Here is a 72,089-nt window from a genome sequence, read left to right on the forward strand (position 1 = left end):
TGCTGTAGGGGAAAAAGCAGATGACTGAGCATGACGGTTGTCTGGGTTGAACTTCTTGCTGTGCTGCTTGCAGACGCATATAACTCATTGCTACGCCGTCCTCTTCACTGCCAAGTTTATTGCCAGATGATCCAAGTGTGATGAAATGCAACTCATGAAGCACCTGGGGACAAGAATTATGTGAGATCCCAGTCTGGTCACCATCCGTCCTATTGCAATGAATACATTTTTTCAAGGTGGGTAGAAGGGAAGCTGAGGGATAAAGAAAGGAATTTAGTGAGGTTAAGAGAAACAACACGTAAATTATTCTGCTGCCGTGACCCTTTTTCAGGGCCTATAAAAATGTGACAGATTGTGGCGGCTTCTTTTCATATCTTCTGTTCCACAGTGCATTTTGCATGGGTGCTTTCTGTGCCCAAGTTCATGCCTACAAAGTGGCTCTCAGCAAAGCAATTTCCAGTGTTGGTGTTGCCACATGATGTATGAAATTGTGACAAGCAGCTTGGATCTGAACAAGTTTCTGTATTCTTGCAAGGCACAAGAGACAATTCCCAGCACAAGAAGCATAGATTAAACAGACAGAACAAAAAAACAACAAAGCAAACCAACCAACCAGCCACAATAACAACAAGACAGCATAGGTTCGAAGCGATATCAGTGTTAAAATTATTTTAATGATGCATGAACTCCTGGCAGATTGTTTTCAGTGACAGCCACCTATCTAGGTGACACCAAGTGACACGATACTGCATGGACTTTACTGACCTCATGTAAAGCCCTGCTGTAGTTTGAGCTAAGAAGGAGATGTGACACAAGTAAACATGAACTACAGTTAGGCTTTACCTACTTCAGGGAGGTTCGGTGTGAATCCACTTTGTTGAGTCTGTTGAGGATGCTGCTGAATGTCTAATTCCTTTCTGTGAACAGGTGAGATGAATCTCTTCAGTGGCTAAAAGAATGGCTGTTCAGTGTACTGCCTTTACAGATGATCAAAACTATGGAAATAACTCCTCATGTGGCCTACCACTAACCTTTAACAACACAATACATTTAAATGACAAATGGGTTTTCTCTCGGAATGGTAGGTTGCAGCCCAGAGAAGTGCCATAGTCTTTAAGTAGAGATCCATGCATACATGGCTTGCTTCACACAGGGCAGACTGCTGGTGACTGTGACAGCCTTTCCCAGTCTCATTAGCTGTGTGCCCTCCCCTCATTCACATGGCACCAGCATTGCCAGCAGTCAGCCAGACTGCAGAATCTCCAGTGAGAGCCTACTTGGTTGCTCATTCAAAGCCATCCCGTAATTGCTTTTGGAATGGTTTCTCACACTGTTTTCATAGCTGCCAATAAAAGCTTGCCTCACTTCTCTCAAGATTCCACAAAGAATTTTACCTCTTCCCACCTCCAACTGCTAGGAGGTAAACCACTTTTTTTTTTTTTTTTCATTTTTGCTCTTACAGCTTTCTAAATAATTCTTCATTTCACCTTCCCTGAAGAACTCAGTCCTCCAATTGAAGCCAGCTACTCCTATTTCTGGCTGGTGGTCTGCTCCTTCTGAATCCCCTGGGCTGGAGCTGGTGTCTGCTGCAGGTAGTCAGAAATCTGTCTGGAGGCTGCATTACTGTGAACCAGGTGGAACTTTAAATAGCACCTTGGAGAGAAGGTGGCAAACTTGTCCAGTTAAAGGACAAGTGACCCAAACAGCCTCAACAGGAAGAGGTGGCAGCTTCATCTTTAGCAGGCAACGGAGCGCAGTGAAGGGATGAGGGAGGTGTGGGAAGGCTTCATTATAAGTAAATTAGAACTCCTATCAGCTTCATTGGAATTCACCATGCAGGAGAGCAAAGCCTGCTGCTGTCATCACTGCCCTTGTATTTTTTTTCTGCAAGGGGAAGTAAACAACTGTAAATTTCAGTGTGGTAGAAGCTTGCGTGGGTGTCCCAGTAGTGCTTGGTAAACAGGTTATAGGAGCCACAAGGAAAACTAGATTTTTTCCAAATGAACAAGTATACCTTAATGAAGACTCAAAACTAATATGAGTCGGGGACTACCCCAGTAGTCTCATTATCTCTAATTGGATGTTTTCTCTCACGAAGTAGCCAGTGTTAGCTTTTAGCTTGGTGAGGGAAAAGATCTCGTATTGTTCCCCAGTTTTCCCTCATTCCTGGGAACACTTGGCAGGATGGTGAATATCTCCAGCAGCCAAGCTGTCAAACAAGCTTTCCCTTTTCAGAAGAGATTTTTTCCCAACGCTATCCAGGCCAGTTTTGATTCTGTCTCCCACTCAACACCTCCCACTCCTGAGGCAGAGCTGGTCCCAAGAAGCCCTCTGGCAGACTGAAAGCCCTGACTGCTTTCTGCCTGGGTGACTTCCTGTCTCCAGGGCTCTGTGCCTACATTTACACCAGCAGAAATCAGCACAACTCAGGTTTAATATAGCTCAAAGCAGACATAATTTTGTGCTGGAACAGTCTGGAATGGCTTACCAAGCTATGGTTTTGGCCGTATGTACCAATGTTTCACACTCCTCCTACAAAAAATAAGCTTTGGCTCACAATGCTATCTATTTTTACCCTATATTTAGCCTGTTTTAGAATTACACTGGCTAAGCAAAACCACTTTTTTTCTTCTCCCATCTTATCAGTCTACAATCTCTATCCAACAGAAGTGAGCAGGGAAATAAAGATTTCTTTTAAAATAGCAATAAGAAATTGACGGTTTAACAGAGGCATTAAAGATATTAATGATGTAAACAGCTTGACAAATAAGGGATGATTATTCTCTTCTCCACAGGCCAAAGTACAGCGGTGGCGTCCTCCCAAACAATGCTCAAGAAGTTTAATTTCTATTTTAGGTGATATTTGACAGAAAGGATTTTATTTTTACATTATCTAGGGGAAGTGGATATGAGGGTTTGTTCTGTCCTTGCTCTCCTTGATTGCCCTGCTGCCTTTTTATTGTCCTGTTTTATTACATACGGTCAGACACCTGAGAGCCCTCAGGAGTTCTGTGTCTAATGTCATCAATATTTTCCACTTTTATTTTAAGGTGTGGTACACCAAACACCACTTGAACAATTGATGCTTAGTGTCTGTAATGTATAAATAAGAAAACTGCTGAAGAGCACTGTGACCTGGAAAAGCAGCAGACTGAAATTGAAGCGTATATCTGCTTTGGGTTCTCCTGCAGCTCTCTAAAGTCCAGCTTCTAAATTACAGTGACCCTCTAGTTCACGTACAGTGGGGTAATAACAGCAGAGGTTAAGAAATACCAGCAGTATCCTGGAAGAAAAATCTTTGCATCAGAGGAATGATAGGCTGAAATTTCACTTGAATGTGCATAAGGGATGCATCCCTCTTTCCTTCCCCTGGCCACATCTGCCCTTGTGTCTAGTGAGCAAGCAGTGGCTACAGTGAAGCCAATGACTTCAGCAAGCTCATCTGACACAAGGCAAGTGAACCAGCAAAAATGAAACTTTTCTGTTGGATTTGTTTTCTCACCTGATTCACTGTGTGCTCTCAGTTATGTAAAGAGGAATGAGATAGAGTGCATGGCCAAGGAGAGATGGGGGAGACTGCACTTTTCAGCATTAGCTCACAGCCATACCAAATTGCTTGAAACACAAAATCATGCACTGAGGGCATGGTTTCACTAGATGAAGTTGGGTGACATAATATTTACAGGAACGTCTTCCTCCTGCTCCTGACTATGTGCCCAGGAGCAGGTTTCACTCTCTAACTCAGAAGAAAAAATATTCACCACGACCATCACCAAAATTAGTTTTTGGTCTTGCTATTGAGTTGAAGTAGCTCGTGAAAGCAGACAACAAACACCGAAAAGGATCTAAGGGAGGGTGAAAATCTACGTATGAGAGATGAGTGAGCAACATTTCTGCTTCTCAGAGCTGGTGAATGATGAGATCAGCTCAGCTGGTCTTGGGTCAGCCTGGTCTAGTGGTTGGCAACCCTGCACATAGCATGGGGGTTGAAAATAGATGATCATTGTGGTCCTTTTCAACCCAGGCCATTCTGTGATTCTATGATTCTATCAAAGTCATTTTGCTCTGCAGATCATCATTTCCCATTCTGGAAAAGAGAAGACTCAACTAAACAGGATATAAAAAAAGCTTCGCTTGTGTTAACAGCTTGTTAATAATACGCACAATATACCATTGAAAAGACTATCTGAAATCAAAGAGCTCTGAAATGTCTAATAAACTCACTGTGCATGGAAAGCTATCTTCATGGCCACACAATTAAAATCTTCTCACACTACTGAGGAAAAATAGGAAAAGATGCTTAGCTATTCGGGAAATGCATCAGGCTTTACAGGAGCAGATCTGGCTCAATACCAACACAACTATGAAAAAAAGTTTACTCAGGGGAAAGAAATCCAAAAGCTCTGAAGAACTGAGGAAACAGAGGAACCTACACTGGGGAAACAGATGCTCTGTTGTTTCGTGTGGCTGTTTCAGAAGTCTATTCAGCAAATCGTCCACTTAGCCTTAAACAAGTGGGCCACGGGGCAAGTTTAGGGTGCAAGCCCATTTAACCAAGCCTTCCCCTTTGTCCAGAAGGAGACGACCCCTTTGCCACAGTCTGAATGACTCTCTCTGTTTTAACACAGGCAAGCATTTCTCAATGCCTCTGGCCTCAGCCCGTCCTCCCACGTAGAGGCAGGATCTCAAGTTCAGCCTTTGCCTGGGAACCTGCACTTCACATCCTCTACTGCATCCCAGAGCAAGGAGAGGGAAAGGATCAGACACCAGAAAAAAAGCAAGATGAACGTGCTGCCTAGAGGAGGGTCAGCAGCATGGGAAGCGAGGGGGGAGGGTGGCTGCTCCAGAGAAAGCCTGGTGGCACTGGCCTGGCTCATAGATGTACTGTTATCAAAAGGGATGGAGGTAACTGGCTCCTGGATGCAAGGAGGGAAAGATAGCTTGCAGGAACCTCCTATGCCCTTGGCCTGTCAAGTTTGGGCATCCAATTAATGCTATAAGTTTTAACTCTAGCATCATGGCCCTGAAATGTGTTAGAAATACATCAGGTCTAAATAATTCAGATGTCAAAATGAATGTGAGGAAGAAAATGATTTAGCAGAAGGATTGCTTTATTTTCTGAAGTTGCTGTTTTCTTTCTGTTCATGCACCCATACTGACACTCTAACAAATCAGTGAAGTGGATGCATAACCAGACAGCATCGCTGATTACATCTTTCCCTGAACAAAAACAGTGAAATACTAGGGAACAAAAAAAGAGCAAGAAAAAGTTATTTAAAGAGTAGAACTATTTGATGAGATTTTATCCGCTATGTAGCTTAAAGAGAATTCCCAAACTATCTACAATCAGGACTCTGAGGGTTGTTGTACATTGCAAATGAATTTTAAATAACTCTTGTTGGCAGTTATCTTCATCTCAGGGTTGCCAAATCTCACTACTTCATCATGAATCTCATAACGCTGAATTGTTTATTTAAACCACAATTCAAAGAATCATTGATTAATGAGTTTCTTGCCTTTCATTTTTTTAATAAGTGTAAATTTTTCAGGGACGTGCTTATTACAGAAGGTAAAAAGATAATCAGCGTAAGTACCAGAACAGCCAGAGACGTTATCATTCATCTGTAGCTTTCTCTAATGAAGAGAGAAGTAAATCACAGCTTGCTGGCGGGTTCTGCAGCTGCCTGCTGGCAAGAGAAGAATGTGGAGGCTGAGGACACCCTGCCTTCTGCCTAAGTCCTCACCCCAGCCATAAACCCCGACCCTAGATTTGTTTTCACTCCTCATCTGCCTCCACCTTCTGTCCTGATCTCTTCATATTACCAAAAGTTTCATGAATGTAAAAAATTCCACTGGCTTCACTCTGGTTTCCTTTGTGACCCCACCCGGAGCCAGAGGCCTGTTTACAGAACCACCCAAATTACAGCAACACTTAAAAAAACCCAAAAACATAACCCAAAAAACTCAGTATTTTTTAATTCTAGCTCAACTGCCAGCAGGACAAGGGGCAGGACTTGCATGTTAGCTGCCCCATCATCACAGGCAGACCTCTGTAATAAAGCAGAGCTGCTGTCAGCTGCCACCGGCAAGCCTGCATGCCTTGCCTTGGCACATTGGGCTGCTCATGTTTCCTTGATAGCTGCGAGGTCCTGGTGCTTGCGGGACATGAAGCGTAGGTGAGAGGTGATCCTGGCTCCCTACTACTAACAGGTTGGACTGCTGTCACATTTTCAGCTTTGCTCTTAAATTTCTTCTGCCACTTTCCTGGCTGATAAGTGATAATAAATCACTTACCTGATAAAGCCACCTCAAGGATTTTCAGACATCAGCACCCTCAGACACTGAGTACAAAATGATGTGATTCAGTCATATGCCCTTTCTTCATCATTTGTTTTCTAGATCATTAGAGTAGGTCTGAATCCCATTTAAAGGTTCTTTTAAGGAAATCCAGGAATACGAAATGCATTCAAAACCAGCAATGAGCTGATTGCAGTGATGTGGGGATTGGCTTCCTCTCCCAGCGATGAGAGGGAATGTTGCAGCAGAGGAGGCTCAGGGTGGGTGTTAGAAAACGTTTCTGCTCAGAACGACTGGTGAGGCATTGGAACAGGCTGCCCAGGGAGGTGTGCAGGCATCGTCCCTGGAGGTGCTCAAGAACCGTGCGGATGTGGCACTGAGGGACGTGGTCAGCGGGCACGGTGGCATGGGCTGATGGTTGGACTGGATGAACTTAACAAGACTCCAACTGTAACGATTCTGCGGTTCTAAGCACAGTTCCGCGTGTAACGAACCAGCTCCAGGAGAGGGCGTTCACAAGCCCACAGCCAGCCCCACCGGGGCGAAACGTAACCTCCATCCCCCCACACCGCAGCTCCCGCGCCCCACCCTCAGGGCGGCCGTTAGCCCTCCGCCGCTTCCCGCCTCCTGCCCGGCGGATCGCAGCACGCATGCGCTCTCGGTCGCTGCCCCTCGGCCGCTGGAGGCGCTGTCTGCCGCCCGTGCGGGGCTGGATGAGGCGGGGGCGGGTCCGCGAGCGTGATGGCGGCTGCGGCAGCGGCGGCCGGGGGAGGTGGGGAGCGGAGCAGCACCCGGGAACGGCTGCTGGCGGCGCTGGAGGATCTCGAACTCCTGGCCAGGTAGTCGACGGGATGGCCGCCGCTCGGTACCGAGCCGCCGGCGGGGACGGCGAGCGAGGGCCCGGGGATTGCGGCCGAGAGGAGAACGGCGGCTTGGGGCCGAGCGCGCGCGTGGGGTGCAGCCGCCCGCGGGCTGAGGGTGGGGAGCCCGGCTGCAGCGGGGGGCTGCGAGAGCTGCGGTAGTGCTTCTTGTGCTCGGAGCTTTGTTCCTCGCTGCCCGCTGTGCCGGCCGCTATCTGTGCTGTCTGTCTTCCGAACGGCTCGTGGGCCTCGTATTACTCACTGCCAACCTGCCGTGTGGCTCACTGACTGCCACAGGTAGGGCACAGAAAACAAGCGCAGCTGTTGCTCTTCTCGTGTCCGTTTAGATTTTAGGTGGTTTCTTTTTTTTTTTTCTTCTTATTTTTCCTTTTCATTTTGGATCTAATAGTCTACCATTAGAGGTAACGGCCTCAAGTTGTTCCAGGGGAGGTTCAGATTGAATATTAGGAAGAATTTCTTCCCAGAAACAGTGGTGATGCATTGGAAGAGGCTGCCCAGGGAGGTGATGGAGTCACCCATCCCTGCAGTTGTTCAAGAACTATGTGGATGTGACACTGAGAGACATGGGTAGTGGGCATGGTGGGAATGGGCTGATGGTTGGACTGGATATACTTACAGGTCTTTTCCTGGACCAGGACCTGGTGTCCTGATGGACGACAGGTTGGCCATGAGCCAGCAGTGTGCCCTTGTGACCAAAAAGGCCAGTGGCATTCTGGGGTGCATTAAAATGAGCGTGGCCAGCTGGTCAGAGGGAGGTGATCCTTCTCCTCTACTCTGCCCTAGTAAGACCTCATCTGGAGTACTGCGTCCAGTTCTGGACTTCCCAGCACAAAACAGACAGGGATCTCTTGGAAAGAGTCCAGCGGAGGGCCACGAAGATGGTGAGGGGCCTGGAGCATCTCTCCTATGAAGAAAGGCTGAGTGAACTGGGTCTGTTTGGCCTTGAGAAAAGAAGACTGAGAGGGGACCTGATCCAGGTCTATAAATATCTAAGGTGTGGGGGGGTAGAGTGGTGAGGCCAGACTGTTTTCAGCAGTGTGTGGAGACAGGGCAAGGGGAAATGGCTGGAAACTGCAGCATAGGAAGTTCCACACAAATGTGTGTAAGGACTTCTTTACGGTGAGGTGGCGGAGCACTGGAACAGGCTGCCCAGGGAGGTGGTGGAGTCTCCTTCTCTGGAGATGTTCAAGACCTTCCTGGACACCTGCTTGTGCAACCTGGTGTAGGGAACCTGCTTTGGCAGGGGGGTTGGACTCGATGATCTCTGGAGGTCCCTTCCAGCCCCTACAATTCTGTGATTCTACCATAGTGAACCCAAAGCATGTCAGCAATATGTTAGTGATCAGCAGTACCATGGAGCTGGGCCTTTCATGACCAATGTAACTGGCTTGGGTGGTAGGGGACACGTGGTCTATAACATGTCTAACCTGTGTCCCTTGTGCTAACACAGGGCCAAATTACAGCCCTCCCCAACATCAGTCTCAGTGGTGTTAGCTGACCTACTTACAGCAGATAGTTTGCTAGTGATCAGTGTTGGTCAGGTATGGCAATATTTCAGTAACAGCAAGTTTCAGTATTCACTAATAGCTTTGAATTATTTTAGTCACAGAAAATGTTATTAAGGTTGGAAAGAACTCTAGGATTGACATGCGAAATCAAACTCTGTAGCCCAAGTAAGATTGCAAAGCAGGTATGATTTACTCTGTGCTGCACAGACACCGGGTGCAGGGGGGATAGATCCATCTAACTTGCACGCCGTCAAGAAAAATTGTGCTACAGATATAGGCCAAGCTAATACATAATCAGTAGTTTCCCTGGAATTCGGATACATATTCATTATACCCCCGAGAGTTCATTAGCATGCAGACCCTCCCCTCTTGTGCGTGCATAGGAGGTTATGGGATGAAGATTTGTTGTCAGAAACCTTCGCAAGGAATGCCTTTCTCACTGTAAACTGCTGGCCTTTTGCTGGCCCCCAACCTTGTTTCTTCTTGCCCTGTGGACATCTAACCACCTCCCTGCCAAATGTCCTCGGGCTGTTCTCAAACCTTATCGGTATGGCCTTCATCCCCCTCACTATCGCAGACCCGGTGTCTGCCATCCCTTATTTTCTAACAAGCTCTACATTCTTGCTTCTGTAAACTATAATTATTCCCCTTCACCCCCCTTATTCTCAGTCACTGTGAAGCCTTCTTGCCTTTTACTTTCACTTATGGGGCTCTTCTCACCATTTAGGATCATCTAGTCCAACCATCACCCCATCCCTACCATACCCACTAACCATGTCCCTCGGTGCCACAGCTGTATGTTTCTTGAGCACCTTCAGGGATGGTGACTTCATTGCTCCCATGTTTCAAGATGCTGTTTATAGCTTTACTGATCAGGGGCTTTTTCAAGCTTTTAGAAAAGAACCTGTTGTTGTTCTAAGGTTCTGGCTCCACTGCTGTATTAGTGGGCATTTCTCTTGAGCTGCTTGCACCAGACTAAAGAGCGTGCCAGTACCATTCCAAGGACCCTACTTTGGATAAGTGGTTACTCGTGCAGCACTGAACTTATGTTAATAGTCTGAGAAACCAAATGTGTTTGCCAAATGTATAGGAAAAAAAAATGTATGGCCTTTTTGCAGCACGGTCTTATTTAGGGAGTTTCATTTGAGGTTCTTGATGGCTCTGCATGATGGTGGAAAACTAAATGGGTACTTGGAAGCAAGATCAAGAGGTTTGTTTGAGAAGCTCTTCTAACCTACCCCCAGAATATTAGTTTTTCAGTATTCACGTGTGTTTAGTGCGCAGCTGATTCACCATTGGGAAAATACTTGCTTTTATAGAAGTGGTCTTACAACAAACTCCAGGTATGTAAACACATAGACTTAATAGCTGTAAACTGAGTGTGACATTTGCTCTGTAGTAAATAAAAAGAAAAATAAAAAAAATATGGAGCAATAGAGAACAAAAATAATGTAGTCAATTCGACTTTCATCCTCTCGTGGAACAAAGGTGGTTAGAAACAGGATACAAATGCATTTAATTGTGCTGTTTGCTCTCAGTTTCAGCTTGTGCCTAATGTAGTTGGACAAGAACTTAGCTCTTTTTAAGTACAAATACACATGAACACTTCATGAGCTCAAAGAACTAAAATGAAATCATGCTGCAGTCATGAAACTATTTACAGAATTGTAGTTGTGAAATCCCTGTCAACACTATTACATAAAACTGTAAAATACTCGAGTACATGAATGCTTTAATGATATAAATACTCAGTTGGGGAAGATTTGATGTGATTTACAAATAATAGCTTAGAAAGTTGCATAAATAGTGTTTTCCTTTCAGGGAACTAATTGAAATTTTGGCAATTTCAAGAAACCAGAAGCTTCCACAACCAGGAGAAGAGAGCCAGGTAAACTGACTTTCTTAGTTGTCATTCTTTGTGCAGATAAACACTATGTCTTCTTATTTTCTCCCTTTGTACTTGGACTAATGATGATGGTGAAGCTTTGGCATCACTGAAAAAGCATTCTTGGTTTCATGTTTTTGATTGCTTGTTCATTGGTTTCTTGCTTCATAGGCTGTTTCTGCAAGCTGAGCAAGAATTAATACTCTTGTGGGTATCAGTTGCTTTTTGCAGTGTGATGCTACTTGCAGTGTGTTGTTACTTGAGCTAATTAAAAGTTCTACAAAACTCTTGCCCAACAGATCCTGGAGCTGCTGATTCAGAGAGATGGAGAGTTTCAAGAGCTAATGAAGTTGGCAGTTGATCAGGGGAAAATCCATCATGAAATGCAGCTTTTAGAAAAGGTAGTAGAAAAGAGAGATAATGACATTCAGCAGCTGCAGAAGCAACTGAAAGAAGCAGAGCACATACTGGTAAGTTCATGAGGATGTCTTTGCTTCTGAGCATCTGCTCAGAAGGGGCAGGGGGAACAGCAAGTCATTTTGGAGAAAGTTTTGTGTCAGGGAGGATTTAAATGTTTAAAACTTTGTGAGAGCTTTAGTGTTGGTTGATTTGTTGTCCTTTTTTTTTTCTTTTTTTTTTTCCCCAGTAACACTACTTCTTTATTATGGCATCAATACTTTGTATTGATAATTTTCTTCAAAATCTATTTGTTTCTGTTTATTTTGAAGAGTCCCCTGAACAGTTTCTCTCTTAAAATGCAGTTACACCCAAGGGTTTCTTCACAGAGGACTTAAGACAAAAGGATACAAATGAAGGATGTACTGAAGTTTTGGCTTAGTGTTGTTTCCTTTCTTTCCACAATTAGGCCACAGCTGTTTATCAAGCAAAGGAAAAACTGAAATCAATTGAAAAGGCAAGGAAAGGTGAGTTATCCATGATTGTACATAATATACAAACAGTTGTAAAGAATGTTGCAAGTGAACTCAAGTTAGTAATTTCTTAAGGTTGTCATCACAGATTTCAGATGCTTTGCGTGTAAACAGATTTTGACTTCGTTATGAATTTGTCAACCATTTCAACAGAAGAAAGATGGAGCATGCGGGGATTTTTCTTTTCTTTTTTTTTAGGAATAACTTTTTTTTCTTTTGTGGCAGACATGTCTTTAGTATTAGACTTGAATTCAAGTTTCTGGATGCTCTTCTTGGACCACAAACAGTCTATCTGGTTACCTAAATGTCTCACAAAAGCAGATCACTTCAGTGTGACTACCTGGAAGAGTTTTTGTGTGCATGTATATTATAGCAGTGTTTATAAAAGACTTTTTAGCTGGTGATACTTGTTTGTATTTGTATCAAATGCTGCTATGCTGTGGCAATTGCCAAGCTAAACTTGATTTTTTCATTTCTTTTTTTTTTTTTTTTTTTTTGGTAGGTGGCATTTTTAAGTCGTTTATAGTATTTTTTGCCATACTTCCTTCTAAACAAATCAAGAAATTTCATAATGATTCTAGTAACTCTAATGCAGGTGTATTTATTGGAGGAAGAGCTACTACAGGTACCTGGTAGGTAATACAGTTACAAAAAAGGAAGATTGTAATTACTGCCAAAGTTCTGTAGTAGATGCTTGTCAAGTGCACTGTGGAAGATACTGGTTTGTGTTTCTTCAAAAGGTTAAAGAGCTGTTAACACTGAAGGCATACTGAACTTGTGGCTGTAAAGTGAGTTCACTGTGATGCTCGTTCTGTATAGTCCAAGCAGTCTGTGAGCAGTCACTGCACTTGAAGCATGCTCTTGGTGTTTGACAGAATGACATTCCTCATGTTTTCAGTTTGAAAAACAGTCCAATCAAATGATGCAATCTCTTAAATATGGTAACTTTTCTTCCTTCTTTCAGGTGCCATTTCATCTGAAGAAATAATTAAATATGCCCACAGGATCAGTGCTAGTAATGCTGTTTGTGCCCCTCTGACGTGGGTACCAGGTAAATATCATGTTTATGACTATTCTTATGGCTGCTCTTTTTCTTGAATTAAAAAAGCACAGCCAGTATCTGATTTTAAAATGGTTTCACATAATGAAGCACAGTTTGGTTTATTAAAGATATGTAATATCTTTAATTATATATATATTTATATGTTATATATAAAATATAGCTGTTACATCTAGCATTTCCAAGAAAACTTCATGTGCACCTGCAGAACTCTATGAAACTGCAGACCTCTGTTAACTGATTGGTCTTCTCTCATTAGTTTGCTTTTCTTGTTCCTGAATATTGATCCCAGTTAAAAGGCAGAAGTGTGATGAAGACTTCTGTGTGTTTGTGTCCCTTCACTGCACATACTGCATAGGATGTGTGTACATAGGATTTTAGTAACCTGTGATTTTGGTAACAATGAAAGCCCTACATCTGACTCCATTGATTGTGTTATGCTTGTTTTGGGAGCTATCTTTCTTATCCAAAATAAAAATGGAGGATTTTGTTTTTTCTCCAGTACTTGTCATAGAATGATTTGGGTTGTAAGGGACCTTAAAAGCCATCCAGTTTTAACCCTCTGCAGGGAGAGCTTCCACTAGACAAGGTTGCCCAAAGCCCCATCCGACCCAACCTTCAGCACTTCCAAGGATGGAGCTTCTACAGCCTCTCTGGGCAACCTATTCCATTGCCTCACCACCTTCATAGTGAAAAATGTCTTGCTTATATCTAATGTAAATCTACTTTTATGTCTAATTCGGTTTATATCTAATCCCAATCTATCACTACATGCCCTTGTAAAAAGGCTCACTCTCCATCTTTTTTATAAGCCCTCTTTAAGTATTGAAAGCTTGTAATTAGGTCTCCCCAGAGCCTCTCTTGAGTCTAAACAACCTCCCCTATCTCAGCCCCTCTTCATAGGAGAGATGCTCCAGCCCCCTGACAATCCCTGTGGCTCTCCTTTACACCAGCTCCAACCTTGGCTGTTTTTCTTAATGCTGAGGGCCCTAGAGCTGAACACAGTACTTAAGCTGGAGTCTCATAAGAGTAGAGAATAGAGGGAGAACCATCTCCTTCAGTCTTCTGGCCACGCTGCTTATGATGCAGCTCAGTATATGATTGGCTTTCTGGGCTGCAACCATGTGCTGGCAGCTCATGTCCAATTTTTTATCTGTGTGTATCCCCAAGTCCTTCTTCACAGGATTACTTTCAGCCCATTCATCCCCCGTCCTTATTATTTAGCTGTCAAGTAGCAGAGGGAGCAAAGATGTTCTGAACATCATACATTATTATAATGTAATTTTTATGATAAGTAGGAATGAGCAAAGAAAGTCTCCAGTTCTAATAGAATAGGGGTAATGCTCATTTTGCTCCAGACAGGAAAGCAGACACAGAAGAAAAAAAAGATAATATTTCCTAATTATTATCATTATTATTATTAATAGGGGACCCACGCAGGCCATATCCTACAGATCTAGAAATGAGGAGTGGTCTCCTGGGTCAGATGAACAACCCATCTACTAATGGGGTTAATGGACACTTACCTGGGGATGCACTTGCAGCAGGCAGATTGCCAGGTAAGAGAAGTTCAACTTTTTTCTTTTTTTTTAACTATTCTTATTCTTTTTAACTATTATTCTTATTCTTTTTAACTATTCTTATTTCTTATTCTTTTATAGTCAGAGTAATCACAAATGTTTCTCAGCAATGGGAAATGAGAATTAAAAGAATGAAAATTATGGCCAATGTTGTTCCCAGCAGTGAAGGACCAGTCAATAAAGTTATTTTCTGTTAACTATTTTTTATTTGTTTGTTTCATGCTAAATGATACTGCAAACACTAGAACAAAGTAAATATGAAGAAAACTCACTTAGCTACCCAACAGTTAATTTGTTTTAAAATGCTGTGAGCTGATTGATATTAAATCATATAAAAAAGTGTTTCCAAAGCAAACTCTTCTTGGGAGCGACGACAATGGAATTGTGAATGCTGTATTCAGAAGAAAAGAGATTTATTGTCTTCTCCTACTCTCCTTTAAGTTCAGGACTGAAAAGATATTTGCAAGGACTGATGGAAAGGTGGTGCCTCTAGTGTAGGTCTTCTTAAAGCAAGTGTAGAACTGGTATAAAGGCTGCATTGTGTCCTCACATCTGGTGGTGAGTTGGATTCATGCAACTAGCTAATGTAGTAATGTGCTCATCTGGTATTAGGGGATTGTGGCTGTAGTTCCATAAAGTCTCAGTCTGCCCTCTTCCAATTTAAAGCCGTTTCCCCTCATCCTGTTGCTCCATGCCCTTATAAGAAGTCCCTCCCCAGCTTTCCTATAGTCTCCCCTCAGGTACTGGAAGGCTGCTTTGAGCTCCCCTCAGAGCTTTCTCTTCTGCAGGCTGAACAGCCCCAGTTCTCTCAGCCTGTCCTTGTAGAGGAGGTGCTCCAGCTCTCTCATCATCTTCATGGCCCTCCTCATGCTCCAACGACTCCCTGTCCTTGTGTTTGGAGCTCCAGAATGGACACAGTATTCCAGCTGGGCTCTCACGAGAGCAGAGTAGAGGGGCAGTCTGTTGGTCATGCTTTTCTTGGTGCAACTCAGGGTATTGTTGGTCTTTTTGGCTGCAAGTGTGCATTTCCAGCTTATGTTGAATCTTGAATCAATCACCACCCCCAAATCCTTTTCCTCGGGGCTGATCTCAAGCCATTCTCTGCCCAGCCTCTATCTGTAGGAGTAGAGATCAGTAGGAAAGGAGCAGAAATGACATTAAGGATGCATGCTGCAGCTTTGAAGTGGGAGGTGTTTTGAGGGCAAAGAGGAAAGAGACCTAGGAAGTGTTGTGGAAGGAGGAGTTCCCTTGTAGGTTCATGAGAAATACACACTGGGAGGGCTTTGGAAGTAAGAGATGAGGAGAAATAGATTTGAGAGAAGTTGGAGGCTGCTGGGGTTGGTCTGCTGGGGCACTGTGAGGCATTCCCATCTCCCACATACATCTGCTCACGGGCCTTGTTTTGTAGTAGGACTGTCTTCTCCTTTGCATTTGGTGTATCATATTTGCTCTTTGGAAAAGGATAACCAAGGTGTTTCTGCCTAGTTCAGACTAAACTTAAATCTGAATTCCTGTGTTTACCTTACTTATTCTTTTTTGATGTAATGTTTTCATCTCTTTTTGCATAGTGACTGAGAGTGACCATTTTCGTAACTGCTGGTGGTTTTGACTGTTAAGTCAGTTCATGTAGAGCTTTTCATCTTCAAAACACAGTTTGAACGTACACTGTTCTGAAATTAATTTTTCTTTTGATGAGGGATTAAGCCACCTACATAAACAGGCCTCTGGCAGAATAGGCTTTTACAGTGATAGAACGACTCCACCACAAGATGTTTTTAGCTGTCCAAAAGCCAGTAATGTCTTTAAGATTTGCTTTAATTTTACACTGTTGTTTGAACTCCCTTATTCAGTTTGTGGATGTACAAAACTGATAGCTTGGTTATGTCCCTTGTTTCCAGATGTGCTTGCTCCTCAGTATCCTTGGCAATCAAGTGATATGTCAATGAACATGCTACCTCCTAATCATAGTAATGACTTCATGTTGGAGCCTCCGGGACACAATAAAGAGAATGAAGATGATGTGGAAGTGATGTCAACAGACTCCTCAAGCAGCAGCAGTGACTCAGACTAGGTACAGGAGGGACGGTATCCCTAGTAGACCTTTCCTGTGGTGAAGGTAGGTTGGATGCTGTTAATCACAGTCCCTTTTATTATGCTGGCAGCCCTTTGCAGGGAGAAGATACAGCCAGCTCAAAAATAAGAGTGGCTAATTTCAAACCATGAATTTACAATTGATATATATATTTTTTTCCCATTAGATGTTCAACTGAAATGACTGGGAGCTATCTGCTGGATGAGAGATGTCAGATTTCCAGTGCTGATGTAAATGTGTGAATGTGTATGTTTGCAAGAGATGTGTGCATTTGTATACATATATATATACATACACTATACATATTAGATGACAACGTTCCTGGGACAAAAGGTGTAAGGGGAATCCCCTTGTATGTATGCTAGTAACTTGACTCTTTTGAAGACAGTCTTTTCTATGGCACAGAAATAAGGCATAAGATTTGTAATTTTAATACCTTTTTTGTTACTGCTGAAATGCATGTTGTTAATCACCTAGTGTGTTCTGAGAACAAAACCATGGCAATAAGGTGTTTAAAAAAAAAAGTTTGTAATTATTGTAATATATAATAAACTCACCTTTGCAACTTTACTACACTTTGCAAACATAAGTCTTAGTTTTGTTGTGTGAGTTCATTAGCGCATTTCATCTGTGTGTGTTTGATTTCTGATTAAGTTTCAGAAGTTTGTGCTCCTTTTATTGGGATGTGTAATCACAGAACAGCCAGGGTTGGAAGGGACCTCAAGGATCATGAGGCTCCAACCCCCTGCCACAGCCAGGGCCACCAACCTCCACATTTAATACAGGACCAGGCTGCCCAGGGCCCCATCCAACCTGGCCTTGAACACCTTTAGGAATGAGCATCCACAACCTCTCTGGGCAGCCTGTTCCAGCACCTCACCACCCTCTCTGTAAAGAACTTCCCCTGATATCCAACCTAAATCTTCCCTCCCTCAACGTAAAACCATTTCGCCTTGTCCTGCTGCTATTTACCATTGTAAAGAGTTGACTCCCCTCCTGTTTATATGCTCCATTTAGGTACTGAAAGGCTACAATGAGGCCACCCTGCAGCCTTCTATTCTCCAGGCTTTTTCCCTTTGCAGTGTCAGTATTGGAAGCAGCTGAGCAGTCAGCAGCTGCAAGTCTGTTCTTTTCAGCTGAGCCTATCAGGTACCCGCAACTGCAGACCCTGAAGCAGTGATGTAGAATGCCCACTTGCCAGACACCACAGATATTTTGGTCAGGTATCCCAGGGCCATGGATGCTTTGGAGCATACTGCAGATTCAGCTCTTTTCAGTTCAAAAGGAGCTCACTTATTATTTAGTCTTTGTCACCTATAATTTTTTTCAGTTCTTTGAACCTGTTCATTTGTTTGCTCCAGCAATTGCATTTTTACCTCTGCTGTAGGTGTTCTTTCATCTTTCCAAAGTTATTTCTCTTGGCTTTCTTTGCTCTGTTTTGCTTAGGGAGTCATATGATGACAGCTACTCTTTTATTTTTGCAATTTGATCAGGTTACTCATGCAAACTGTTACTTATACCAGTTACAGGTTTCTGCCCTGCCTTACTGTTAAGGCTACCTGAAACAGAGATCAAAGTTCTCTCAACTTTTGCATATTCTGTGCAGGAAATAGCTGTTAAATCAAGAATCGTTCCTCATTGTTCAGGCAGGCCTTCAGCAGTGACAGTAATGATACCATATGACCTATATATATATGAGTCCCATAGGGATACAGGAATGAAAATCACCTTTCCAGTTAGGTTCAAGCACTTTAAGGGAATATGGGCAATTTGCTTTTGTCTCAGCTATCACTTTTGGAAGTATTTTCACTTCCTAAGATTTTTTAACCTCTGTTTCACAGTTAGAAGTAATTCTTATTTATAGGTATTTTAATCTTTATGCTAGGATCAGCTTTTTCTCTTTGGTGCCTACTCTCCAGCTGTCTTTTAAGATAAGTGCTTGCCCTTTAAGAGAGGCCAGGTGAATCTGACACCATCTCTGGATGCATTCATGGCCGGGCTGGATGTGGCTCTGGGCAGCCTGGTCTGGTGCTTGGCGTCCCTGCACGTAGCAGGGGTGTTAAAACCAGATGATCAGTGTGGTCCTTTTCAACCCAGGCCATTCTATGGTTTTATGATTTGGAACAACATAAATTAACCATCCTAACAAATAATGTACCCCAAAGTCTTATATGGCAATATCATATGATTCACCTCTTTTAAATAACTGAGAAGGTGGGTGGTTGTTTCCAGATATAAATAAAAAAGGAACAGAAGGCAGAATTTTGTGAAATAACCACTTACTTTCCTGGGTTGTTTAGTGGCCTGTTAAGGGATTAAAAGGTACCCCTAAGTTACCTGTTTCATGTATTTAAGAAATACAGTTCACTTTGCTGCTCTAGTGCATAAAATCAGACTTGGCACATAAGATGCATCCTAGGTGAAGTTTCATTGCGTAAATTCTTCGAGCTATCTGTTAGGAAAGTTTTTTTCTGATTTGTATGTCAAGATGCTAGCTGCTATAAGCGATTTAACATAAACTTGCAGAGGTTTAACTGTATGTTCTGTTATTCAGTTGCTTAGATGTGTACAGAATGCATTTTCCTACTTAATTTTATATTTAATTTGATCCTTGTATTTCTGCTCAGTTGAAAATAAGAACTAAAAATGATTGAGCATCAAATATTGGGAGTGCTAGGGGGTGCACTGTGTAAGAAATAGAAATGCAAGGTGCATGCAGAACAAGTGAATTTAGAGATTGCTGATAGCTGATTGCAGTAATGCACTGTCATTTAATCAATCCACTTAGGAAGAGAATGGTAACCCTGACATATGGTGATGCTGTGTCCTCATTTCAGTAGCTACTAGTCTACTTGCAACAGATGGAGTGAATATAACCATTAAGTGTAACTGCAATTATTGCACTACAAACTACTGTATGCTGACTTGGGTTTTCCCATCAATGCTTAGATGCCTTCCGATATTTAAAAGACCACTAAGTTGTTTGAATTACTAAATATTTTTAATTATTCATTGAGGCAGATGGGCTGGACATCTGTCAACTCTTTCTACAACCACTTTGTTGACAGCTGAACGGAGCAATTATTAGTAAATGTGAAGTTGCTTTTGGGAAGAAAATCTCCACTTGTGAATAGAAAAATAGGTTTCATACAAAGGTAGAGCAGTAAAGGAATTTTCATTGGCATCTTCAATTTCAAAACTGCTTTTTAACAAAATCTTTCTTCATAGAAAATCTGTCATAAGGGAAGCTGCACATAGAATTTGGAGCAGTAACAGTCTAGGAGACATCTTTGTGCCTTTTATCATCTTCCTGCTTCACATCAAAAAGAAACACCTCCATTAAAGAATGTTTCTATGCAAAGTAGGGAAGAGCTTTAAGCTATTCAATCTCATGTAGGAATTGCCAAGTCAGTGCATAATTTCAGACAATTTTAATCTTCCGCTATTGTGCTGCTTTTATTTAAAGAAAATAAACACATCTCAGATAATTTTCTACAATGGGTATAGTTACAAAACAAACAGATGTATTTTAAAATAACCCTGGAGAGAAAAAAAAAATAAGGCAATTATGTAATTTTTTGAAGTCACAATCTATCCCTATCCAAAAATTAATGGTTAAAATCCAGCCTGGTTTACGGTTAATATCTACAGCCTGAAAAGAGCCAACTTTGGTTACAGTTGCTATAAAAAGGACAAATCCATCATTTTTGTACATATGTTCTGTGATCTCATTTGCTACCAATTCAATTATTGGGTCACCCCATGCAGAAAATTAAGATGTTAATCAAGTCGTAGTAGCTGTAAAGGATGACACCTATCTGTGCTGTTTAATACTGACAGCACTCCTAAGCTGGAAAGTGCAGCTGCCTGAATAGAGCTACACATCTATAAATGAGTTTGTTTCTTCACTGTGTTCTGTCAGCCTAGCAGAAGACTGTAGGTGCTTTGACATTCACCTCTTAGGGTTCAATAACATGGTCAGAAATGATAATCAACTGAGGTCTGAAATTCTTCTGTAAACAAGTTCTACTGCCAACAGAAGGTAGGTGAAAGGGGATGGAAAAAAGGGTCAGAGAATTTTCATTCTCTGCAGCATTCTTTTAATGTTTATAATACTGCTTTCCAAGTATAGTGTAGGAGAACATGACATTCTGTGGAAAACTGGACTTTTGTTTCATAGAGCTGCTGAAAGCATCTTAACTGGACCTATGAAACAAGGCTAAGTTTAAAGATTGGTCCAAAATCATAGACTCATAGAACGGCTTGGGTTGGAAGGGAGCTCAGAGATCATCAAGATCCAACCCCCCTGCTGTAGGCAGGGCTGCTGATCTCCACATTTAACACAAGGCCAGGTTAGATGTATACTTGAAGAAAGCAGCATGATATACAAAACAGCTTTATGAATAAACCAGGACCGTTGCTTAAACAAATCGTTTTCTTTTGGGCATGCTGTTACAGCTGTTTCCAAGTGAGTTTCTCATTTACTTCCACAGGGCATCTCATCTGTATAAAGATTTCCCAGATAAAACAGTATGCCTAAAGGAAAACATTAATCATTAACAGCTACAGAAGATGTTTGCAGTTGCTTGGAAGGCAGCCCTGTGTACCTCCTGGATGCACGACAACTTGGGTGAAAGCACTGCAGCACGTGACATCTTGGTAACTGCAGTTCAGACATGGGCAAAGCCAGCACCACACATCCTTTTGATTTCTGCACCACAGGTCCTTCGGGCTGTCACACCACCAGGCTTCATGCCAGCTGATGGCTCCCTGTGTACCCCTTCAGGTGATCCAGGTCTTCCGTAAAAGGGTTGTAGCCTTGTTCCCTCAGGCACTGCAGGCCCCAGAAGAGTTGCTCTGCTGGGGGAAACTCATCCCATTTAACCCACTCCCAACCTGAAAAAATAAAAAATAAACATTGTGACCGTAACACCTCTCCAAATCTGTACGGATGCTTCTCGCACAGAAGCTGCCAAAGCCGTACTCGCGCTCAACGTTAAGCCGGCGGTTGCACAACGTGCAGCGCTGCAGCCCCGCCCCTCCCGCCCTCACCCTCGTTCTTGTCGGGCTCGCAGTTGCGCGGCTCCTCCCCCGGCTCGGCCTCGCCCTTCATGAGGACGGTGACGTAATGGTAGCGCGCGGCGGCGCATACGGAGTTGACGGCCGAAGCGAAGCGCACGTTGCGCAGGCGCAGCGCCGCCTCCTCCAGCGTCTCTCTGGCGGCGCACTCCGCCAGGCTCTCCCTGCGGGCGGACCGGGCGCGTCACGAGGGCTGCGGTCCCGCGGCGGGCGGCCGGCTGTCCGCGCCGCCCGGGGGGCCGGGGCTCCTACCCGAACTCCAGGTGGCCTCCGGGGAGCTGGTACGTGCCGGCTCCCATTGAGCCTTTCCTCTTGCCCAGCAGGACGCAGTTGGGGTGCGCGGGGCTGGTGACGACCACCCCCACGCCGATCCCGGGGCGCTGGGGCCGCGTCGCTTCGCCCATGGCAGCCGCGAGCTGTGCGCTACGGTGCCTCCGCTCCCGGGACGGCTGTGGGAGTGCGGCGGCTGCGCATGCGCGTAGCGGCGTCTCGTGGAGAGGCGTGGCCTCGCTTCAGCCGCTTTTCCCGCCCGCTGCCGGGGGGGGGAGCGCTCACAGGCCGAAGGACGTTGTGAGGTTCATAGCAGTATTAGCACGGCAGCCTTCACTCGTGTGGAAAGCAGCGAGTTAACCACGCGAGCAAACGAAGGCTGGCTTCAAACAGGAACGTCCCACCTAGATACGGCTCCGTGCCATGGGATACAGGGTTCCAGTTGATCTACAGATCTGCTTGGAGTGGAGTGGTTCTTACTGTGTCAGCTGGTGGTTTCAGCTAGGCAAAATCACTTAGAAATCATTCAAAAGAAAACCCACAACCACAGTTATGCATAAATCAAGGGGCGGAATGGCAATTCTTTAAGGATAAAATGGAAAAACAAATGAAAATCTGTGTTAACAAACATTTTTCCTTCATTTTTCATGTTTCTTTTAATTATAGAATGACTGGCATTGAAAAAAACTCACATGCTACAGAATCGTAGGGGTTAGAAGGGACCTCTGGAGATCCTCCAGTCCAGCTCCCTGCTAGAACAGGTGCCCTGCATCAGGTCACACAGGAAGGTGTCCACATGGGTTTGGAGCATGACTGGAGAAGGAGGTCCCACAGCTCTCTGGACAGCCTGTTCTAGTGCTTTGTAAGTTCAAAGTAAAACACCTGACTATGTCTGTATGGAACTTCCAGTGTGCCAGTTTGTGCCCACTGCCCCTTGTCCTGTTGGTAGGAACCAAGGAAAAGAGCCTGGCCCCATCCACTTGACTACCATCCGTTAGATATTTAGCATATTAAGCACTGATAAGATTCCCTCTCAGTCTTTTCCAGTCTACCAGGTCTATCAGCCTTTCTTGTAAGGAAGATGCTCCAGGTCCTTAATCATGTTTGTAGCCCTCTGCTGGACTCTTTCTGTAAGTTCCCTGTCCTTGAACGGAGAGCCCAGACATGGCCTCAGCACAGCAGAGTAGAGTGGGAGGGTGGCTTTTCTCAACCTGCTGACCACGTCCTTTTCAATGCACCCCAGGATACCGTTGGTCTTCTTGACACTGCTGGCTCATATATTCCATATAAATAATAAAATTTGTCAGTGGCCATGATTTTTCTTTTCACCAGCCCACTGATCACAAAAAGGATATGAAGTATTATTCCTTTTCAGGACTTCAAAATAGTATTTTGTCCTGTTTGAAAATGTACCTTTATACAGGTGTTTTTATTCACTTACAAAGGTCACTTGGCCAAGTTGGCTGCCTATTGATCTCTGCTTTTTGTGGGATTTGTTTTCTGATGTTGGGTTGCTCGAACTGACTCCATATGGCCTCAAATGACCCCTGGTGTTGGTATGCAGAAGTGTCAGAGTGTGTGTTGGAGGCAGAGCTGCCCTTTGAAACTAGTTGTTTTTATCTGTAATGTCAGCCCACACCCTGAATTACCAATATCAGTATGTTAAAAAAAAAAAAAATATCTCAGGCAAAATCCCAGGCATTCTGTGATCCTAATTCATTTATTTCTGTCTGTGTCTTCCAGTACAGGCATAGTAATCTTCAGATTAAACATTGGTCAGTTATGCCATTTCTGTATTGAAAAGATGATAATGATTTTAAATTTTACCAAAGACTACTCATCATCAGCAGCAATGAAAACATTCTTCTTTGTGTTAAATGTAAATCATTTTCCTGTATCTTACATCAAACAGCATTTACAAAGAAGACTGAGGACTGCCTGCTCTCATTCAACTCATACTGTTAAATGCAAAAAACACTCATGTGGTCGTTATGTTTGTTTCAATGGTAGCAAGATAACTGCCTTTCCTTACAAACATATGATTTTTGGGGGAGGCTTTGGAATATATGTGTTTGCCTTTGATTCTTTCAGTTTTCTTATGTTTGTGATCATTAGCAAAGGATGCTGTAAAAATAAAGCACTTCTTTTCTGACTGACTCTGTTTTAATTACTTTCTTTACAGTACTTATGTAGGTTGTAGATGTGCACTCAGGTTTTGCACAGATTGTTAAAGAAGTATTGGCCAGTATTTTTAAGTGTGATGGTGAACAGACATCCAATGAAGAAAAGAGATGAGAACAAATCCAGAATGAAAAAGTGCAATTTCATCTTCTATCATAGTAATAGTCAATATATGCATAGTAAAGATTTTCCCCTTCTCTCAATCAGCCATAGACAAACTGGGGAATGAAAGGCTGGAGAGCAGACCCACAGAAAGAATGACGGAATTACGCGAGTTTGAAGGGACCTCTGAACATCACTGAGTCCAGCCCTTCGCTAAAGCCTACAGTAGGTTGTACAGGAAAATGTCCAGGCAGGTTTTGAGTATCTCCAGAGAAGGAGACTCCACGACCTCTCTGGGCAGCCTATTCCAGTGCTCTGTCATCTTCACAGTGAATAAGTTTTTTTCTCATGTTTGGATACAACTTCCTGTGTTACAGTCCAACTGTGTTCCTGGGTTCCTTCCATCTCAGGGTATTCTATAATTGGTGATATTGCCATCCAGAGAGCTGCTTCCCATCTAGCAAAGCAGTGAGAGAACTCCATTGATTTGGGATCTAAAATGAGTCTTCCGGGAACCTACCTCGCTTGTGCAGTGTTAGGATAATAGGCAGTGAGTGTGTTAGAGCACTAGAGCAGGTTGCTTGCAAAGGCTGCGCAAGCTCTGAAGTTACTGATGAAAACTCAGCTGGACAGAGCCCTGGGTGATCTGCTCAAAGTTAGTATGAAGGGAGTAGAGTGGTTGTAACAGATGGCCATTCCAACCTAAATTATCATCTGATTCTATTCTGGTAGCAGCTAGGATTTCTTCTGATGAATTTATGTATTCCCTATTTGCAAAAACACAGGAAATCAGTAAAAGGTCTGCATTTTTTATTTAAATAACAATTCTACTTGCTAATGTAATGGGAAGGGGTAGCTCCTCACTCTTACCTAAGCAGTTCCTCTGATTTGAAGACTACTCGTCTTCAAATAGAAGAATAATAAGAAAATGCTAAGAATAGATGACAAACCCTGTAAGATCACAAAAATGTCTTACGTCCTTTGGGATTTGTCAGGGCTCTAAGCAACCTGATCTAGCTGTAGACATCCCTGTTCATTGCAGGGGATTTGATCTAGATGACCTTTAAAGGCCCCCCTTGAACTCAAACAATTCTGAGATTCTATGATTTGTATTTCTTGAGGAGATAACAGAGAAGTTGAAAGTGCTTAGCATTTTGCAATTCCTTGATTTCAGTTTTGGCAAGTTTTCTAAGCTATGAATATTAATCCTATCAATTTCTAGCATATCTGCTTTTCTGTATCAAGGGAGAAACTTCAGGAAACAGTTCTGTTAATTATAAGAGATGCAAAGGGGAAAATATAAATTGAATCTGTGGAAAAAAAAAAACCTTTCATACTAATTGGTCAAAAGATGAGCATCTTTTCAAGCTTCAGTAAATCCCCTTGCCAGTTGTGCACGGGGCGTTTTAGAGGCTTGCCATTATTATCTGAGTATTTCACCTCATGGTCAGGCATACCTCTGACCTCCAACCCCTCTGACTTAAATGTGCCCACTTACTTTTCCTTGTCAGTTGGAACTGAGGTAGTTCTGCCTCACAGCTGAGAAATCAAGGCGATGCCCTTGTCGTGTTCAGTATCACCAGGTGAGTTTAAGTCACTTTCAGAACTGAGTATTCAGCCAAAACCTGCTCACACAGTCAGCGAAGCTGAGACATGATCTAATAAGCTGTCACCAGCTGCCTATAAGAAGTGTCAATGACAAGAGATTATCTGGTCTCCATGATTCCATTAGAATTCCAGGACTGATATTCTTCATTTCCTTCTCCTCTTAATGTAAAACAGTAGATGCTTTAGGCAAAACGAGCAGAGAAATCAAATGCCTCATTTTTGTTGTTATTGTTGTACCTTCCATTCAGATTCAATCATTAAATTGTTTGATTAAATTGGCATAAGTGCTGCCATGCTTATAAGAGGAGTCTTGCATGAGGTTGGCAACTGTATCTTCTGGGATGCTGTGCTTTGGAGATTGTAGATAAAACAAGATTCTCCACTAGAGTCCAGTGACAGTAGAACAGATTTTGCTCTTTCTTGTCACAGAAGATCCTTCCAATACATGTCTGAGTACTTCATTGTTCTTATCATTCATTACCTGTGTGAAACATGACAGAGAAGCTGACAGGAGTATCTTCCTACTTAATAGCTTGTCATGCAAGTTGTTAAGATGCAATGTGCTTCCATTTGTTAAAAAAAAAAAAGTTGCCTTTTGTTTCCTAAATCCATTCTTTTTTTCCCTGTTTACATATGTGACAGACAGTGATGCTTGTGATAGATTTAGATTTCTAACAATACCCCTAATAAGCTTTGGTTTGTTTTCTTATACTTTGAGATTTTAATTTACTTGCCTTTATGTTACTTCTCTGCAATTGCAAATATGCTGTCAAATATGCTGACAATTAGTATTAAACGCTTGTCAAACCATTTTTCTTTTCAGTAAATCAGATATGATATTTTGTATGTCTCCATCTAGGATTTCATAAAATCTACACTGTGCACCTGAATATTAATCAAGGAAAATGACAGAAGATTCGTAGGGGAAAGAAGTTAACTTGGTCTGCCTCCCTGAGCTGATGGGAAGTGGAAGAAAATGAAAGAACAGTTGATCTGCTGAGGTTGCTGGTTAGGTCCCATGTGGCCTGGCTCTCTGTCCAGGCTTTGCCTCTAAATTTGGACACTTCCTTTTCTACAGCTGAAGAATAGGATAGTACAAGAGAACTTTTTTGTTAGAAAAATCTGTGGATAAAAAGCAGGAGAATGTTCACAGTAGTGACAGCATGCCCCTGGCCTGTCACAGGACTTAGTGATTTGATGGAGTGGCCAACAGTGAAACTGTAAAGAATATAGAGCAATGATAATAAATAAAGACTGCACCCTGAAGCAAAAATACTGGAATATTCATGAACAACTGCTCTTAATTTTCCAAATGCAGATGGGAAATTCTGTAGAAGTTAGCTTGCTTTACCTCTGCCTGTGTCACAACCTTTATTACAAATCTACGATCTGCACAATTCTCCACAATCCTCCCCTCTCTGTAAACTCCAACTCATTACATTTTCGTATCGGAATTTATGAGAGCTTTCAGGTTTTCTACATTATGTACTTCCTTATCATAGAACAGAAAATTCTTGTGTTTAATAGCATAGTTCAGGAAAGGCCTGCCTGAGCAGAATAAGTTTTGTTTCTGTAACCTTCACTGACTCTCACAAACTAACTCTTGTACTAAAAAAAAACACCTACAGAATATAATTTTCTATCTTGATGCTGGAATTATCATTCACATCTGATTCCATTAAGAGTACTCATTTTCATCGAGATATACTGTCAGCACCAAAGTGGCCACAGTCTTCACAATGATTTATGGAAAATAATGGTGTGCATATGCAAGTATTTGCTTTACTATTTTAACTGCTTGTTAGTTTTTTTCTTAGCTCTGGTGTAGACAGACAAGATTGAGTCATCAGAATGGGTGTAGGAGGTGGGACAACTCTGTTATATTTGTGGCTCTGCCATTAACTTTTTAAGTGACCTTGGGCAACTCATAGTTTGGAAAAGATGGATTGTGATCCAACTTCTGTAAATCTCCTGTGTGTATTCAAAGTCAGGGCAGATTGAGACAGAAGAATATAAATGTCTCCATGATTTCAAGCCAAAAATCTGTCAAAGACAGTAGCTGGTGGTCCAATGTGGATCTCTGAAAAATAGGCAAGAAAACATGACAGGGCTTTTGGCTCTTCTACAGCCATTTGCATCTCAGGTACTTCTCAGAGCAAAGGTGGCTTCTATGTATTTAGTAACCTTCCTCTCTATTCTGTTCTTTGAACTTGTGAAGACCCCTATTGAGCCCATGTGAACTCCTGACATTTGCACCATCTAAGGCAAGGTGCTCCACAGCTGAACTACACAGGATGTGAAGGATCACTTGTCATGCCTTTTGTGCAAGCTAATTCCTTTTGCTGCAGTGAACCTCTCACCAAGTAGCCTCCCCTGGCATCTCGTGATTCCTGTATGTGGAGAAATGGTGAAGTGGTGCTTAGTGTTCTGAAGAAAATTGCACCCATCCAGATCCGAGGCTGTACAAGTTTCTGATATGAAAACAGGTGAAAATGTTATTATCTTTGTTGGAGGGATGCAGGAGCATCCTTATGGTGACACACTGGTTTGCCTGTCCCTATGACAATTGGAAGAACAGATGGAATAACTTCATACTTCAGACTGATGCAAGTGAATAGCTTCATATTATTAAATGCTCCCAAGGTTCCTTTTAGCAGTTTGTCCAGAGTCAACCCTGACAGCTGTCCTGCTAACTAGCAACACAGTGAGAATTAACTAGCTGGAAGATGTGCTGTGTAAAGCTATGGAGACTGCACTGAAGAATTTTTCTTATTTTGCTTCAGGTCAGATTTTCCCCTGTGACTTTGGCTAGTCTGGCAGCTGAACATGTCTACCAGTCTACAATGCATCCTGGTTGTAGCCAAAATCAATATATTTTCCTGTTTCTCTAGAAGAACAAAGAAAAGGTGAATGCATCCTTTCCAAGAACTGACTCTTAATGGTTTCTACAGGGTTTGTTTTTTATTTGCACATTTCCAGGCTGCCTTGTACTGACAGTCTGAGCCAGACGGTGGCATCCATGATCAGAAGACAGAGAAATTCATGATTTTTTTACAACATATCCCAGTTATGCTAATTCTCACAGCCAACAATGATCTCAGACAATGCAACACGCAGATTATTAAAGCCCTCTATACAGATGGTTTTTGGATTGTATACAGTGGCAGTAGCTGCCGTAATCTTTCCAGTCCTTTAATATGCTCTATCATAATTTTGCAGCTCCTTACAGCTACAGTGAGGTGCTCATGCCTGGAACGTCTGAATGTAAGAGGTGGAGACCTAAGCGCTCTGTGGAGTTTGCTGCAGATAAGAGTAATGCTGTAGGCAGATAGGAGAGGACCAGAAGCAAAGTAAATGAACAGTTGTTACTCTGTCTTTCCCAATACTTGCCTAAAGAGAAGCTATGATGGTACACTTTCAGTTTCGGAAGATAAATGCAACCTGTCCAGTTACTAGATAATTCCAGTCACAAAACTGACTAGGATCACATATCCACCATTGTTTTCCTTGAGATTAGATTTAGCTTTGTGGTTCACATGCATAGAAATAACTGCATTTTTCTTCATTACTGACCTCTGCCATTAATAGAGCATACTTCTCATTCTGGTTTCCCAGAATTAATGCTTTCTTATACATTATTTTCTAATTAATGTTCTCCATTAAAGCTTTGTTTGCCTGTGACTCACAAGGTTTATTCATTGCAGAGGGTTCTGTCTTTTACATGAACTCACTAGTGACACTAGTGACCCAAGGACACCACAGTAAACACACACATGCTAATTTGCTAAAGCAGAGACTCAGCTGCATACTACATGAGGCAGAAGTTAATTTTATGTGATATAGAAAGCCTGGTACACCGGGGCTGTAAGGATGGATTTCAGAATAACTGTGTGCAAATACTGGGTCTTTGGTTCAGTAATTGGTGTCAATTAATCAACATAAATTTGATTTATTGTGTGAAGACACTGAAATAAAGAAAAAGAATTCTGAGGGTGAAAAAAATTCTTGGAGAAGACACTGAATTGGGAGAAAGTGTTGATCTGTCTGAGGGTTGGAAGGCTCTATGGAGGGATCTTGACAGGCTGGATCGATGGGCTGAGGCCAATTTTATGAGCTTCAACAAGGCAAAGGCAGAGTGGCTGTAAAGCTGTGTGGAGGAAAAGGATCTGAAGGTGTTAATTGACAGCTGGCTGATCATGAGCCTGCAGTGCGTGCAAGTGGTCAAGAAAGCAAACAGTGTCCTGGCTGGTATCAGCAATAGTGCAGTCAGGAGGAGCAAGGAAAGTGACTGTCCCTCTGCACTCAGCAATGGTGAGGCTGCACCTTCAGTACTGTGTTCAGTTTTGGGCTCCTTGCTACAAGAAAGACATTGAGGGCCTGGAGCACGTCCAGAGAAAGGCAAGGAAGCTGTGAGGGGTGTGGAGCACAGATCTTATGGGGAGTGGCTGAGGAAACTGGGATTATTCAGCCTGGAGAAGAGGAGGCTCAGGGGAGACCTCTTTGCACTCTACAGCCACCTGAAAGGAGGCTGTGGTGAGGTGGCGGTCAGCCTCTTCGCCCATGTAACAGTGATAGGATGAGAGGTAATGGCCTTAAGTTGTACCAGGGGAGGTCCCACTCCCCAGGAGCTGTGCGGGATGTGCTGCCTGGCCCTGCCTGGCTGTGAGGCTGCAGCAGAAACTGCTGCATATGAACCTGCTCATATGTAGGCTTCCCTGGTTCGTGATCATCATTTTAACACTGAATACTTTGTTCCGTAACAAACTTAATTTACAGTTTACAGGGCTGAAGCTGATGTAAAGTAGCTTCCAGTGCCTTCCTCCACGGAGCTCAGTTCTTAGCTTGGCAGAAGGACAGAATCAAAACCGCGGCACAAACTTGCGTGCTTTTCAGTTTTGTGATGTTTTTTTCACGACAGATGTTCTCCTTAAAGTACTTAGGTGCTAACTAGTTGCTGAAAGGTATTTTAGCTCTACTGAACCTTGCTCCTGCTATCCCTGTCCCCAGCTTTTTCTTGCTGCCCTCAATTATCACGCTTCTTCTGATCCCTACGAGATCCTTTAATCCTTGATGAACAACCAGGGTTGAAAACCTCTCCCCTCCGCAGTCCGCCCCGGCAGGGGGCAGCAGAGCCGCTTCTGTAGCCCTTAGTGCCCGCCCTCCCGCCGCCTCCCGGGCTGTTGTCATTGAGGGCGATGTAGCCGCGCCAGCGCTTCCGGCTCCTCCCCATTCCTTCTGCCCCACCCGCGCCTCGTCTCGATGGTAGCGCATGCGCGCCGCCAGGGGCACCTGAGGGCGAAGGGGCTCCGCCATGGCGGCCTCCATCATCTGCAGCCGGGTGTCGGCCGCTCTGAGGGGTAGCGGTTTCCGCGCCGCTCTGGGCACTGCCACGGCGAAGGTAGCGGCCGTGAGGCAGCGGGGCGGGGCTGGGCCGGGCCGGGCCGGGCCGGGGTTAGGGTTGGGATTGGAGGTGGAATTGGGATTGGAGGTGGAATTGGGATTGGAGGTGGAATTGGGGTTGGAGCTGGGGTTGGGGCTGGGGCCGCTCCCCGGGAGCTGTGCGGGACGCGCCGCCCGGCCCTGTCCGGTTGTGGGGCCGCAACAGACCCGCGCAAACAAAGGAGGTAGCGGGCCTGGTGCGAGCCAGCGCTGTGCCACCTTCTTCTCCTTCCCCATACGGAGAAAGGTCGCTCGAGTTCCCCTCTCGCGTTACACGATGTCCCTGAGCGCCAAGGGACGCGGCTCTTGCCAGCAGCACCTCGTCCTTGGGGCTGTGCCAGCGAGAGGGCCGCTGTGTGCAGGGGATCCCTCGGAGGTTAAACCTCTGCCTTGAAATGCCGTCTTAAGTTGTCTGCGTGCTTTGTTTGTTTGCTTTAAATAAAGTTGTTGAACGTATGTGAAGTCTCCTCTGTGAGAAACTTCCCGGTGCAGATTTCCGTGTATGGTACTTGTGCCAACGCTACTTACCAAACGATTAAACAGCGAGGCCTTTTTTGTTTGAAGCCAGGTTAGTTTTCTAGTCTTTTTGCTTTGAGCTTTCAGCTGTAATTTATATGCGTGGGTTAGCTGAGTTTGGTAGATCTGCTGTTTTGTATGCGTGTAAAGTTGAGGTTTTCTTTTTGAAGTCTATAAGTAGATGTTCTTTTTTTTTTAAAAAAAAAAAGATAGTTCATGTGATGCCACTCCTGATGTTTTATGATCAAAATTGTCTTTTCCTAGGACTGCTTTATTGAAAATATCACAAATTCTCCGTGTCTTCTGCATCAGTTTTGCAGATGAAATTGTCTTGCTCTGTGCTGGAATTTCCTGGGCTCAGTGCTAAGCACATTTTCTTTTACCTAGCCTCTGAAATGTCAAAGTTACCTTTTTACAACCCTCCAACTCAGCATCAGTGTTTGGAACTGCTCATATGTAGGCCTCCCTGGTTCATGTTCATCATTTTAACACTGAATACTTTGTTCTGTAGCAAACTTAATTTACAGTTTATAGGGCTGAAGCTGACATAAAGTAGCTTCCAGTGCCTTCCTTCACGGAGCTCAGTTCTTAGCTTGGCGGAAGGACAGAACCAAAACCATGGCACAAACTTGCATGCTTTTCAGTTTTGTGATGTTTCCATGTTTTTTTCACGACAGATGTGCTCCTTAAAGTACTTAGGTGCTAACTAGTTGCTGAAAGGTATTTTAGCTCTACTGAACCTTGCTCCTGCTATCATCGTCTCCGGCTTTTTCTTGCTGTCCTCAATGACCACCTCCAAACCAATACCACAAGTGGCTAGTATGATAGATAATGTACATGAAACATAAAAGAAGGCATTCAGATGATTGCATTGATATACTTAACTTGTTTAATATATAGGCTCTTTTTTTTTTTTTTTTTTTTTTTTTTTTAAGCTAAACAGCAGCTTTTCATAATACAGTCATGTTCTTTGTTTTTTTCCTCTTTCTTTTCTCCCTTTCAGGTGCTTGGTGGAAGTCCAGGAATACTTAGTAATCATGGGTTTCAGGTGCAACAGCAGCAGCAGAGGAACCTGTCACTACATGAATACTTGAGCATGGAACTGTTGCAGGAGGCTGGCATTTCTGTTCCACATGGACTGGTTGCCAAGACGCCAGATGAAGCTTACAAAATAGCAAAAGAAATAGGTATAATATTAAAGAGAACATATAGTGTGTGGGCGCAGGATTGATACAGGTTGTAAATACTTTGCCTGTCTTTTCTATTAAGACATTCTTTGGAGTTCTGAATGCACCTTCTCTTTATGAGAGCCTTTCCTGTGGAGCATCTTTCTTGCAGACCTGAGTATTTACTTTGGAGCTGACTTTTTCCTAAGAATATTTCATATTATGTCTAAGAACGCTCAGTACATGAGCAAATGGTGAAGTCAGTTAAGTGAGAGTGTTAAAGACTCTCTGGGTTATACACGTGGAGACTGGTTTACGAAGTTAAACCTTGAAACTGCAGTGGGAAGAATCTAACCTTACTTCCAGTGAAGGCTGTGAACTTGTATTTCTGTCACTATCATTCCCATATCCCAAATGCTAAAGGTGTTTTTCCTGTAACTCGTGAGTTGTGCTTAGAAGGAACGTATTTTGAGAGGATGTGGCAGGTTTAAGTTGCATTGGCTTCAGGTTCATAGAGTGCCTAGGCTTCTTCGAAATGAATGACTCTGCTTTGTGCAAATCATGGATTTCTTCTCATTCTCTAGCCAGGGTAGAGTAGATCTTCTGTGAAGAGCTTCAGTGATGGACAGATGGACCATCAGTGATGGTAGGACTTCTGCAGCTCAAAATCTGCTATAGAGCAGAAGATGCAAAGGAGGCTTTCTTTTCTGCTGCAGAGGAAGGGTGAAACCCTGTGCCTTTGAAAACAGACTGTTCTGTTAGAATGCAGCCACTTGGTACAGGACAGGAGGAATTTGACAGCCTGTAGTTAATGCTGGATTCGTGTCTTGTTGGTAAAAAGGCATCCAATCTCCTCTACCTGATGCTAGAGTGATTAGTTGAGCTTTAATTTAGGGTGTGATTTTACCCGTTGATTTGCCATTTCACCTACTATATATCTTACTAAAAAAACTTTTGGGGTTTAATGTGGATATAATATAGAAGCCTGTTATAATTTGCATTATCAATACTATTTTCTTTTTCAGTTTAGAGCTTCCTTCCCCAAATGTGTTAAATTTGTCACACAACTTTAACAGAAGACATTGCTTTTTTATCATATTCCATTTCTAAATGAAAATGCCTTTGTCTTTTCATCTCCAAATGGATAAATTCGTAATCATTCCTGAGGTTGTATGTTTTGTTAGATTCATTTCTGCTTCATGTCTTGCCTTTATGTGATCTGAAAGTGTTATTTTTTTTCTAGAGCAAATCGTAATGTAGAAAAGAATTGGGCAGCTTCAGATTTGATGTTTCAGAAATGCAGGTGTATTTTGCTTATCTTCTTTGTCTTGATCCCATTCTAGCTTCACCATCATAAAGGAAATATGTTAAAATGCTTCCTTTCCAACTATTCTTTGAATGGTTTAAAATTCAGTCCCATACCTTCAGTGCAGAGTGAGCTTGTAGCACAGTGTAAACTTCAGTAAGCAGAGGGCTATGCCTGGTCTAGTCTGGTCTAGTATTAAGTGTGGAGGTTGGTGGCCCTGCTTGTGGCAGGGGGTTGGAGATTCATGATCCTTGAGGTCTCTCCCAACCCTGGCCATTCTGTGGTTCTGTGATATGCCCTATCACGTTGATATCTGCACAGATCCCCTGCTGGTGACAAATAAGACATCCCTTGTGCTTTTTGGTGAACAGCAGGGGGACTCGTACCTCAGAGATCCGTTGTTTTGTTCCTTGTTTAGGGAGGAGACGTGTAGCAGAGCAGGTATGGCTGTGGTTGCTTGCTCATAGTTCTGTCTCATCTATGGAGGCCCGCAGGTATGCCTGTTATCTGGCAGATGTGATCCTATGCAGTTTCTTAGGGCGGAGGAAAATGAAGTTGTGAAGTGTATGAGTTGGCATCGTATAGAATACAAGAGGTAAAGAATTCAGAGCTGCTTATTGCCATTCATGTACTTCCTTTAAGTTGGTGTGTGTTTGGCACTGTGGCTTTGTTTGATGTTAGAGATGAGGAAAGGAAGACTTCCTAATAGGGGGAAGCTGAAGGAGCTTGGGTTTTTTGGGCTTTCCTCAAGCGTTGCCCAGAACTTGTTCTGCACGTGGCAGGCTGATCTTGGCTGCAATATTTTGGCTTTCTGTTTTATTCTAACCATTTCCCTTTTGTTTTCATTTAGTATTCACTTAAAACCACCCTAGAATTTGGAGAAGAATGGAAAAAAAACCCTCACTTTTTTATCCTCCCGCTCGTTATTTGTTTTTACTGTGTAAAAGTTGTTGCTGGTAGATAGGAGATTATCTTTTGCTTCCCTTTGTGTGTTAAACCTTTTTCCAAATGTTTGTCTAACCCGTGACAAAGATAGTTGGTAATGCTGCTTGCTCTGTCTTCCTGCTGCTAACCCACGTGCTCCTGATAACCTTTAGTCAGAAACCTGCTCTCTGTGAACTTCACTTTAGCACTGGATTTCTTTCCTTTTGCAGATAGGTCACTCCAGTTACAAACGGGTAACTTTTTATCCTAAAGCACAACAAATACACTTTATCATTAACAGAAATTACCATAATTTAGCTGTATCTAAAGCTAAGTCAGTGTAAGCCAGAACAAAGCCAAAGCTTAGCTATACCAAGGATTATCATCACTGCTAGATAATTAGTGTAGCACAGCTGCAGCAAAACTGAGGCATATGAATATTGCAGTTCATTTTAGGACTAAGTTACAAGAGTGCACTTCTTCCCTGTAACACTCTTTCTAATATTCTTAAAGGTAACTGAGATGAAATTAGATGCTGTGAACAAAGTTAGAGCGATGATGGCAGATCACTCATGGCTTTTTTTGAGGAAAAAAACTCAAAATTTTCTTTACTGTTTTGCAAAACTTGATTTCTTCTGCTGTGTTGTTTCTTAAAGTGCTTTTTTCAACTCAGATTTCCTTTCTAGCTGGATTCTGCAGTTCTGTTGTTTTGTTTCTGTTTTGTTTGGAGTGTATAAACAGGAGGGGTGCAACTGTTTATGAGGGTGGATAGTGATAGGATGAGGGGGAATGGTTTTAAACTGAGACAGGGGAGGTTCAGGTTAGATATTAGGAGGAAGTTTTTCACACAGAGGGTGGTGACGCACTGGAACAGGTTGCCCAAGGAGGCTGTGGATGCCCCATCCCTGGAGGCATTCAAGGCCAGGCTGGATGTGGCTCTGGGCAGCCTGGTCTGGTGGTTGGTGACCCTGCACATAGCAGGGGGTTGAAACTGGATGAGCATTGTGGTCCTTTTCAACCCAGGCCATTCTATGATTCTGTGATTGTTTAGAAAGCTTTTTGTTGTGAAGGTTGGACATTATTAAAACATTGGTTTGCACATAACTTTTTCTTATCGTACTTTTTTGGCTGTGGAGGGTCATTGACATTTATTGTTTACCAAACAGCTTTTCCTTCAGCAGAGCCCTCCATCTCATTTCAAGTGATTTGTTATCACGTACTGAAGCGGGTCATGGAATGACATATTTCTTCAAAGCAATTACTGAGTGATTCAGTCACTGGGAACAGGTTTGGACCTCCTGTAAATGTCACTGTTTGCATAATTTTCCGCTTCTATTTCACTGTCTCCATAAACATCTAATTTGTGCTGCTGAAGGAATGTGTTCTACTCAGAGCTGAGAATACTGATACCCAGTATCTGATAAAGACTTCAAAGGCATTTTTTTTTTAATATTGGTGTTTTTAGTTATTTGTGAGTTTTGCAGTATGACTATTTCTATGCTGTGTGAACACAAGAGGAGGTTTAGATTAGACATAAAGAAGAACTTTTTCTCTCAGAGTGGTCAGGCACTGGAATGGCTGCCCAGGGAGGTGGTGGAGGCGCCATCCCTGGCAGTGTTCAAGAGGTGTCTGGATGAGGAGCTGTGAGATTTGGTTTAGTGCTTGTGGTAGCAGAGGTGATGGGAGGGTGGTTGGACTAGATGATCTTGTAGGTCCTTTCCAACCTTGTGATTCTGTGATATTGCTTACATTTTGAAAACGTGAGTGTTGTTAAGATACTGGAGTATGTCTTGATGACTGCTTATGAGCTTAGTTTAATCTCAGCCAATGTGTGATTGCATCTAACGCTGTGACCAGGGCCACTTTAGGAGTTGATATGTATTTGTGTCAATAACACTACTAACAGGCCTAGAGGCTATTCTTTGAAGAGCAGATGCTTGTTTCTTTGGTGTGGTAGCAGATAGCTCAGTGGAATGTGTTGTTTGAAGCATACAGCACTGATGTTAGTTAAAGCAGCACCTATGAAATTGTTGTGGTAAGTGAAATGTTGATGCTTCCTGGCACCTTCCTCTGTTAACAGTTTTTGTGTGTGAGAGGGAGTGACATATTCTATGCCCATGGAGAAGCTTACTTTTCTTTCATGGAAAGTGTACGTTTCCTTTTGTGAGGATTTGAGACAGATCTTGAAGCAGCTTTGGTGTTGCTTCTGGTGGTGTAGGATTTTAATGACAGAAATTCAAATCTTAGTTAAATAAAGTAAGCTGTACAGAACAGGAGGTGTTGAGAAATGAAGTGCATAACATTCCTCTTCCCTACTGCTGAGTTACTGGAAGGAAATTGAAACAGGGAATCTTCCCTCTTGCTACTATTGTTAACTGTTAGCTGCGAATCCTTACCAGTGTAGTTTATAAGCAGAGATCTTTGATATGTTTTCAGCAGAATGATGGAAGAGATTGGCATATCTGCGTTCCTAATGGCAGCTCCCTGATGAGTACATGCTTTTTTCCAGAGCTTTAAGTTTTTTTCAGTATTTTTATTTTTACAGAATCAATAGAATGGCCTGGGTTGAAAAGGACCACAATGATCATCTAGTTTCAACCACTCTGCTATGTGCAGGGTCACCAACCACCAGACCAAGCTGCCCAGAGCCACATCCAGCCTGGCCTTGATTTTGCTGTCAGTTGCTTAAACCTGCAGCTTGTATCTGTTTTTTAAAAAGTAACACGTAAACGTGGATAGGTTTATAAAGAAAAGCTTTGATTTGTAAGTATGTGTTTTGTACAAAAATCCTCCAAGTCTTCAAATCCAGCTGCCATGGAGGTCAGGTTCAGATGGATTGCTAAGCAGTTTTTTCAATGAGGATCCTACTTGCCTGGCCAGAGTCTTTCAAGAACCAGCAGTCCAGATACCAAATGTTTTCTTGACTTTTTTTTTTTTTTTGGCAAGCACTACTTCTTGACATCCAAGGCTTGCATTTTGCTTCAGCCTCTGCTTTCTCTTATAGCGTTTCACCTCTTTGAAATTCCCATATCAAAGCATGTTGCTGATAATAATTCAGTCATTCAAATGACTTGTCTAACCTGCCTGTTCAGATTGTGACTGCTGTATTTTAATCGCTTAGATTCAGCTACTGCCAAAACCTTGCAAGTTGATGAAAAACTTGAGGCAGGTGAATAATGTCAGGATGTGTTTTGTGTAGAAAGTCCTGTTGTGTAAGAGGTGTGAAACATGTTGTTCACTCTCCTGCTTGGCATGAAGATTGCTGGCACATAATTATTTTGATAATTAGACTTCTGCTTGCAGAGATTCTTCTAATCTGAATGTTTCTAAGGCTGAGAAAATGTGATTTTGAAATTCTATCCTGAGTAGCTGTGCTTGTTAGCAAAGTACAGTGTGCTTTGAAGAGGCTCTCTGTGTTTGTTAAGGTTGGCACTGTTACTCTGTGAAAAATACATTATTTATTACAAGTCTGTATTTTCCTTACTTCCAGTAAATACAACAATATTATTCTACACTTCGAATTTTCATGTCTGTGCAAGAAGATTGATTTGCGTTATAACTGGGAGAGATTTGTCCTAGAGCCAAATGCTTTTAAATAAAGTGTAACTGTGGCAAAGGGCCCGAGGAAATGGCCACAAGTTGTGCCAGAGGAGGTTTAGATTAGACATAAGGAAGAACTTTTTCTCTCAGAGTGGTCAGGCACTGGAATGGCTGCCCAGGGAGGTGGTGGAGTCGCCGTCCCTGGCAGTGTTCAAGAGGTGTCTGGATGAGGAGCTGTGAGATTTGGTTTAGTGCTTGTGGTAGCAGAGGTGATGGGAGGATGGTTGGACCAGATGATCTTGCAGGTCCTTTCCAACCTTGTGCTTCTGTGATTCTATTCTATGAAAGATTTGAGTCTTTGTCTGCCGCAGTTTGCAGCTGAATGGCAGTTAAGACCTTGATTGCCACTTGTTATTAACCTATTATTGCCTCTTATTTCCACTTTTGTTAGAACAGGTCAGGCTTGCGTGGTTATCATGAAGACGTTCACAATAGGTGGAAAGCAGCACTGCCACTGTAGTGAATATTAGGCCTAAAGAAGTGACAACAAAAGTGATTTGACGTAATTCAGAATGGAAACATGTGAAACAGAATACTTTAATTAAGGTTGTCTGCCCTAATCATCAAACTTCCTAATTGCACAGAACATTTGAGAGGTGACAGAGCACCAAGCCTTATCTCCCCTTAATAAACTTAGGATAAAATTGTGTTGCCCCTTGATCATCAGTGCGTGAGTATGGTGAGAAAAGGACTTTTCTCCCAGTCTGAAAGTTTAGATTGTGGAATCAGAAACGATTCCTTTGGGTTGATAAGTGTCAGTATTGCTTGAAATAAAGAACAGGGCATTTCCTGATTGCACCACTGTTTTTTGCTATCTAGTTAATAAACCACTGTTGAATATGAAACCTGTGTTAGTACTGTGTTGATTTTGTCACCCTGAATAGATGCTAACTGAGTGTTACACTGATTTCAGGTCCTTGTTCTTAGTGGTTCCTACCATTTCTGAGTGATTGCTGAGTTCTGTGCGTTTCAACCTTAGCTTGCTTGCCTCTTTAACTGCTTCCCTGAGACTTTAGCTGCACTCAGCTGCCTAAAGATGGTATATGGATACCTGCTCCAAGGCAGAGCTGCTGTTTGTCACTGAAACAAAAGCCTAGCAGTATTTCAGAGCAACGTAAGGAAAACACAGGACAGCAAAACTGTTCATATTAGTAGAAAATGGTGTTAGCTCCTGTTTTCCAAATGTTTTGTTGAGTTACTGGGAGAGAACTGCAGTTCTCTGTTGTGTGGCGTATGAGGTAGTGCTGCAGCTGTAACACTGCAGATGATATGTGTGACACAACATCTCCCTTCTCTGGAGTTTAAGGACAACTTTAAATGGGTGCTGTAGGAAAGAACTGTTCATAGAGTCAAGTTATAGCTTTCTCAGGACATGGTTATCTTTACTTTTGCTTCAGGTACATCTATGAAACTTAATTGCTTGAAAACATAGCTGGTCAAATAACTCTTGAAGTTTTGTGTGCAATCAAGCAGCTAGTTTATTTGCAGTGGTGTAGGGAAAAAAATGTAAATAATTAATAGCCTGTTTGTGGAATGCTACAAATTGTTGCATTCTGTTCATAAGGGACAGTTCAATGATAGTTTTGTTTAAGGTTGTTTCTCGCAGGCTTTTTTCAGATGCCTTTATGCATTGCCAAAGTGTAACCACTAATACTACCCAAACTCTTAAGAAATACCCCGTGGGAACAGGCCTGTGGTATGGATAGCCAAAATCTGAAAGTCCCAAAAGAACATGCTGTTTTGGTAGACTGTGAACCTGGCTGTTTTCTTCAGTCTGTACCCTTTGTTTCCCCCCTGCATCCATAGTAGTCTTCCCTAAAATGTTAAAGGGAGCATCTCTGCCTGGCTTCTTTTGTATCTCCTATTCTGCTTTCATGTTCATTGGCGTGCTTCTGTATCTTCTGTGTAAAGGAAAAATCACCTGCACTCTTCTTGTAAAGCAACTTGCCTTGGTGGGTGGCATTTGTTTTCAGCTCACAAAGACTGTGAAACAGAAAGCACTGATGCTACAGATACGTGGTAATTTTCATGACTTTCCAGGAAACTTCTCTGTGGAAGTAGCTTTTACCTTCTGGACTTGGTGTAAGAGGTGAAAAACAGCGTTTAGGAGGATCTTCTTTTCTCAGCTTCTTCGTGGACTGTAGTCTTTAAGTCTCTGTCTTGATTATTGAGCATGTTTGATCTCAATCTTTGTCAATTACAAAACTTCAGTAGGAACCTCAGAACAGTCAATTAAATAGCGCTGTGAAATCTTGAATATTTGAGTCACTTGAAATACTTGAAAAGTATCCCCTAGGAGCAGGGAACTCAACGTCTTTGAATCACTACACAGTTTTATATTGACACTCAAATATCACACTTCTGCACGTTTGTGTAAGCACTAGGTAAATGATGTTCAAATGGCTGGAACTTTATTATTAAGTTGGCATGTTGGGGCATGTGGCTCTCATATATCCATGAAGCTACTACTTAAGATTTTACCATGCATGATGCTTACTGTTTCTTAAAGCAAGCTAGCTTTGTGCTTGAAGTATTTCCATTAAAAAAAAATGGTCTCATGAATAAAAAAGGCCAAGATCTTATTTTATGTGGCCTCTGTAATAATGCCCATTAACCTGTTTGATTGCTAGTACTCAGTAGCCATGAAAATGGTTATCTTCAGGACCAGAATTAAATCTTAGATTTAAATAGAGCATAGTAAATAAGCATATGTTTGCATGTTTGTGTTGTTCAAGCCTCTCATGCCAAAAAGCTCCATATCAGCTGTACATTCAGAGGTCTGTTGCTCGGTACACAGTCAAGACTGTTATTTTTCTTATGCTTTTACTTGGCTTCTTTTTCACATCCAAGTGGACAATGCATTTGTTCTTTGCCCACTAAGAGCAGAGTGGCTCAGCCAGCTGTGGCATGAAAGGAGATGGGATGTGCCACATACATTGCATCCTGCAATCCAGCTGTTTTCAGCACTTATTCAGTGGAATTGAAGTTGAGTACTATCTCAGAGGGGTTTTCTTTTTCTTCCTTTATCACCTTAAATAACACAATGAATTCCTTCTCCTTCAGCGATGCTTCACAACATCCCAGTTGATAGTGAATTTATTCTCAGATTTCACTTCTTTAAACTTGTATGCACAGCCTGCTCTACCTTCAAGAGTATTTTAAAATGGCTTAGGGCAACTAAAAGACTGACTTTGCCTGACCTGGTAAAAATAATGGGTTTGCTTAGGCCTTTGATTTCTGCAAAGCACCCAAGCTTTCAGTGCTCTGCGTAAAGGAAACCATACCACACCTGCAAGTTAATTTGGGTAAGTGCCATAGTTGCATATAATTGCTGAGAAGATAGTTATAGACATAGGGGATTTATACTTCATTCAGGTGAATCTTGGATTGCAATACCTCAGATATTCAGTGCCATTTTACTAATAGACTGGGAGGTAGTGAACATTTATTACTGAGATCTCGATCAGTTATGATTCAAATGTGTATAAAAAAAGTAAAATACTTAATGTAGAAAGATTTTTTTTTTCTAATATTGACTCACCAGGGTTTGTGAATTGTGGTACAGTCTTTGATTCAAGTTTGTCTTTTGAACATGGGGGGGAGGTTAAAATGAAAACAACCTCTATTGTTATACCTGGGGCAGTTCGTTTTTAGTAGTCATGCATGATAAATTTTCTTTCATTACAGGTACAAAGGATCTTGTGGTAAAAGCACAGGTTTTAGCTGGTGGTAGAGGAAAAGGAACATTTGAAGGTGGCCTCAAAGGAGGAGTGAAAATAGTTTTTTCGTAAGTTCTTTCTGTTATCCAACCAAATGGAAAAACTTCACTTTCTTGCTATGAATTGAACCTCCTGCCAAGTTTAAAATCAGTGTTTTAATTATTAACATTAAAATAACAAATAGGTAAGAATTTTTTATACTACTTTTGTTTTTCCAGCAGTTTCTCTGTCACATTCTGAGCTTCTTTTATTCTAGTCCAGAAGAAGCAAAAGATATCTCCTCCAAAATGATTGGAAAGAAGTTGTTTACCAAGCAGACAGGAGAAAAGGGCAGGATATGCAATCAAGTATTTATCTGTGAGCGCAGATATCCCAGGAGAGAGTACTATTTTGCAATAACAATGGAAAGGTCATTTCAAGTGAGTAACATTAGAAATAGAGGTCAACTAATTAACTTGTTATAGTTGAACTAATAAAAAAAAAATGCTGTTCACTGTATTGGTTGCTTGCATTTGAAATTCAGAAATATAAACAAGTGAAATGTAATTTCCTAGTATCTCTAACTGTGCGATTGCCGTGGTGTTTTAAATGCTTTAAAAATGTTATGCTGGAATTTAAGATGTAGAAAAAGAGCAATGGTAGCCTCAGCTGAAGCTCAAATTCATGGTGCTAAAGGGGAGGTGGGTAGAATGAGGGGGTTACTTGCGTTTATTTTCATTTTGCTTTTGAAGTGTGCACTTGTCTACCAGATGCTTGTACTAGAGTTCAGTTTAAAAATACAGCTTTGCTTGTGCATGCATGTGTACACACTATTTATGAGAGCTAGAAACATGAGAAGTAAAAGCCTTTTGAAAGAGCCTATGGTTCTAGATAAATCAAGTGCCTGTGTGCAGCATGGAGTTTCCTTGGGATGTACAGGTTTGCTCCCTCAATTTTGGGAGTGGTGGTAGCTTTCTTACACCAGCACTGTTCAGTAAGTGGTAGGAAGCTTAGGACTTCACGGCTGTCAGGAAGATGAAAACTGTAGTCTCTCTTATATTCTGTATTTATGGCTATATAGCCTTTTAGGCTACAATACGAACTTGGTAACTGAAATGTGTCAATGCAATCTGACAGATGAATTTCCGTAAGTGCCATTAGGTAGGACAGAACATGAATTTGAGCCAGCAGTGTGCCCTTGTAGCCAAAAAGGCCAATGGCATTCTGGGGTGCATTAAAAAGAGCGTGGCCAGCAGGTCGAGGGAGGTGATCCTCCCCCTCTACTCTGCCCTGGTGAGGCCTCATCTGGAGTACTGCGTCCAGTTCTGGGCTCCCCAGTACAAAAAAGACAAGGATCTCTTGGAAAGAGTCCAGCGGAGGGCCACGAAGATGGTGAAGGGCCTGGAGCATCTCTGCTATGAGGAAAGGCTGAGTGAACTGGGTCTGTTCAGCCTTGGGAAGAGAAGACTGAGAGGGGACCTGATCCAGGTCTATAAATATCTAAGGTGTGGGGGGCAGAATGGCGAGGCCAGACTGTTTTCAGTGGTGAGTGGAGACAGGACAAGGGGAAACGGCCGGAAACTGCAGCATAGGAAGTTCCGCACAAACATGCGCAAGAACTTCTTTACAGTGAGGTGACGGAGCACTGGAACAGGCTGCCCAGGGAGGTGGTGGAGTCTCCTTCTCTGGAGATGTTCAAGACCTGCCTGGATGCCGACCTGTGCGACCTGGTGTAGGGAACCTGCTTTGGCAGGGGGGTTGGACTCGATGATCTCTGGAGGTCCCTTCCAACCCCTACAATTCTGTGATTCTGTGATTCTGTGAATTGCTAGATAACAGAGCCAAGGTAAAGCAGATCTTGTAAATTTTTCTTCTGAAGCTTTGCAAGCTGAATTTAGTCGATACAAATGCTTAAGAGTTTGTAGAAGGGCAGCTCTTGGTCATTGAATAGTGTCTCTAGCATGAGCATGAAATAATTTTCTGTGGAGGAAACTAATCTTTTTTTTAATGGAACATTAAAAATTCAATATTGTACTTACACCTGTGTCTTCCTCTGTTTCTAATAAGAAAACATCATTTGGATTTTAGTGCAGTTAAGTGATTTGGGCACCTGTGTTCTGTTGTACTGTACAAAAGCTTGGAAGAGCCAAACGTTACAGTATGCATCCCAGAATTACCACAAGGTGGCATGAAAATACTGCAAATGGCCAGTTTGTAATCTTAACATCTTGTTCTTGCTCCTACTTTAAGAAAAAATCTGACTGCCTTCTATTGAGCCATAATTTTTGCTTTTTTTGGTAGGGATGTACTTTGTTTTTACTGTTGGCTCTTTAAGTCTTGTTTTTGGATGTGCTTCTAATTGCTGTAATGAGTCTAGGGTGCTGATGATTAGGAAGAACCTTTCCAAAGAAGAAATTGTAGAAGTTGAATAGCATGCAGCTGGTATTTCTGATACTGTTGCAAACCTCCTCCTTTAGGAGGTGAGGAAAAAAGCATATAAAATAATGAGTTGTAAGTAGAATGTGATGTCTTGGGTTTTACTTGCCAGTGGAGGCAAGACTCTTGCATATTAAAACCATTTATTTTAGTCAATTCTGTGGAATGATGCTTTATTTTTGTAAAGTATTTTTAACTTCCTGACTGTTCAGGATATAAATACCCAGAAATGTTCATTGTGTTGAACCTTACTATTTGATGTAGGATAATTAATCACCTACATGCTTCCATTTGGAAAGATGGTGATGAGAAGGGAATAGCGTGGTTATTAAGCATGCTCTTGGAATCAGCATCTTGCTTTCTGTATTCAACTGTCAGCAGCTATAAGGCTTTTTAATGTTTAACTAATGCTGCCCTGGTACACCAGATGTCATAATTAATGCACAGGTGGTGATAAGGGAAGGTACTGGGGATAAAAACAAGTGTGTGTCTTTAAACAGGAGGACTGTTCCCACAGAGAGAGATTGTAGGTATATTGGTAGTGAATCCTTGATGTTTTCCTCGAGATTTAGATAGCAGAGGAGAGGAGAGAAAAAAAAAAAAAAGCAACAATGGCCAAACAGAAAAGTTTCTAGAAAATATTATCTATTATGTTTTATTTTTTATATATATATATATGTTTTAATTTCTTTATTATTGAATCATTGGGAGCTATTTTGTCAGAAAACCTTGACTGACTTTCAGCAATAGCTGTCGTTACTGAGCTTTGTGATCCTATTGGACAGGCAAAGTTTGGAGTAATTTATCACTGGATTCTGCAGACCTAAATTTGTCCTTGGAGCTGGAGCATTGTGGAATTAATAAATGAGTCCCTGGCATTGGGTGTGTGTTTGTGTAGGTGTGAGTGGAGAAGGGGGAGATACTCCTTTTCTAATGATGCAGCCTAGAAGATAAAATGCATATAATTACTGAGTTGGATCTTTCTGTCGAAATTTAATGTATCTGTTAATTGATCTGTTGTATACAGAATTTTTTTTTCTTGTGAAAAGAAATTGGGCTCAAGGTACACTTTGCAATTTTGGAAGTATTATTAAAAGTGTTTATATAGATGTATTGAGTAAAAAAAAAAAAAAAAGTAACCTTCTTTTCAATAAAAGCATGTTGGTAAAATACTGAAATACAGAGGTGTCCAACTGTGAGCAGGGCTTTACTGTTGGGAAGTGTCTTATGGAAAAAACTACATTTCAGTTGTGGGGTATAAAACTACTTACACTTCTACTCTTTTTTCTTTTTGTTCCAGGGTCCTGTGCTGATAGGCAGTTCCCATGGTGGTGTTAATATTGAAGATGTTGCTGCAGAGAATCCTGATGCGATAATTAAGGAACCCATTGATATAGTAGAAGGCATAAAAAAGGAGCAAGCTGTTAGGGTAATTGTTAATGTGGAAAAGTGCAATTAGCAAGGATGGGTAGTGTTGTTTCTAAAGTTGATGAAGTGTGTGTGTGTTCAGCCTGCTGAGTTGTCTTAAAGCATTTTGACATTTTGAAACAGATTCGAGTGAGTGATTTAAGTATTTTCAGCTTGATAATCAATGTAAATCCAGCTATGCATGGCAGTGCTTTATATAGCTGTGTAAAGACAATGATAACTTATTACTAGCTCTCTTTTTGGATAAGTGCAGTGTTTTATACCAAAAATGGTCTTTTAAAACCCAGGAGTTATCCTTCTCTTGGAAGACAGGAGAGAGTCTGAATCTGCAACTCAGTACTGAAATAATATTTAAACTTGGAGATTCCTAACTTGTAAATGTCAATCAATACATGAACATCAGTTAACTGATAACCAGTCTTCTACTTTCAGCTAGCCCAAAAAATGGGATTTCCTCCTAATCTTGTGGATGAAGCAGCTGAGAACATGATCAAATTATATACTCTCTTTCTGAAATATGATGCTACCATGGTAGAAATAAATCCTATGGTTGAAGATGCATCAGGAGTTGGTAATGTTTCTATTATTCATATGCGTTTTGTAACAGCTTTCATAATTCTATGTTAATTTACAATGAGTTTCAGCTAAAACTTCAGTGGTATGCAGCAAGGAGGACTTGACATTAACATGTTGTGTTGGAAAAACAAATTTAATAAAGCATATAAATGGTTGTCTTTGTTAGTAAGCTGGAGAGAATCTTGTATATACATGCAGTGTTAAGTGGGTCATTTCAGCAAAATGTTGGACCACGTGAGCTGGCTGCCAAGCTTGATGTAACAGATGCTAACATGCACAAGTAACAGTTGAAGTATTGTTCTAGTAGTAATGGCACTAAATGACTTATTTTATAAACTGTGATTTCCTTTCAGTGATGTGTATGGATGCAAAGATAAATTTTGACAGTAATTCAGCCTATCGGCAGAAGAAAATCTTTGATATGCGAGACTGGACACAGGAAGATGAAAGAGACAGGGATGCTGCAAAAGCAGATCTCAACTACATAGGATTGGATGGAAATATAGGCTGTTTAGGTATGCTCTACTTAACGAGTTTTAAATGACTTAGTGAATTTATAAACTGCATTCCTAAATGTTGTATTTATTCTCTTGTAGTCAATGGTGCTGGTTTAGCTATGGCCACAATGGATATTATTAAACTTCATGGTGGAACTCCAGCAAACTTCCTTGATGTTGGAGGTGGTGCTACAGTGCAGCAAGTGACAGAAGCCTTTAAGCTTATTACCTCTGATAAAAAGGTAGGGACTTGGCATATCAAGGTCCTACAAAGGCACAACACAAGCTGTACTTTGAATTGCAATGCTTAGTGCACGTTCTCCAGAAAACATGTTTTTGTAAGTGAAAAATTAGAAAGGGAAGAAAATGGAGACGTTAGCTAAATCTTGGTACAAATGGAGAAGTCCTGAACACCTGCTCGAGTTTTTTCTTATTTTAAAATGAATTCTTTGGCTGTGTACTGAGTAGGTGGTTTTGTGTCCTCAGTTGAAATTATAGCTGTGAGTCTGTTCAGAAATCTACGAGTGTAAAATTGGCCACACTGGCTTTTTAAACAGAAACCACTTTTGATAAACTTCCTTTTTTTGTGTGTGTTCTTGTGCTAGTTTTGCAGCTGCTAGAGTTGTAGAGATGAATATTCTCTGTGCTGTGCACAAACAAATTTCTCTCAGGTACTCATTTTGTATAACGTAAATAAATAACTTTGTGATGGACATGGAATGGCTTTATCCTATCCAGAGTTTATCAGTAGTGTTTGAACATCATTAAGATAATAAATTGGTTGGAACCAGAGAGATAACTGTACTGTCTCAGATAACGTGAAGACTGACTTGGTGGTCCACATAGGGATAATTATCCCAGTAACCAAAACAGTTGGGTGTTCCTTGCAGGATCTGGTAATGGATACTACATTTAGATCACAATTTAATATACCACTTGAACCTCTTTGGAAAGGGTCAGAAGGAAATAGAGATTTGTGTTAGAGGTGTTTAGTTTCTTTCTAGTTGGAAAGACTTTTGTCTTTCACAAACTTTGAAGAGAGATGAAGGAACAAGGAAGAAGTTGTGGGAAGAATTGGTGTAGAACAGGTTCTTACAATGACAGTTTGCTGCAGATGCATAGACAAAGGCTGTCCAAATGCACCTATTTTTCCCTTTCTGCTTACTTTCAACTGCTTATGGATTGATAAAAATAAAAAAAATGAAGTAGCTGAGATTCCTGGTGCTGAAAAGTCAAACAGCAATACAGCCCACTGGGTGGCGTGGACTGCAGTCTGTTTGGGTCCACTTCAGGGGTGGTTTGGAACAGCTTTCTGGGGTTCCAGTCTAGGTTGCTTTTACACATTAGTAGCAGAAGTGAAAACAATATCATGCAGATAAGCTAGTCTGACTGCAAGATAATGAGCACCAGCCTACTGTTTAGTACTAGCTGCATATTAAAATTATCTTGTTAAGTTTATCCTGTCTTCCTCCAAGGCTGTTATGTGTCCTTTGTCTTTCGCCACTGACTGCAGCCTTTCCAGCCTTCCTTTCTGCTAGTTAAGCAGGAAGAGTCTTTCCCCTAACCTCAGGCTTAGTCCTCCTGAATTAAATATCCATCAGATATCTTATCTCTAAACATGCTAGCTTTTAAGTAAACTGCGTAAACAGTGTTGTAAGTTCTGTAAATTTCACATGCTTTTCAGAGTGACTTCTTCAGTAATGCTGAGTTATTAATGTGGGAAATACCCTTGCTGGTAATGTTAGAAATGGAAAGATAAACAGTTGACAAATTAAGTAGTTAAATTACTTTAATTACTGATGTTTCATCTGCTTGATTTGCTGAAAGACAAGCGGCCTTCTTTTTTTAATCATTCTCTGAAGTAATCATAGAATAAAATCATGGGATCATTAAGGCTGGAAAAGACCCCTAAGATCATCTAGTCCACATATCCACCTACAGCCAATATTGCCCACTAAACCATGTCCCTAAGGTACCACATGTGGTTCTTGAACGCCTCCAGTGATGGTGGCTCCATTACTTCCCTGGGCAGCCTGTTCCTATGCCTCACCAATTTGAGAAGAAATTTTTGCTAGTATCCAACCTGAACCACCCTGGCAAAACTTGAGGCCATTCCCATAATGTACTGTGATGGATTTGTGCAGAAAATGTTTGTCTTTACTCAGGTACTTTCACAAAATACAGACAACATGAAAATATCCTGAGTCAGACATTTTTGAAATGAAGAACTGTATTTCCTGAAGTGAAGTGTGTGACTTTATAGAACTGTATTTTGTGTTCCAGAGAACTTTCAGAGCAACAAAATGTTCTCTTTCTTGAGCTGAGTCCCTTACTACACTTAGAGAGCTTGAACTTTCCTTTGAATTTCTGTTGAAATGCTGTGAGTGGTGCTTTTAGCTGATGTGTCTCTGTCCATTTTTAATGTAAATATTTTGATTTTTGTAGGTACTAGCTATTCTGGTAAATATTTTTGGAGGCATTATGCGATGTGATGTAATAGCACAAGGCATTGTTATGGCAGTAAAGGATTTGGACCTAAAAATACCTATTGTGGTACGATTGCAAGGTGAGTGTATGTGATAAATATCTTTCTGTCTATACTGACAGATGTTCTTGACCTCAGATACTACCTAGCAAGTTTTCTGTAAGCTGTATAGCTGTTAGGCTATGAGAGAACAGGGACAACACAGAATTTAGATGATGAGCATTGGGAAGTTAATAAAAAGAGATTTACTGCTTTTATAACTACTAAAGTAGTTGTCTTCTGCATTTATCCGCATACACTGGAAATGGTAGTCCAGTATTCTGTAAGAGTTGCATTTTATCTTTTCTTAAGGTACACGAGTTGATGATGCCAAAGCTTTAATAACTGCTAGCAGCCTCAAAATTCTTGCCTGTGACGACTTGGATGAAGCTGCTAAAATGGTAAGAGAGCTCACAGCGAGCATTATTTTCAGAACACAGGATCTGTTTCAGAATATTGGAAAGCTGAAAATCCTTTCAGTCAGCTAGAGGTAGGTAGCCTAGGGTAATCAGTGCAAGTTATTACCAGGTTTGCAAGCAGATGTTTTGCAGGTTAGTTCTCCTTTCAAAATATTCCCTTACTATGCTGTTGGGAGCCATTATGTCCCCAGAGTTTCTGAAGGTTGGGAGAGACCTTTGAGATCATTTAGTCCATCTGTCCACCTACAGCCAATATTGCCCACTCAACCATGTCCCTAAGTACTACACCTGTTTCTTGAACACCTCCAGGGATGGTGGCTCCATTACTTCCCTAGGCAGCCTGTTTCCATGGTCAACACTTTGAGAAGTGGTGAATAACCTTCAGTTATTTTTTCTGAACAGCAGTTTTAAAATGAAAAAGTTGGGGGGGAAGAAAAAAAAACAACGCACAGCTAAATGGATGTATCTGTCATCCTTCTTGTTAGGGAAATGGCTGGGAGATTAGTTTTAAGTCAAGTAACTGAGAAATGTAACTCTTCTTTTGACATAGCATTATATTTGTGCGTGTGATTAAAATCAAACATAGTTGATCACCTTGATTCTGCAGTAAGATAATTAGGTATTCAGGCAGATTGGTTATGATTTTGATTTCCTGAAGTTGAAGTTCTAGAATTAGCTCAGTTAAGCCTTGTTAAGCCTGATGATACAGTCCTTGCTTTTAAGAAGTAATATTAAGTTTTGCAAGATTATTAAGCATTATTTGGTCATTGTAAATATTCCCTAGGAATGCATATGGATTGGATCTATATAATGTGTCTTAAAACTGATGATGTTTTGCTGGTTCAGTCATGTTGCCATGCAAATAGAATTAATTTTCTAACCTAAAAATATCTGTATCTGGAGAAGCATTATTGGAAAGGATTCAATTTGTTTGTGTATGTTGCCAATAGGTGATTCTTTGAACTGGTTTATGTATGATGATGCAATGAGATTGATAAACAAGTGGATGAGGATAGATCAGTGTAATGAGCTGAGCATTCAAAGCAGTGATTGTAGTCAGTGATTTAAAAGGGTGTATTTATACATGGTTTTTTTTTCACCTAAATGTTCACTAGATGGTTCTGGCCAACTAGGATTTTAGGTGAATTTGAAGTTATGTAATTATTACATAGAAATTATTCTACAAACATGTAGCATTAGTGAAAGTGAAGAATTTTTATGTGCAAAAAATGAGGACGTATTCCTAAGCAGGAATTAATTCATGAAGGTTATGCAAGAGAAGTTGGGTCTCCAAAAGGTATCAAAACATGGTCCAGAAATGCCTGTGACAAAAATTTATAGAAGGAGAACTCCTGAAATTACTTTAAAAAAATTAAGATAGGATTGTTTGAAATTAAGTCTTTGTTTTCTTTTGCAGGTGGTGAAACTCTCTGAAATAGTGACCTTAGCAAAACAAGCTCAGGTGGATGTTAAATTTCAGTTGCCAATTTGATCTGAGAAATGTCATGCCAGTCTCTCATATGTTTCTCTGAAATACTGTGTTCTGTGGGATGGTTTTTTTTTGTGCGGAGGTTTTGATTATTTGGCAGGCATGCAGGCTGAAGTACCTGGTCTTTAATGTTAACATTCACAATGGTTGGACTTCTTGTAAAAGTGTGTATTGCTAATATTTAGTCCTTAGCTGTTCTCAAACCTCCAGCTTTTTTTGCTGCAGAATGTTACTTGCAATATACTTCTGCGTTGTCCAAAGTAAAGCTTCTGGTTGAACAATTATTCTGAGTAAATTCTAAAGTTACTTTACTTGTAAATTTGTATTAGCCTTGGTTAAATATAAATATGACTAGATTATCTAGTTGTCCCTGTGGAGAATTGTATTGAAACGGTATTTTATATTGGAGACAGTTGTACTTAGCAGTATAGTGGACTTGAACAAACAGATCATTATTTATGAACAGGTGCATTTGAACTTGATCAGGAACATTTTTAGAAGTGCTTCACTGAAGTGGCTGGTTACTCTTCTGGACAACGTGTTTAATCACTACAACATATACTGTAGCACTTAGATTTTCACAATTTTGGGTCTTTACGAGAAAGCATAATGTAGTTTTGTATATGAATAAGCATTTACCAGACTTCAAAGAGATGAAATATATAGAGGATTAAAGCGTCTATTGTACATTGCTGATAAAATTGTACATGAATAAAATGTCTCCCAAAACAACTTCTGTCTTTTTCTTTGTATGTTGCCATTTTGATCAATTGCATAAACACAAAGATTAAGTTGGGATTTAAAGGTAGCAAGATAAAAGCTTTTTAGAAGTAAATTAATAATAATAATATGCTCTTTTTTTCCCCTTTGAGTTAATAAGCTAGTTTTTATCATCTTAAAGTGCTGTTGATTTTGGCGTTATATGCAACTTGAAACTTATCTGTTGATGCATACATTCACCTCTTAGTAATTTAACATCAAGTTTGGAAACTTATTTTTTGTTCGTATTTTGTGAATTTTCATTTTTTTAAATGCAGTTTTCTTGGTTAACAACAGCATGGTTTTATCAGGAAATAATAATGAATTTGTCTACTGTGGGATTTCAGAATGGGAAATCCTTTGTGAGATGAAGAAAGTCTTTTAACCAGCAATGGTTTTGAACTGAAGAGGGTAGATTTGTTTTAATTGAGATGATGACAGTGGTGAGGCTCTGAAACAAGTTACAGAGCAAATCTGTGAGTGCCTCATCATTGGAAGTGTTCAAAGGTGGGTTGGGTGGGATTCTGGGCAGTCAGATCCAATGGGAGGAGTCCCTGTCTAAGGCAGGAGGATTGGAACCAGGTGATCTCTGAAGTTCCCTCCAACTCAAACCAATATATGATTCACTCTAAGATAAACATGAACAAAAGACTTAAAATGTATGTATGGAATGTAGGGAAATTTACAGCCACTGCTACACAGTTTTGAGGTAGGTAGGGTGATAGGAAACTGCAAACAAGCATGGTATATTTCAGTAGCTTTTTGACAATACTGAAGAAAATTAGCAGAAGCTAAGTTCACCTGGAATTTAAACTGGGTTATTTGCAGTCCTAGCTGGTCTCTCACAACACATAACTTGTGTGCTGTTAATCCAGTGTGCTAAATTGGGCCTGTATGCTTGGCATTTCTTTTATTCAATGGTCTTGAATGGGTTTGCAGAGATAACCAGTCTGAATAGACTTGTTAAGCGTTGAATGATATGGAGAATATAATTCATTTCAAATGTGTAGGTTTGCTTCTAGCCTTATGCTTTTAAAATGTATGTAGAATGATAATCTTACAGGCTCATAAGGAGATGGACTTCCTTTTTAAAAATGTAATTATAGTCTACCTTTAACATAAGAGGAAAGAACAGTGGAACAAAAGTGACTTGATGTTGCTAAAAATAAGAAATGGAAATGGGCTTTTAGTACAAACACTGGACTAGAACTGAAATAAAACTATGCCCACTGTTAGTCCAAAATTTCTTTATGCACTGTTTGAACTGTTAAATGTTGAACAGGGAGAAAGAAGCCAAGGAAGAATAATTTCCATCTTTGAATGTAAAACACTGAAATACTCAGTAATGCATTCACAAGCAATGGACTTGTCAGAAAGCTGTTTTACCACTAGTGTTTAAAAAAACAGAACAAAAAACCTCATCCTTCAAAGAGAGAACAAATAGGTGTGGGGCAGGAGGGAGGCAACATGCAAGTCTCTGAGCTGAGCATTCAGCATCCAACCACTGCCCCTTAAAATGGCAAGGTGTGTGGTTGAAGATGGTTATTTTAAGGCACTTCAGCAATGTTTATGCCTTTGTAATGTCTGTATTTCTTAATGGAAAAAGCTGAATTTCTGTTTGAAAAACAGGAGTATGGAAGGTGTTGAATATGGTGTCACAGGTGGGATAGAGGGCGTGGAAGGAGTATGAACGTGAAGTATTATGGGTAGGGTCATGTATAGAGATGGCACCAGAGGTGGAGTCTGGGAACATGAGTTATTTCACTTGGTGTTGAAAGACAACCAGTGATTGGTTGGTGTGAAGTATCTTGAGACCAAATAGGCATACGGAGATTAATTTGACAAAGCGCCAATGGGACCTTTTAATTATTGATATATATTAATTGTTCTTCAGCCTGTTTCATCTTAGTCCAAGTATGTTGCAAACTAAGAACTGTTAATCCATCTGGCACGTAGTGATGATTTTAAGGCCCAAAGCTGATGTCAGAACTACCTTAATCTTCTTAAAGCTTTACGGAACAACCTGCTTTCCCTTACTGCACTAGAATACTAAGCATTAGAGATGTGTACGAGCAGAAACGTACTAAATTGTACAGCCAAAAGCAAGATTTATAACAGAATAAAACACGAAGAATGTGTAAATAATTTCCTACAGATAAGAGTTTCAAAAGACCTGGAATTTTGGTGGTAGTAAAAGGAGTTTGTATTAGATGATTTGCTGCCTTTTAATGCAGCTATTGATGCCGTTTTCTAACTGTCTTGAGATAGTCATAGAAGCAAATGCTGCTGCTTTTTTCCTTTCTGCAAAAGTAGTCTAACCACTGGCAATTTGGGGATTCAGAGATCAGCTGTTGTGTTCTACAGCTACAACTGGTGTTAAGCTTAGCAAACCACGATAGCTTCATTAAACAAATACCAGATACATTTACAAATATCAAACTGATGCGAACAAAGAATGTGAATGAAGCAATGGCCCAACCTTTTGAGTCGTGCAAGGATCACAGGTGAATTTTCACTTTTTGGTAGTGGAGAACCTGTGACAGTGCACCGTGCCTTGCTTCTAAAGACAGCGTCAGCTGCTTGATGAATGATGCCTGATGAACGCAGTCGCTGCAAGCAATTTCTTCAACACCTGCATATCCCAGCCATGGGAAGCTGCAAGGAAACTCCCTCAGATGCCAGAGGAAGAAAGCCTTTATTACAGCTGCTAGATTTAATTTGAAGCTTTGCAGTTTGAGCCAGTCTGGATAGACTTCAGCAGCCTTGGTGTGTGTGTACTTGCTGTAAAACTGATGTGAGGTGTAAATACCACTGAAATTCAGTTACAGTTGTACATAACAGGCACTGCATGGGGAAAGTGACATGTTTGCTTAGTAGAGAACACTTAGGGAAGACCTCAACAAGCAGCAGTGATACCTCACAAATATTCTGTCCCAGTCACCAATGATTTGGAGATGGGGATGTTGTGAACCCAACATGGGTATGAATGAGGCAAAACTGTTCGGAACCATCACTGGCTGAACCCTGAATTCTGTTCTGTGGGTGTGTTTTAATGGATCAGATGCATTTATTTTCCTTGGAGGTGATTAGCTGAAGCATCCTAAAAGTTAAACTACATTTTTTTCAGTCAACTGAAATTAAGCCATCCTTGCCACGTAATGGAAGATTTTCAAGAGTGTGTTAAAGTACAAGAAAACTAATGAAGGATGCATACACACAGGTGTTCACCATCCACTTGTCTTGTGTTTTTTTCCTCCTGCGTTCACAACCTGTGGAAATAGCTACTTCCATACGCAGGGAATGATGAGGCAATCAGGTGTTTTTCTCATGAAAATTGAGAAACAGAGGATTAAAGTCACTCAGTGTATGGGATGATAAAAGCTCTATAAACTTTTTTTTTCTGAAAAATAAAACTTTAAAGAAAAACCTTAGTCAGAATTGATGTTTTGCTGGAAGATTTGTCTTTCCTTTGCAAGAGTTGCCCAGAGGGGCCAACAGTATCCTGGGCTGCATCAAAAGAGGGGTGGCCAGCAGGGAGATGGAGGGAGACTGTCCCCTTCTAGTCTGCCCTTGTGAGGTCCTATCTGGAGCACTGTGTGCAGACCAGGGGCCCCAGCACAAGGAGGATGTGAAACTTGGAGCAGGTCCTGAGCCATGAAGATGATCAGAGGCCCGGAGCACCTCTCCTATGAAGAAAGTTTCAGGAGCTGGACTTGTCTCCACATGCACTGAAGTTCTGTAGGGGCCTTATCTGTGTTCCCATTTCTTAGTTTATCTTTTGTTCTGTGTGTGCTGAAATCCCTCCTGCTCTCCTGGCTCATGTTGTTCTTCCACCCCTTCCTGTGAGAAGCCATGACTATGTCTGAGGGCCATTGGCTCTGCCCATGAAGTTTCCCTCAGCTGTCCCAGCACTGGGCTCAAATCTCCCTGCACTTCTGGCAGGAGGAAAGGGGAACGGTGCTTGCAAGTAAGAACAGGCAGGGAGAGCATCATTTTCCATGAGCTAACAGTCCAAAAGCTGAGAGCTGTGCCTTCTCTTTTACACGGTCTGCATTGCATTGCCTTGTGCTCTCCGTTTGCTATCTCATTGATTCACATACTTGTTTTCCTCTGCCATCTTTTGATACCTTCTTTAATTTCCGCGGGTCCATATTTGATTGGTCTTATGAACTGTACTCATTTCAGGAGGAGCAGCAGGTTCAGGACTTGGTGGGATTCCAGGAGGTGACAGCTTCATACTTTCCTTCATCTGAAGAACTCAGTGGTGCACTTGAGGGAGCTGTTCACCTTCTCACAGAAGGAAGAGGGGAGAAGGAAGTTCCACAAGCCTCTGGAAAAAGGGACTTACTGAAAAGAATAAATAAAAAGGTGCCTGAGGTCTCCCGGGTCAGGCCTCTGTCCCAAATCTGCTCTTAGGAGGATCCACTGACAATAGCAAAGAGCAGCAACATCTGCTTAGTGAATGCTGCTTCTTCATTTCAGAAGCTGCTACTGCCAGGGACCTCTTTAGAAGGTAAATATCTTTGACAGATGGGTCTTCTGCTCTATCTCCAGTGATGGAGCTGAATGCAAACCCTCAAAGAGAAGCCAAGTTCTAGTTAAAGTAAATAAAAGTAGCTAGATTGAAGATAAGAGAAGCATGTTGTGTAGATTTGTAAAAGAAACAAAAGAAAACCATATCATGTCTCCTTACTCTGTGTTTTGCCATGCTTACTTGCCCAGCTCACACCTTGCACTCCCAGACTGATTGAATATGCCAGTAGTTATGCCCTTTTTTTGTGTGTGTGTGTGTGTTCATGAAATCTCCTATGGATTCAACTCCAGAGCCCTCTTTCACCACCCCTGCTTCTGCTGGATCTTTAAGCCAGTGTGAAAATTATTCCTTCTCCAGGCAGGACCTACTTGCACTCTCGGACAGATTGGGTGCCCTCTCAGACCAGTGCAGGGGAAGTGGGAGAGGACTGCAGTGGCTTTTCTGCTGCACAGTGCAGCCCCTTGAGCAGGACCTACCACCTGGTTGCAGATGGAGGCCAAGTGTCTTTGCTGTTATGATGGAAGGGTGAAGACTGGGAATCAGAACCCATGGAAGCAGGTGTGAGCAAGGATGCTCTACTTGTCCAGAAAAACAGGGCAAAAATGTTGATTCCCCAAAGAACCAACACTGTCATTTTCCAGACAAGTATTTTCTCTGCTGTCAGAGACAGCTTCTATTTAGGAGGATCATGTTGTGTAGCTGCATATGAAAGCAGCTGCTTGGTAGCCAGCCAGCAGCACAGCTACTTAATTTACCAATGAAAACTCTGAAGAAATGGGGAAAGTTTGCTAGAAAGCAGGTCTGCAATACCGCCAGGCAAAGTGTCTCTCTCCTCCATGCATCAGAAAACCTGGTAAATATTTGAAAGTTGCACAGCAAAATACATTATGCACCCAGATTTACCGAGCCATGAAGATCTAGATGCTGAAGTAACTAAGGTATGCAGAGTATCTCTGCATTTCCAGTAATCCCTCTTCTCCTGGGTCCTTCTGTCTATGGCTGACAGCTCTTGAGCTACCTTTGCTGTAAGGCAGATGGGCTCTTGATCTCACTGTGAGGATACGCTGGAGGTCTGCCAAGGGAATACATAGGTTAAAAGTAATTTCCTGAATGTTTCCTCCTGGGATGAAGAAAACTGCTTGGAGGATGAGCGGACATCTCCCTGCCGCAGAACTTTTGTGCCTTGATGTAACTACAAAAAGAAACCAGAGTCAGCTGCAGGATTATGGGAATAGTGGAGGAGTCACCATCCCTGAAGGTGTCCAGAAGCATGGAGACGTGGCACTGAGCAACAAGCCCAGTGGATATAGTGCATGTACTCCTAACCTACCTCAGCTCACCCCGGTTACTGGAAGAAAGGAATGCAGATTTATTTTCCCTCATCACTAGCCTTGCTCGTTGCTTAAATACTCAGTAAGATCTGGAAGATGGATGTTTGCACTCCATGCTCCTGCTCAGTCGCCCATGTCTTACATCGCTCAATGACTCCACCTGTCCCCTCTACACCTGCAGCAATTCCTAGCAGTTTTTCTATAACTTCTACAATGCCCTTTGGCATCTCTAGTCTGAGATTTGGCAGCACAAAGAAAATTTAAATTTAGGGCAGCCTTAAGTTAATTAAACTTATCATCAAATTAATAACACAAAGATTAGCGTGCTGACTGCATTATTCATTTCCATGTTTTATTCACTAAAAACTCCATTTTTAATGCACTCAGTGTTACTTGGAGATTTCTAACTTGCTCTATGAGAGTTTCATGGAAATCTTTGGCACTCAGTGCTTCTGGGGTCCTGCATATAAAGTGATTTTCACCCAAGTGATAGAAGATTCACAAGTAATAGAAGATATGAGAACTCTCCAGTTTCTAGGAAAGAAAAAAAAATTGTCAAATAGAGGGGGTGAAATTGCTCTTTGGCTAAATAATTAATTCTAATATATCCCCTTTCCTTTTATCACTCGTTCCCTAGATCTCCTGCTCTTCTCCCTGCCATTTGTTTTTCTCCAGTGCCAGCTCACCTCTTGAAGGTCTTTCAATTGCTTTCATTGCTGCCACAGGGGCACAGCTCATTTATCGGTGTAGTTTTGCTCCCGGTTTCGTACCACACTGCGGGAGATCATTATTTATGAATAATGCAACAAAATGCCACACGGTATGAGGTTAGGACTGAGTCTGTTCCTTCAGGTTGATATTTTCTTTCAGTTCAGCCAAGCAATAGCTGAGTGAGATGGTTCAAAGGGCTCCAGCTCCTCTATTCCAAGGAGGCTTTGGATTATGGTCTGAAAGAAGTGAAATTATGAGAACAATAACCCAATGTGTGCCTTGGAAAGAGACAGTGGGAGTGTAACTTTCCTTGGAGAAAGGAAGGAAATTAATGAAAACTGCAGCCATGGCACAGAGGCAGCGTTATTAACAAGGAAGACATTAGGAAGGAACAGTTAAGAAATGTGCAACTGTTGTTGCAACACAACACAGGAGAGAAAAAGAGATCGAATGAGCGTATTAGGTGCTTTGTTCCTTAATTTCTGTTTTTATTAAAGCTAAAGTTGGTACAAGAATGACTAGAACTTCAACAAATGACTGCTGCTGAGTAAAAGCATTGAGTTTCATCTTATTGTTCACATTCCATGCCTTGCCTGGTGTAATGTGCAGAGATGCAATCAAACAGCAAAGTCTCCTCCTCCTTAAATCCCTCAGTTCAGAGGAATTAAGCTTGGGGAGATGAAGGCAGCTCAGTCTGTGAGGAAAAGCAACCACCCAAATTCCTCAGAATTGATCTGTCTTCCTCTGAGGCTTGAGAATTGCCTGTTCACATTTGTCCATTGAAACTGCTCATTTAAAAGTGCTAGAAATATTCCAGAGCCTTGCCATTAAAACTGAGCGTTTTGAGGCACAGCTGCACATCCAGCCTTTCTGTCTCAGCTGCGTGCTGAGGAGGGCTACAAAGATGGTGAGGGGTCTGGAGGGCAAGAGGAATGAGCAGTGGCTGAGATTTCTTGGTTTGCTCAGCCCAAAGCAGAGGAGCATCAGGGAGGCCTGATGGTGACTGCAGCTCCTCACAGGGAGCTACTTCATGAGTTTCTGTCTTCTATACCAGCATCCTTATGCAGTGTCATAGTTGGCAGAGCTTGCCAAAGTCTTTAAAGGCAGAAGCCCAGGGAGCATTTCTATCTGCAAAAGTACAATTTTGTCCTGTGGCTGTTTGAAGAAAGCTGCAAAAAGCATACTTTGAAAGTGCTCATTCCAGTAGAGGAATTCAAAGGGCTAAATTGTGCGCCCTCAGTAAGTTTGCAGATGATATCAAGTTGGAAGTAAGTGTTGATCTGTCTGAGTCTCTGCAGAGGGATCTGGAAAGGCTGGATCACTTGACTTAGGCTAGTTGTACGAGCTTCAACAAGACAAAGTGCTGGGTCCTGTGCTTTGGTTGCAACAACCCTATGCATCACTAAGGCTTGAGGCAGAGTGGCTGGAAAGCTGCATGGAAGTAAAGGACATGGGGATGTTAGTTGACACCTGGCTGAACATGAACCAGCAGTGTGCCTATGTGGCCAAGAAGGCCAATGGCATCTTGGCTTATATCAGAAAAAGCACAGCCAGCAGGACCAGGGAGGTGATCATTCTTCTGTACTGGTGTGGCCACACCTTGAGTGCTGTGTTCAGTTTTAGGCTCCCAAATGCAAGAAAGACATTGATGTGCTGGAGTGTGTCCAGAGAAGAGCAACAAAGCTGTGAGGGGTCTGGAGCATAGTGATAGGATGAGAGGTGATGGCCTTAGGTTGCACAGGTAGGCTCAGGTTGGATGTTAGGAATAATTTCTTCTCAGTGAGAGTGGTAATGCATCGAAGCAGGCTGCCCAGGGGGGTGGTGACTTCTCAGCATCATGTGCTTGCCAAGTGTTTGCATGATCATGCCTTCCAGTCAGTGACACATTACAGAATGATGTCTCAAAAGGAGGATAAGATTATATTTTCCTTATGATGTGAATGATGAATGGACTCACCGACCCATTACCTAGAGTGATGTTTTTCATTTACTGTCTTTGTAGCATGGCTTGTTTTACAACATGCAGCTTCAGATATCAACCCTGCCAAAGAGCACAAACAGTGCGGAGTGATCAGAAAAGCCACAGTGAGTGATTAGAAGAGGGGTATTTCATTTTGGAAAAAGAGCCCAGTTGTGCAGGCGGTTTATCCAACATCCTGGGCGCTCTCAGCCCCACTGCTGATTCCCCAGCACAGTTTTGGCAGGAGATGTGGGACCTCAACACCTTCTGGAGGAAGTCCGGGGATGAGGATCTTGTAGCAACAACTGCTCTGCATTTCACACTGTTCTTGGAGTTGTCTTCCCATGAGAAAATCCCAGAGACAGCTCATGGTCATGAATTATACAGTTCCCTTCTTTCACATTAGGACTCTGCATCAGGTTTTTTGAAGCCATGGAAATCCATGGCTGACAGTTGAAAGAAACTCTCCTGTGTCTCTTTTATTGCAAACGTAGGAAGAGAGGCTGTCTTACGTACTCAATTGGGCTGCTGGGTTGAATAAATAGATGCTTTTAGATGCCAGGTTCATACAATGGCATTTGAGAATGCTGTTCAGTAATTAATTCTGTGAATAATAAGGCATCACTGAAAGCATTCAAAAGTCTACATGGTAATTCTGGATGCGTGCTTTGAGAGAGACTTACAACAATAATCATAAATGTCAGTGCTGTTTTGGGGAGCAGGCAGCGGAAAAGCACCAGCTGATAAGCTCTGGTTTTGTTTTTGTAATGTTTACCTGGTTTGTTTGGGTTGCCAGGCTGAAATTCAAAAATCAATCATCAAGCTATAATGGATGTATATTCATTATGGCTCAAGGAGCCTCAAGTGTCTTTTGCTCATGAATTATTCACAAAAAAAGAAAAGGATAAACAAATAAGTGATCTACTATAGAATGCAAATCCCTGGGTATCTGCACAGTGTGAAACTGCACGGAGGTCTGGGCAAAATCTCCACTCTCTCAGTTGCCAAGGCAGTTAAGGCTTTGAATTATCATAGAATCACAGAATGGTTTGGGTTGGAAGGGACCTTTAAGATCATATAGTTCCAACCCCCTGCTGTAGGCAGGGACACCTCCCTCTAGACCAGGTTGCTCAAAGTCCCATCCTACCTGGCCTTGAATGCTTCCGGGGAGAGGGAATCCACAGCCTCTCTGGGCAACCTGTTCAAGTGTCTCACCACCCTCACACTAAAGAATTCTTCCTAATATCTAGCCTAATTCTACCTCTTCCAATTTAAAGCCATTTTCTCTCATCCTGTCACTGCATGCCCCCATAAAAAGTCCCTCCCCAGCTTTCCTGTAGGCCCTGTTCAGGTACTAAAGGCAGCTATAATGTCCCTCTGGATCCTTCTCTTCTCCAGGCTGAACAGCTCCAGCTCCCTCAGCCTGTCCTCCTTGTAGAGGTGTCCAGTCCTCTGATCATCTTCATGGCCCTCCTCTGGATCTGCTCCAACAGCTCGGTAGGAGGAAAGCATAACCACTCTTCATGTTTTTTTGGAGGTAAGGGGGAATGCTGGTTTGAATATCTCACGCCTTGGCACCAACGCTGTTTGCTGAGTGGGATGGTTGCTGGTGGTACCGACATAACCATGTCTCTGTTACTGAAGCTGTAAAGATAAAATGCAGATAATTTACCCAGCAGAGAACATCTCCAGAGACAGACCAGCTCATGTGAGACTGCACAGTGTCAAAGTTCTGCCTGAAGGAGGAAAAGATTGCTTTGTGAGCTCGGTAGCTTGGGGTCCACTGTGAGGGTTCTCTCTCCAGCCTTGAACAACATGGTTAACTCGAGTGCTAAAAGGCAGCTGGACAAGGAGGAGCCAAATTTTTGCGGTTTTAAAGTGGCCTCAGGATGGACATTAAAGAGCTTTTCAGTCTCTGAACAATCCAGGGGACATGATCCTGCTATAAATGAGACTAAACAGTCAGCAGCAAAAAGGGAAAGGTGCTTACATTTGCCTGCTAAGTGAAACACAAGTGTTATGCCAACACTATAAGAGGACTGTATCTATTTATGTCCTAACAGTTAAGGTTAACGTTCTGTGAGGATCCCAGGTAGAAATATTGATAATGTTTTCTAAATGTTATGAGAGACATTTGTTTCCTTGCTTATATTTTATCTATGTGTTAAATGCTTATTCCACCAGGGAACTCTATATTTGCATGCATAGAAAAATCAGCTGGGAATGATTTATATATATTTTCTAGGATTTCATGTGTAAGAACTTGAAGTTTAATTCTTCATAACGCTTTCTGAGAGACCCTTAAAGACAGGGCTTTGAACTGCAAATTGTGGCCATGTGGGAGAAGTTGACTGGTGTGCAATGGGCAAAGCAGGGAGCATGCAGAAACAGCCCCAGCATTTCATCAGAGAGCTGCATCTTCACCCTGCCTCCACCGCTGATATATCACAGAGATGTTTGTTGAGCATAGCCCTGTTCCCATGCTCCTTATGTTCTGGATTGCTGAACTGTGACTCACAGCCTGAGTGCTCAGAACTGAAATTTTGGTCAGTGGGAGACGCATTTTCTGGACTTTTTTGAGCTATTTAATACCAAGTACTCAAAGATCCTACTTTGGGTCTCCCAAGCTGAGCGCTCAGAATTAGTGCATAAGCTGTTACTGCTTCTCTTTCCACCTGCAAAATGGGAAAGTGCCTCCTTGACACAAAGGGGCATCATAGAAAGAAATCAGCGTGATAACTCCTAGCTCATAACAACATTTAGACAATCAGAGCAGAGTTTAAATACACTACAAGTCATGCAGTGAGCTCTCAGCAACAGGAAGAGAACATGTTGACTTGCTGTTTGTGAGCTGAGTGCCATCCAGGGTGCGCAGTGCGTAAGGTCAGTGTCCTAAGGCAAAAAATACCAACCATACAAAATTATGTAATTAAATACTAGTAAGACAGAGTGTCTCGCTCCAATTTATAGGAGGGAGAGGTGGTTCTTTGATATGTGTATACACGGTGTGAGATTAAGAAACAACAGACCAAATGTTGATCCGACCAGTTTATTATAAATCTTAATCAGGGAGATGAGGAGGGGGAGAAGTGGAATAGAAAAGATAGGAAATAAAAGCAAGGAGTCTTTATGAGCAAGAGGGAGACAGTCACCACTATGGATCCAGCGAGGTTCATAGTTCAGCGAGGTTCATAGTTGATCTTCAGTAGTGGTGGGTCATCGAGCGTTGTTGTCCTGCTGAGGACGATGGTGACCATGGCAATGATGGCAATTGATTTCCAATGGCAGTACAAACTTATTTAAAAGTCTGAAGAGGTTGAATCAGCTCCTTTTGGAGTGACAACTTCTGGCTTTTGGATCTCAGCAGGAACTGCTTTTGTTCCTGTCTCCCTGGCCTTGTCAGATAAGAGGGAGTATGGAGGTGCCAACTTGTATCTTGCCTTCACAGGATACAATGATATTATCCCCCAATCTCCCATAGCAAACAGGAGTTGTTTGGTCATAGGACAGATCTTCCACCAGTAAACAGTTCTGAGCACTCTCTTCCAAAGGTCAACAGCTCCAAAGAAATGCTTTCAAATGTAAAATTGTCCAGACAGTGATGTTGATTGCCACACAGCAACACCCACCTCTCATCTCCAAGACTCTTATCACAAGAAATACCTCAGGAAGCAAGCTTTGAGCCAGAAAACAAAGAAGGGTTCATACACAGAGGAAAGCACAGAGGGTAAAATGCAGCTTGCACAGGGCTGCCCTTGCTGTATTATTTGCCAAAAATGTTGCAATTCACTGGCTATTTTCTCTAAGGGCATTTGAGTAAATGAAATTTATTATGAAATTGTTTTCTGTTATTATTTACTTCATGTTGACTCTGTCTGTATTCATAAGGCTACAAGCAGGCTGGCCTGTGACTGTATATGTCTGCTTGTGGCTTTTTTTTGAACCTCCTACATTTGAAGGTTTAGAATTTTTGTGTGTGTGTGTGAAAACACTTCATAGTTCTTCACCTTGTTGACTTTTGTTACTCTTTCCTTTTACCAGTCACCATGGCAGCACAAGGCTAAATCATACTGAATTAGTGTTTTCTTTGTATTTCACAGTGAGGTCTTACACTCTCCGAGTAAGGAATGAAAAGGAAAAATTGCTCATGGCTTCCACTGACTGTAAAACTTCACGCTAAAACTGTTGCTCTATAAAGCTGTACTGTCCTACAACTATCTTTGAAACATTGCTGAAGAGGGGGGAGGAAATGGACTGCTTTTACAGGGTGTCTTTGAGAGGAAAGGAAAGGAAAACAAAACAAAAGACAGATATTATTGCAAACAGACTTGAAGACTGACCCCGAGTAAGGATGGAGTGGAAGAGGCCCTGGGATCCTGTGGCCCAGCCCTTACAGGCTACTGCCATTTTGAAATTATTGCTCTGCAGTACATGCTGCTGTAGTTTCATTACTTTAGAAATGTCAGGTTTTCTTTCTATTTTTTAATGTGGTTTTTTTTTTTTTTTAGCACTACCAAAGAATGAACACTTTAAGAGTGTGTTTCTTTTTACTGTAAGAAAGAAACAACCATTTGTTAACCCATCATCATGTTGCAAATATTTTGGGACCAAAATGACCAAAAGAATGGGAAATTCACTGATTGCAGCACGGGAAAGGACGGCACGTCTCAGTAGCAATGCTTCCATCATAGAAACATAGAATTAAAGATTATCCTGAGTTGGAAAGGGCTGTAAAGATCACTGAGTCAACCCCTGGCTCCACACAGGACCATACAGAAATCATGGCTGAGAGCATTGCCCAAATGCTTCTTGAACTCTGATAAGCTCAGTGCTGTGACCACTTTCCAAATCATCAGATGGTTGAGCCTTCAGGAGAAGCGAGAATTACACCAACCTTTTTGAAAGAAAAGGTAAGAACCAGTTTTCAAAGAGAGAATTAGTGTGGAACCAGTGTTGTTGCTTGATGTTACCAGCAAACTGGGTCACTGCCACTGCCTGAGAAGGCAGAACTCTGCTGGAATCCCAGCTGCCATTCTGGAATCTGCATCTTTGTAAAAACACAACAAAAAAATATATCACAGAAGAGACTTCATCATGGGGTATTCACTTCACTAGCAAACCACAAACTCTGCTACCAGACCAAATTCAAAGGCAGATTGGACTGTCTGGACAACCCATATTTAAAATGGACTTTCCCAGTATAAATCTAATAATAATCCATAAAAAGAGGCATGAAGGCAGCTAAGAAAACACATAAACTAAGTTTTTCTCCCCATTTCTATCTGTTGCCTGTTGATTGCTACTTGAAAGTGTGCATCCATATGAGTTTTATAGTCTCGACTAATATTCTCCCAACTTTTTGCAAGCCAAACACCCTTTCCACTGCAACTGCTTTCTCAAGATTATTCCACTGCCCCCCTTTCCACTTTTAGTTTCTGGCAGCAGCTCATTTTCTCAAAGTATGGGTATGGGATTCATGCACTGCTCCATGGGCCCTGGCCCCAATATTTCCATCCTTCCTGAAAATATTCACGAAAGCATTCATCCATTTCAGATCACCTAAAAGCAGTCAGAAGCTACTTTGCTGTTTAGGAATCACTTATTTCACTGAATTTGCATCTCATTTAAAATGCTATTTACTACCTGGTGGATGTAACTTCAGCAAGTGTAATGAAGCTTGAAGTCGAAGAGCAGCATGGATCCTACAGTAAAGTAATACCAATTTTGTGGAGTCATTTTTTTGACTTTTTTTTTCTTTCCACGGAGATATTTGTGTTCAAATAAGGGTAAATCAGAATATCTGCACTATTTTTCTCTTTTAAAAGTTGATTCTAATTGAAATGCCATTCACTCTTCTTTTCAGGAAGATCAGCACTGCAGATCTTTAAGCAGTACCCTTGGAAATACATTCCAAGTACAAAGATCTCAGGTCCTTCTACTTAACCTTACTTAATCAGCTTCATCCATTGCCCTCCAGTTGTCTATTTTCACAGAAGTGTAGAACTGGCAAGCTCTGTGCTGACAAGGAGTTGCTGCTCTGAGCTGATGCGAGGTAGATTTCCTTTATCCCGTGCCTTGCAGCCATGTGAGTTGAACAGAAGCATCTCTAGTAACTGCCCATGGGATCATAGATGATGCAGGCTGGAAGGGGCTACAGGATGTCCAACCTCCTTCTCAAAGAGTGATCAACACTGATTCCAGATCAGACTTCAGTTTAGCTTATTCTTAATCTTTTCCTTTGCTGATTATTATTTAAAAACAATTACTCTTAAGATTGGCCATCTCCTCCTTGCAAGCACAGACCATCTTTCAGGACAGCAGCAGTGGACTGTTTTTCACCACTTCCACTGTGCAAGCCATGTGTACTACCTGTGACATGCTAACCAGGCTGACTTTCCAAGCAAAATGTTCCCATGCAGGTCTTTCGTTGGTCTTTCTCCCACGTAGAGAGTTCAGAGATGGATGGTAAATGGAAAGATGGCCATGTCTTGCCCTGGGATGGATGGTAGCTGGGATACCAGGTAGCTGATTTGATTCTGTATCCTGAGTGTTTCACAAATCATCAGTTTAAGTAACGGATTCTTACAAATCTTGTGGGAAGATGTAGCTTCGAGGATATACTGTTGTGAGGTTTGCCCTGTAAAAAACAAAGCCGTTCTGACGTATGATGTTGTTTTTAGCCGGTGATCTACCTCTCATTGTGACCTTAACACGGCTATGTAGTGAAGTCATCTTTGAGCATATGACCTTGTCAATTCTGCACATAACTTACAAAATCCAATGCGTACTTCTACTATATCTTGCTCAGTAGAGAGCTTTCCTGGTTTAATTAACCTAAGGCAAGCACTGTTATCTCTGGGACCATCGTGCTAGTTTTATTTGAGATTTTTCATTGTAAGTAGTAGATCATTTTTAAAAAAAGACATTCTAAGCAAAAGAGAAGAGTTATTTTTCTTTCTCTTCCCTGTAACCTTTTCAGAGAGCTCAATTACATCCTTAGCTATACAGCTCCTTGCTGTGAATCATCCAGAGAGATTTTTCCAAAGTATGTTGCATGAAAAAGAACACAAGAGATCCCAAATATGGCAATTCCACACTTTTTTCATCTATCAGCTTTGAGAAAGAAAACCTGCCAACAGGTAATTTGCCCTTTTCATCGCATCTATTGCAGTCCAGTGATTCAAGCGATTCAAACAAAAATGCTTTATTTTTTTGTTGGTTCAGGAGAACTGTCTCCATTTTAACTACTCATGTGCTCCATATGGTCTCTCATTAGGTTTTCACTGGCAGCGATCACCTCCCAAACTGTATTACAGGACAAATAGGGTGATGTGGAGAGTGGGTGGGTTAATCCTTTCAGAAGCTGATGGCAGCTGTCACCCTGTGAGCTCACCATACTGCACAGAACAGCACTTAGCTGGTGTCCTGTCATGCTGACCATGGTCCTTTCTGCTTCTGGAAGGATGACATGGCAAAACAGGGTTCTAGCAGCAAAATCATGGTAGTCTTATGGCCCTTTTTGAAATGCTGAAAGTGGCTATCAAGGTGTTTTGATCAAAGCCACACAGCTTTGAGTTCCTGAGGTGGTCCCAACTAGGTGCAGCATCTCTCATAACTCTAGTGAAGTGTTTACTGCATTTTCATGCTTGTATGGTACTGGGAGATTTTAGAAGCACTTTTTCAGAGTATGTATATGAGTACTTTGTGCTTTTTTTTAAAAAACAACAAACTTCTGTGCTTTGTGGTTGTTTGTAGGCTTGTAGGTGGCTGTTTTTCCTCCTAGCTCTTAGTCCCAGGCTGAAATACCCTTTGTTCTGCCATCTTTGGCTTTTTGAAAACTCTTCTCATTTCTTACTTGTTACCCAATCTTCTCACTTCCCATGAGAGCCCTTCACCAATTTTCTGTGAGTTGCTATCAGTCCTTTTCCTGCTTCCCAAACTATTTTGCTTTGAAGTACCCCAAGTGCCTTTGCCTACTTCTCTGGCCTGCTGGGTGATGAGGCACTGAAATAAGGTGCCCAGAAAGGTGGTGGATGCCCCGTTCCTGGAGACATTCAAGGTCAGGCTGGACAAGGCTATGAGAACCTGATTAAGCTGTACAGGTGTCCCTGTTCATCACAGGGGAGTTGGACTAGATGGCCTTTAAGGGTCCCTTCCAAATCAGATGATTCTATGCTTCTATGAAAGACATCACATGCTTCTCTCTTTGCACAACAGCATCTTGTTAACACTATTGAGAACAAGCGTTTGTATATACATGAAATTCTTCCTGCACAAATGTGCAATATTGCAGTGGCTGGAGAAAGAGATGGAGCATTTCAGAGTTCAGCTGCACTGCCCACAGGAGACCTTTTCTGTTTGCTGGTTCAATAAGACTTACTGACAACAAAATCTGTGCAGCTTCCTTTCTGATAAATGCCTGAGAAGAATGTCAGTGGTTGATGTGTGGTGGAAGAATGTACTCATCTTCTTTGTAAGCCTTGAGCTGCCAGTATTTTTCATGCATAGCTTGCAAGAGTATGATTGATTAAGTGTTCCAAAAGGTATGAGATGCTGTGTTAGTTTCCCTTTCATGAACTTTATTGTACAACCTTGGTCAGCAATAAACACAAATAATCAAACCTCCTCTTGAAAGTCATGCTCTACTATGGCCAAACAAATGATGTCTGACTGCAGGAATAAAAGCAAAGTAGGAAAAGATGCAATTTATCACCACAGGTAATTTCTGGATGTTCCACAATACAGAGGCAGAGTGCAGTGGTAGCAGGAATGGCTTTTGCAGACAGGACACTCGTGCAGTGATCCTCTACTCTTTGTGTGCCAGATACAGATTATATCAAAATGGTGTTGTGAAGGAGTGGGGGAAAAAATTGTCAAACTATATTTTAATCTGAGAATCTCTAGAGCAATATTACCTCTACTTAATGCAGCTGCTGGATAAGGTGGACATGGACAGATGGACTCCTAAGACCTGCTTCTTTCCTCTTCTCCCAGTGTTGATGATAGGTAATGGCATTAAGTCGCATCAGGGGAGGTTCAGTTTGAATACTAGAAAAAATTCTTCTTGGAAAGAGGGGTGGAACACTCACTGGAACAGGCTGCCCAGGGAGTTGGTGGAGTCACTGTCCCTGGAGGTGTTCAAGTACCATGGCACTGAGTGGGCATGGTTAGTGGGCATGGTGGGGATGGGCTGATGGTTGGACTACATCATCTTAGTGGTCTTTTCCAACCTTGATTCTATGATTCTCTGATTCTCAGTGCTGTAGGGAGGGAGCTCTGGCTCTTATTTTAGGGCAGCAACTCCAGCACCTATGATCTGATGTGAAATGGATTATTCCCCTGCTTTTGTATTTATAGCAAGGGCAGTAGGAGTGAACCAGATGAGTCATATTTGGATGATTTGAACTCTGCTCCTACCTGGCAGTCTGTCTCATTGCTATTTTGAAGCAGGTCAGATCTTCCTGAAGTATTTATGTGGCATTAATCATTGTGCAATTCAGAAAGTTGAAGACTTAAAGAAAGTGGGTAATGTAATCTCATGTCAAATCTAAAATACACAGCTATTAAAACAAGCTTATATATTTTCAATGTAATGGGCAACTATTTTTTGTAAACTGCATATTATGTAAGTCTATACTTTGATTTGATTTCCATGCCTCATTAAGAATTTTAGATTTCAGTCCTAATAAGAACTATCTGTTATTCTTTGAAATAATATAAGAAAATACTCAGCTCACGCCAAGGAATTAGGAATGAAAATGAACCATTTTCCTGTTTTCCTAGTTCAAACAGATATTTAATTAATGTGACATGCCTTGTGCAAAAACTAATTAATACATCATCTCTTCTACAACTAGAATTAATGGAAGATCTATGACTGCTGAGCTGCAGAAGGCACCGAAAACTTAATTCCTGTCTTCTTATTCTGTGTCATCTGATTGTCCGTCATTATTTTTTCATTGAAAAAGGGAATCTCTATTTCTGATCATGCAATTTTAATATGTACTGACAGATAATTCCCTGCTAGCTCTGCTTCTCAACTTTTCCATTTTCATCATTTCCACTATGTTCAGACTTGTAGTCTGAACAAATTCTGTGCTAATTCTTTGAAGGAGGTGGTGACTACTGAGGTCAGAAAATGCTTCCTTACACGCATAGTTTTGCTTGTGGAACTGCCTTTGGAGACTTGATTGTGTGAGAAAAGTTTTTTCACGAAGGAGGCTCAAACTCACGTTGGTAATTTGCAAACAGACAACATATCTGGAACAGCTTCACCATCAAAATGCTTTTCTACATTCTCTATCTTCTATTGCCCCTGACCCTTATCCATCATCACTGTTGGTATGGACAGTCTTTCTTTGTTACCATTCATATGACCAATCTTTCTTCCAATTATTCCATTGACTCTGTGTACAGTGAGCTCATCAGATTACACAGTTCCTTTGGTATGATCTACTACTGTCAGGCTGCCTGTGCCTATTGCAGTTCACCCATTTATTGACCTGACTTGTTCCACCTTCCAAGGCATTCCTCCTCTGTCCCTCGGATGCTTTGTTTCACTTTTTTCCTGCTTGAAACCATCTGTATGCTTTGCAGGCTGATGATCTTTCCTTCTGATTTAATTTTTACAGGCTGCAGAGAAACAGGAGCTGTTGGTATTGACACAAATGCAAGATGAACCGAGATGAGACTACACAGAGAGAGCCAGATGTTGTTGATGAATAGTTGGAGTAGATTCATTTAGGGTGGATGCTCTTTAGCAATTCTTCCTTGATTAATGTCTCCTGTGCCATGGTAGGAAGTCTTGGAGTTGGATGGTTTAGGTAGAAAGATAAGAAAAGTAGCACCTGAATGAGAGAAAAATGAAGCAGGTTCATCTTGCAGTATGAGGAGATCATGCTTGAAGGTGAACACCAGTAAGTGGAGAGGACACCAATCCCTGCTGATGAGGAGAACTGCTAATTTCAATGGCATGGCAAAAACAATGGGGAAAGTCTCTGCCTTCAGCCTGACTGTGATACAAGTTGAAATAGTACTGTCAAGCTTGCTAATGCTCGTTGATGGATAGCCCAGCAGTTTGTTTGGAAAACAGGAATGAATCTATGTTTTTGTACTGAATAGATAAGGATGATATGCTGAACTCCTTGTACTGAGCAGATAAGGAAGTTCTGTCAAGTCTTGATATTGAGTAGTTAAGGGAAGTTCTGCTTTGAATCAGCTGATTGTGAAAGCAAGTATTATGCAATTAAGACAAGGAGATAGAACCCTATATTAATGATTTTGGGAGAAGAAATGAGTATGTAT

The 72,089-nt window shown here is 41.7% G+C and overlaps 3 protein-coding genes across 3 annotated transcripts; 2 read left to right on the forward strand and 1 right to left on the reverse strand.

The window, feature by feature from the left end:
* Positions 1-7,038: 7,038 nt before the first annotated feature.
* MED4 (mediator complex subunit 4) lies at positions 7,039-16,211 on the forward strand (the record flags this gene model as incomplete). The annotated part of the gene is made up of 7 exons (XM_079537177.1): positions 7,039-7,136; positions 10,508-10,574; positions 10,871-11,041; positions 11,437-11,494; positions 12,465-12,551; positions 13,988-14,119; positions 16,039-16,211. 7 exons carry the CDS (start codon positions 7,039-7,041, stop codon positions 16,209-16,211), a joined length of 786 nt encoding a protein of 261 aa, XP_079393303.1.
* A 4,771-nt stretch (positions 16,212-20,982) lies between these two features.
* NUDT15 (nudix hydrolase 15) lies at positions 20,983-30,785 on the reverse strand (the record flags this gene model as incomplete). The annotated part of the gene is given in 6 exon segments (XM_079535385.1): positions 20,983-21,128; positions 21,197-21,270; positions 21,272-21,475; positions 21,564-21,741; positions 21,744-21,843; positions 30,525-30,785. Coding segments are annotated over 6 exon segments (963 nt in total).
* SUCLA2 (succinate-CoA ligase ADP-forming subunit beta) lies at positions 30,784-51,493 on the forward strand (the record flags this gene model as incomplete). Its single annotated transcript, XM_079535143.1, has 11 exons — positions 30,784-30,870; positions 32,431-32,614; positions 42,111-42,210; positions 42,399-42,561; positions 45,858-45,986; positions 46,418-46,556; positions 46,915-47,076; positions 47,158-47,300; positions 49,504-49,624; positions 49,895-49,983; positions 51,419-51,493. The coding sequence occupies 11 exons, from the start codon at positions 30,784-30,786 to the stop codon at positions 51,491-51,493; spliced, it is 1,392 nt and encodes a 463-aa protein (XP_079391269.1).
* Between the last annotated feature and the right edge of the window lie 20,596 nt (positions 51,494-72,089).

Source organism: Tetrao urogallus (assembly GCF_951394365.1).
Source record: "Tetrao urogallus genome assembly, chromosome: 1".
Taxonomy (NCBI): domain Eukaryota; kingdom Metazoa; phylum Chordata; class Aves; order Galliformes; family Phasianidae; genus Tetrao; species Tetrao urogallus.